This window comes from Cydia pomonella, chromosome 1 (genome assembly GCF_033807575.1).
Source record: "Cydia pomonella isolate Wapato2018A chromosome 1, ilCydPomo1, whole genome shotgun sequence".
Lineage (NCBI taxonomy): Eukaryota > Metazoa > Arthropoda > Insecta > Lepidoptera > Tortricidae > Cydia > Cydia pomonella.
This window is the reverse complement of record NC_084703.1, coordinates 9,492,676-9,561,685: the sequence shown is the minus strand read 5'-3', so window position 1 is coordinate 9,561,685 and position 69,010 is coordinate 9,492,676. Positions and strand designations below refer to the sequence as shown.

Below are 69,010 nucleotides of genomic sequence, written 5' to 3'. Positions count from 1 at the left end.
AATCCCGATTCTTTTATACAGTAGGTACCGGTTCTGCTATGTTATTGCCGACGCGTCGACTTGCCAGTGCAAATTTTGCAAAGACGTATGTAGCAATAAAAGGTGAATAATTAGCTAATGATCTTAGGTTTTAGGATGTTAGTAGGTACCTTATAAAGATCGATTGTTAATGATATCAGTTCCAATTCCATAAACGTATTAAGATATTACGTATGTCTTTTTTCAGTTTAACCAGTTTGGCCAATACGAATGAAGCTGAAGATGAATAATCATACTTATAATGATATTATACATACATATCCCTAAAGGTAGACAAAGTACATACATGCTAATATACAAAAATTTACTACTTACACGCTTTTTGGACTAAATAAGACAAACAATTCCATATAAATAAAAGTAAACCAACTTCCGAAACTTGTATCTCAAAAACTGCTTAACCGATTTTGATGCAGTTTTCGTCATATATTAGGAAATATATATGAATTTAACGTAAATTACTTGTTTTCAGACATTCTTAAGTATAGGACATTATTATCAAGAATATAGCGCAGAGAAAAAATAGGTTTTTAAATATTTCGTATTACAAGGTGCCCGTGAGCATTGCGAGACATTTTAACTAAGAATTCCTGGTAATATTTATAAACTAAAATATCAAATAACATTTTCTGGATCAGGCCTAGTTTCAGAGATAATTAAGTGTTTTTCAAAATCATTCTTTCGCCATAAGTCGGTACAAAACACATTTTTGACTGCGGTATTGCCACTTTGAGGTCTAGTCTGGACATACCTATTGATTAACATCGAAAAATTTTAAAAATGTATTCGAGAGGCTACACCCAAATAAAAAAAAACTTTTTAGTTAATTTTAGGATATGTGTTTATCAATAAAAATTACGTCTTATGTACGGAAGTGCTCAAAGGAAGGGAAAACAATTTTTTTTTGTCGAATTTCACAAGAAGTCATTAAACATTTTTTGCTTCTGTTGCGATCAGGAATGCACCGTTAAAATCTCTCGCAATGCTCACGGGCTCCTTCTATATTGTTTGAAGAAATTTAGTTTGACTTTTTTTACGCGCCGGGTATGGAGTCAACTGAACCGCATACGAACAGGTGTTGGAAACTGTGCCCACCATTGGCATAAATGGGGCTGGTGTGACTCCCCTCAGTGTGTGTGTGGTGACCCTGAGCAGACGGTCGAACACATTGTTCTGGAATGCCCTCTCACCAAATTCAAGGGACGGATTGAAGACCTCGCGAACCTTAGTGAAAGGGCCATCGAGTATCTGAAGAGTGCAGACATCAATCTCTAGATTAATATCTAACTTAAATCCAGTAAAAATGCCATACGATAAATAAATAACTCGTATCACCATCCAAAGCGGCTTGCTTCCACCTTAAAGTGAAGTTTTTTTTCATAATGTACATGACTATGATTCCAACAATCAGTCGTTCTGGGCATTATTAAGGCTGTTCACACAAAGAATTTCTCTTCAACAAAACAAATTCATACCCTGCATGTAAGGGAAGTGTACTATGTGTGATTATGTCATAAACTGTCTGTTTTTCGTAGGCATGCCATCCAAGATATTTTTCTTAAAGAAATCGCTCTCAGACAATCTTTACCATTCTATCGGTTCTGTTCTAGCCGAACGTGGTCTACCAGATATTTTCTTGTCTTCCACTAAGCTCTCTCTCTCTCACACACTAAGATCTCTGTATACCTTTTGATCGAAGTATATACTAAGTTGCATTGAACTACAGGGGATATCAACGCCTTAAAGTTAGCATCTAGGCGGTCGCCATTACGACATTTTCTAATAAATAAACATTTTACGAAATTTAGTATATATTTAAATGCACGTGTCCTGACTGATTGACTGACTCATCAACGCAGAGCCGAAACTAAAAATGCCAGAAAGTTGAAATTTACACACTAAAGTGTACAAGAACAAAGAAGCGATTTTGAAAAATTCAACCCCTTAGGGGGATTAAAAAGGGGATGAAATAATATGGAAAAATATGGGGTTCAAGTTTTATTTTAAACTAGAAATTCGACACATCGTAAAAACATATATTATTAAAATAACAGAAAACGGATTTCAGCGTTTTTGCAAATTCATCCCCTAAGGTGATGAAAAGGGGGTTGAAAGTTTGTATGGAGATCTATTTTTTTTTAGTGCGGAACTTGAAACTTTGTATATTTGCATATTGTTAGAATACAAGAAAACAAATTTCAGCGTTTTTGAAAATTCATGCCCTAAGGTGGTGAAAATGGGGTTGATAGTTTGCATGGAGATCAAAATGTTTTTCGCGTGCGGAACTTGAAACTTTGTATATTTGCATATTGTTAGAATTATGATTTGAAACTTTTAAGATAGTCATAATACCCGATTACAAAAAAAAATATTTCAATATTTTAGGATATCAACCCCTAAGGGGGGTAAAAAGGAGATGAAAGTTTGAATAGGGTTCAAGTTTTATTTTAAGCTAGGCATTTGAAACTTCGTTAAAAAGATATATTATTAAAATAGTAAAACTAATTTCAGTTTTTTTTTAATTAATTCCCTAAGGCGGTGAAAAAGGGCTTAAAATTTAGTATAGAGATCAAAAAAAATCAAATGCGGAACTTGAAACTTTGTATATGCGCATATTATATTATAGAATAAGTAATTTCAGCGTTGATAAAAATTTATCCCCTGAAGGAGTAATGACTAATGAGTTAAAATTATTAAGTAATGCAAAGCGGCAGCTACTATGGCCAGAACCTTGAAGACAGCACATCAGGTTACATTTATGACGTGTAACTACAAGAAAAAATAACCGCGAGTCAAACTTGCGCAGGAAGGGTTGCGTACCATTACGCAAGAAACGGCGATAAATTTGTATGCGGCGGTTGTATGGGAGCCCCACTTAAATATTAATTTTATTTTTTTCTTAGTATTTGTTGTTATAGCAGCAACAGAAATACATTTTCTGTGAAAATTTCAACTATCTAGCTATAACGCACCGTAACCTACCGTATTTCCAAATATCAAGCTTCTAGGTCACCTGGAAGTGGGTTAGGTTTTTGTGCTATATCAATAGATGACTTTTATTCAATCGAATTTTCAATAATTATCTGTTTTAGACTTTTTCCCCTATGTACACCAAATAGCCTATCTTGTTGCCAAATTTCAAGTGTTTATGCCGGTTTTTAAACATTAATTTATCAATAACTGTTTGAGCTACGTTTATAAAATTTGTATTTTAGACTAGCTAAGGGGCACAAATAACTGTGCCCAATTTCATGTGTGTAGGTTAAATAGGTTTCAAGTTGAGAAGGGGTCAAAAGTAGCTCGAAAGGGTTCGTGTAATATTTCACACGGTTGCGTCGCCAGTCCCTTTTTCTTTGAAATTGGCTGGGCACACTACCGAGTGTCTAGATATTAAAGAGTTATAAAAAAACACGTCAAAAATACGTTCCCCATTAGGTGATAATGATCCCTAAATATCTTATACCTTTATACGAGCAATTCTTGTATATTTATATAGATATTTCGGGGATCTCGGAAACGGCTCTGACGATTTCGATGAAATTTTCTATATGGAGGTTTTCGGGGGCGAAAAATCGATCAAGCTAGGTCTTATCTCAGGGAAAACGCGCATTTCTGAGTGCGTACCCTCAACACAAGCCTTATTGAGTTTACTGTGGGACTGTCAATTTGTGTAATAATGTCTTACAATATATATATTAAGTACCTTACACTACAAAATTTTTCTATGACAATCCACCTCTATTTCAAATCCTCTTTGCTAACATAAATAAAACTGGCCAAGAGCATGTCGGACCAGTGTAGGGTTCCGAGTTACCATTCTATCGCCATAGGTTAAATTGGGGCTATTATAAACAAAAGGGAGTACCTTCGCAGCGCTTTGTACGTATTCTTACGAAGAAGTGAAGACTGCGATAACTCAAAAACTGCTAATCTGATCTTGTTCGCTATACTATTTATTTCTTACACTATTTTCAAATATTTTGAATACATGGTTAAAAAGTTGGGGGGGGGGGGCATGAGTGATTATTTTGGGAGTGATTATTTCCCAAAATATTTATTTTATCAAAAAATGGTTGACCCCTCTTCATTTTATAAGACCTTCAACGACAACACACACACCATTGGATTAAACCGAAAGGGAAGTACCCTAAAAAATTGCATTTGTGTATCAATGACAAATTGCAGCTTTCAAACACTAACGACCATGGAGTAAAGCCTACAACTACAAGGTTCCTAGTTGACTATACGGAACTCTAAAAAATAGTACAATATTTTTAATCTAAACGAGTGATATTACTCGTAAATTATTTAAATTAAAAATCGGATAAACTCTGCAATTAAGACGTTCAACATGTAAGATATTTTTTTGTCCGTCAACAGTATTCAATCTTATTTATTTGGCGCACAGCACCTACATCCGAATGCCGATACATGTTAATTGATCAATTGAACACACATCTGAACACCTCGCTAAAATAGCCACTGTAACCATCGCGTAGGCGCTTTTAGGTTATGATTCTAAAAAAATATTTCGTTTGCTAACAAATTATGCTCTAGACAATGACAGAAAAAAACCAACCAACCAACAGAAAAAAAAACACACAACTAGTATTATTAATGGTTACATAACCAGCCTAAATTGAAAATAATTGAGAATATTGTTATGAAATAATGTAAGTTATGAATATAATTATTAATTTTAACTAACATACGTACCTGGTGGATATTTCTTAGGTTTAGTAATTGTTTGAAGTATGTATCCTGTCAGAAATGTCACTAAAATAGCAAAAAGGAGTGCTGTAATCATTTTGTAAGAACGCGCGTCGAGCGGTGCGCGTGCGGCTTTCCAATGATTGATTGATGTGTGCGGGGAGAGAACGCGTCCGCGCTGCGACCTAAGATCGACTGCACTCTTCTATCCCACATTCCCTTGCCACAAGACGCGATGACGATTGGATAGAGCATCATTGTTAACTTTTTTGTTCTCTACAATGTTCTGTCCGACGCTTCATTGTATTGCGAAAGAACACTTTAGATCCTTATCAATAGGGTTCTTAATATTACAGAAGGAACTATTGTAGAGAATTATCAAAACGATGTGACAACAAACGCGAATTGCAAATTAGTATGGGCTGATGAGGTTAAGCGCGTAAGCTGTAAAGCCCGACAGATGGCACTGTTGTGAATCTATTCCAGTTTTAAGTGTCAATGACAAGGAAGATCTTGCAAGTTCGAATGGAATTTATAGAATAAAAAGCCGGCCAGGAGGAGTAGGAGGAGCAAGAAGAGTATCACAAGAAAAAACTACAGTGGAAGTTAGTGAGTCATTTAGCAAACAGATGGCGCTATACACTCGAATGCTCATTTTCTACTTCGCACTTTCAACCCCCTTCCTGATTTAAGGTCAGGACAGATACACTTCGAAATAAGTTAAAAATATATATTTGCGTTTAATTACAAACGAAACGTAAACATTTGTACGGAACCCTCAGTGCGTGAGTCAAATAATCGACCGGTTTTTTTACTCATAGATGGTGCTTTGGTACCTTTATAACGATAAACTTACTCTTTCTGGAGATGGTATCGGACTAAATTATTCACAAAATAATGTTGTGCAATATTGATGAGCGTCGTAACGCAGGTACTCAATGCTAATAATTATGACAAATTAATGCGTAGTCGTAATTTTTTTAATGATACAGGAGGCAAACGAACGGACGGATCACCTGATGGTAAGCGATTACCGCCGCCCATGGACATCTGCAACACCAGAGGGCTGCAATATTAGCCAGGTACGTCTTTCTCGAGAACCTTCATCAACATAGTGCAAAAAATTTAAACGCAGGAGGCTAGGATGCCAGACAAGACGATGTTGTAAATAATGTTGGGAGACGGAGACTTCATATTGTGAAAGCGATGAGAGCCGGAAATTACCAATTCAGCGAACTAACAAAACCTATGGACGTTAAATTAATAAAAAAACGCGATCCTTTAAAATTGTATTATACTTAAATCCTTCTAGTAGGTTGACCCTCCCCGTTGCCTCCGGAGTCTGCCGATCAGCTCGTCCGCTAATCTCCGTTCCAGGTTCCGCTTACCCCTTCCTCGCTAATCCAGTTTTTAATACAGTTGCCATACAATAATTAACCTTTACCCTAAAACCTGTCAGTAATCAGCATTTTTTAATCAATTTTACTAAATATTATTATATTAAGTATCTCTAGTGCATACAAAGCCATAAAAGTCTTCAAGCATTAAAGTTAAAATTTAAACAATTAATCTTGACATGTACTAGAGGGTTGAGGAAAGTACGACCGCGCGTGATCGCTTCTTCTTCTCTCTGGATATTAATTTTATATTAAATATAAAAATTTAGAACATCGGTATATTAACCATAGCTGTACCCCTTCATTTGACTTTTAACATTTCTAATTATCATAAGAGTTTGAAGTGTAACGGACAAAAAAAACCCTTCGGCCGCGTACGTAACCGGAGTTTCGTAACCAATAGAAGCGGTTATGATCAGAAAGCCCACAGGGCCATGGTCAACGATAACCCGTTGCCGGCTAGTAATGGGACAGCTCTCAATAATCCCTTTTCTTCATCGGAGGGGGAAAAAGCCCTTGCTGCTATTATAAAACTTCTGTCTGCTTTGACCAAATTATTTTCTTCTCCAAATAACAATCAGATGTCCCACGTTGCCCCTCTTCTAACATCCCTTGTTTCCTCTTTAGATTATGGACCAAATTATTCTCCAATGGAATAGTAGGAGCATCAGTAACAAAAAAGCTGATTTAATTTATTTAATTAATAAGTATAATCTTAACATTATCACGATTTCGGAAATATGGCTTAAACCAGATCATAACTTTAGAGTCCCTGGATTCACTTGTATCAGTGATGACAGGCCTGATGGTTACGCTGGTTGTGCTCTTTTTTTTTGTTTTTTTTTGACGACCGGTTTGGCCTAGTGGGTAGTGACCCTGCCTACGAAGCTGATGGTCCCGGGTTCAAATCCTGGTAAGGGAATTTATTCGTGTGATGAGCATGGATATTTGTTCCTGAGTCATGGATGTTTTCTATGTATTTAAGTATTTATAAATATTTATATATTATATATATCGTTGTCTAAGTACCCTCATCACAAGCCTTATTGAGCTTAGTGTGGGACTTAGCCAATTTGTGTAATAATGTCTTATAATATTTATTTATTTATTTATTATTTAATCAGGAACTCTCTTACACACAATAAAATCAAAATTTCTCCTCCAGCTGACTTTGATGTTGTGGCCGCTCGTGTGTCCAACTGTATCTACGTATCGATTGTTGCAGCCGGACATAGGGCGGAAGCCCTGGTTTTGTAAGCTTTTCTTGAGCGGAGGGGCGGCTTCAACTGTTGTCAGAGTGAGATTGAATCACTGCCTCTCCCTGGTTTACCTATCTAGGATGCATTGTCGTGACGCATCCTTGTGTGAGTGTGGCCTGGATGATGGAATCCTGAACCGTGTTTTCCTGAATTGTCCCCGTCTTAATCATTCTCATTTGTACTCTGGTCTCATTTTTCGGAAGATTCCTCTTCCGACGCATGTGCCCTCTCTTTTGACTCCTGGTCCCTCTGTGTTTCAAATCCTTTCAAATTTTATCAAAATTAACAATTTAAAATTATAACTATTCCCTGCTCGTTAATCTGTCCAACACTTTCGTGCTAAATTCGCAATCCCGTTTTATGGGGAACTATATTGATGTGATGCTGGCAAATGCCTTCGTGGCGATAGCCATTAAAAAAAAAAATTGTGTTGAAAATAAATAGATGACGACACAACATAAGTAACAGCAGTAATATAGAATTAGAATTCATTTCCACAAAGAGAGGTGGGAGATCATTATTGAGTAATGGGCGTAGATATCATAGAAATAAATTTTACGCAAACGGTGGCACTTTTTGGCTTTGTTTTAATAATAGTAGCCTGGGTTGTAAGGGCATCGTTTCTCTCAATGATAGGAATGAAGTGGTGAAAACTAAAATTCATATTAACACTTGTAAAGAAGATTTTAGTGCCAATAAGATTCTGAAAGACCTGGATAAGTACTTTGAAGAGCACCTGTTCTCATAATTTTGAAAGTATTCAAAAACAATACGAAAACATGGTATTTAGTTTGGAGGATGAAGGAATTGACTTTTTACAAGCGATTCCCGGCTTTGAAAACGTTAAGTTAAGGAATAGGGTTCTTGGAGCACGAAAATTACGATTTAAATCATGTAAAGAAGTAATAATACCTGAAAAATTTAAAAAAATCCTGCTGGCCGAATATGAGGATGACGATAAAAATATTTTGGTGTGTTGCAGTCAAAAAGCTATAGGATTCATCAAAAAATGAATTTATGCATATTTTGAGCGATGGTACAGTCAGCATCAATAGTAGCGGGTGAAACAACGCGCCAAAAGTATCTGACATCTCAGATAACTTTTCCAAATATCGATAAATTTCTAAAATCCACGTTCCAAAGTCTCAGTTGTTCTATATTAAAGACATCACTTTTTGTTAAGCTGTTATAGAATGGTAGATACTTATGAAGCGTTATTTGATCCGCTACTTTTGATGCTGACTGTACGTTTAGTTCGAGCCCGAAAGGTTTCAAACAATTATACACCATTCACGGAGTCGACGAACATACGTCAAATATAATACCATTGATTTATTGCTTACTTCCTGATAAAAAGCTTGAAACTTAACCGTTGTATGTAAAAATAATAAAATCTCAATTCCAAGACGGGCAACCAGAAAAAAATACCGTTGACTTCGAATTAGCACCAATGAAAGCAAATCGAAGAGTATTTCCTTCGGTTGTCATCAAAGGATGTTTCTATCACCTTAACAGGTGTTTGTTCAGAAAAGCCAAGGCCTTGAAGATTACTACAAGGGTCAAAAGAAGGCACGTAGCGAGATGTGCTAGCCTTGCTCGATTGCCCAAAGAGTACATTCAAACAGGTATCACTTATGTCATGAGTAAAAGTCCACTTGGGGATGACGTTACTAAATTCAATAATTATTTCAAAAAGCAATGGATGAAAAGAACTGACTTTGTTAGTCTGTAATTGTTCTGAGGAAAAAATAAGAACAACAAATAACATTGAAGGTTGGCATAGCCGTTTGAATAGATTTGTCGGGCGAAAGAATCCGACGCTACTAAAACTATTTAACATATTTAAGAAACGAACGAAAATGTCCAAGGAGTACCAAGAGATCGAGGCAGTAATAAAGCAATCAATTGTACAATTAAACCTAAACGAAATTACAGTGAGTCATTGTATAGAATTGATATCTCCATTTCGTTTAAAAAAAAATCTACTTTAGTTCCATTTTTAGTTAAGCCAATTATGCGTAGATATTTTCTTTACCAAAGGCAAAGCTTTTCTATTTGACCCTGTGCTAAAGTAATTATTAATGAGAGAGTAAATTTAATTTGTTTACTGGTTGTTTTAAATAGGTACATTATGATATAAATTAATGATCTTAATAAAAATATTAAAATAGTAAATACTTTTTTAATTCTCACTCATTTTCCTCTTGATAAAAATAAAATGTCAATCTCTATACTGTGACACATCAAATTCTATCTATGTTATATGTCAGACATTCGTACGTCTATTGGAACAGTTATTGGTCACGATAGGAATCTTTTTGTGTTGAATTGTCGTGAAAAGAAGACTGAATTGTCGTGGAAATAAAAGTTGCAAAAAGTAGATACTATGAACTTAGAAATTAGCCCAGTCGTCGAGCCGTTGACAATAATCAGAGCTGCAAAAAATGTTGAAAAATGTATTTTTAATAGATGCATACTCAAGATATAGTTAACCTTTTGAGACAAGCGTTGCTAAAAAATAATGGTATTTTCTTTTTTATTCTTAAATTGTTATGTAAAGGCAAATACATAACAATTACGAGCATATAGCGGTATTTTATTTCCTTAAAAATAAAACCACTAAGTAAAATGACCTTGACAACCTGTTGGCCTAGTGGTGACCCTGCCTGCGAAGCCGATGGTCCTAGGTTCGAATCCCGGTAAGGGCATTTATTGGTGTGATGAACACAGATATTTGTTCCTGAGTCATGGATGTTTACTATGTATTTAAGTATTTGTATATTATATTTATGTATTAGTGTAAGACCTGAGTGGACGCTAGGAGCGGAGCGTTCGGCGGGGCGTGCAGCGGGGCGGGCGAGCGTGAGATAGAGCGTCCAGCGAGTGGCCTCAGTACAAGCTCACCGCTCGTGTGAATCGGTCGCATTCACCATGGCATCGACGTCGGACGACATTCTTGATTTCTTTTTAGAAGAGTCTTCATGGTTCAAAATGTGTCGTTTTTCTACAAAGCAAGGTCCTAGTGTCGTAGTGAAGCAAAGAAGACGTTTTGGAGAATTTCCCACTTTATACGAAACCTTAAGAAGCAATGGATTAAAAGTGAAAACATATACTTTAATTTACCTTCCATTTATTTAAACAGTCTATTTTTGTAATGATAGCCAAAATGCTGGTTTATATTGTATTTCAATAATTATTTGTTTGCACGACATGACTGCACGCTCTTATCGCCGATGCAATCACAAACAGGTTTCAACCTCTCCGCGACGCCCCGCTCGACGCCGCATTGCCCGCAAACTTGCCCGCTCGGCAATCGCTTTGAGCAGCGTCGACTCAGGACACCAGTATGAGTTTCATTTGTTTAACATGCACGCCGCACGCCCCGCCCCGCTGCACGCCCGACTCGAGCGTCCACTCAGGCCTTACACTTATTGTCTGAGTACTCACAATACAAGCCTTCTTGAGCTTACTGCGGGACTTAGGCAATCTGTGTAATTATGTCCTATAGTAATAAAAATGCACGTACGCCATAGAATATTGAGAGATTTATATATATTGATTAAGAGTTCGTTTCTGACTATCTCTCGTAGGTACCCTCGTACGATACTAGTGTCGGAAAAAAACATAATAATTGTCGCTCGAAACCAGTTACGAAAGAATTACGCGGTTACGTTTAAGTAAAAAAAAGTATTTCGTTGCAACTAGTATCGTAGAATGTAGATTATTTCTACTGCCGCAATTGGTTACGAACCTCCGGTTTCGTACGCGGCCGAAGGGGAAAAAAACACATTCAAAAATTAATCTATGATCTGCTACATAAGAATTTAACATAAAGCATAGTTCATATAGAATAAGATTGTTATCTTTTTAAGTAAATAAAATAAGTAAGTTATGGATGGTGAATTTTAAATAGTAATGTATTTAGCTTTCAAATCATTTAAAAAAATCTCTGTTATGTAAATAATTACGAACTGTTCATAATGGACCCCCCTCATTTTCTGCACAACCCTTTTGTCGACATTTTTGGCGTGTGATTTTTTGTAGATCGCAATGAATTGATACCCTGGACAATTTGACTAGTCCTGTTTAAATTTTTTTCATGATTGCCCAGTAGTTTTTGATACTTAGATTGAAATTGGGGACAATTCGAAGGATTCATCTCGCGGGCTATGTAATTGGCCTGATTATTAGCATACCATTCCAAAACTTTTTTGAATAGAGCATCTGGCCAACATTTCACAGGACCGTTTTATGGGTTCTGATAAATGGCAATACTCATTTCTCTAAGCTCTCTTTAATATAAAGGTCCGACTTCATTGTTGACTATGTCATAAAACTTTTCGTCTTACAGCCGCAATTGACAACATTTTATTTTTATAAAACCCGAAATTTTACATATGAAGTGGAAATATTTTGCTTCCTTAACACTGCAATATATTAATATAAAATTAATATGGCTTATTACAAAAATTACAAAAGAATAAAAAAAATGTAATTTTACCAATTCTACGGCACAATAGATAAAATGCCATTGCCATTCGTAACGAAAAAAAATTAGCTGTCATAATATTGGATTTGACATTGTCAATTAAATACGATATATTTTTTTATTATTTTTTTTACGATATATTTTTGATTCAAAAAAACGTAGCATAAACGTAGTGATTATATGCTCTTTGGATTGTGTGTTGAGTGTCGATGGCGGATGGTCGAAAATATTTTAGGTTTTTGGCGTCAACTCCATTTGCAACTGGTAAAATTATCTCAAAATTTGTCTAAATTTACGTTGCTAATCCAATTATTGTGGTAAGAAGTAATAATAATCACATAAATAGTAGTGATTTTTTTTAGTTTGTAGGGGGTTGCCCATGGCAACCTTAGTGACTCCTCATGAAAGAGGATGTTACTTTGAACCGTCCGGGAGATGGAAAACTTAGAAGCTCTTTAACGTTTAGTTTAGCCCACCATGAGAAATTCGAAAATACGCATTCTTCTAAGTCTTCCATTCCCGTAATGGAACAAATATATCGGCGTGAAAGGGAGAAACGTAAGGAATTGACGGAACGCAACGAAAAAATGCCGAATAAAGGTAAGGGGGCCCGATCCAGGTCCTCCAGCCCTCCCGACAGATCGTCGGACGTCTCAAATATGGATGTTAGTCAGCCTCATTGTAGTTCGGAGGAAAGTCAAATCCCGCCAGGTCAGCAATCGCCCAGTCTCATGCCGCAACTCCACCGGCTCATCTAATAGACCCACAGGAAAATAATACTCCCTCTCAGACTCCTTCTTCTCCCCTTACGCCCATTGGGCGCATAAAATATACAACCAATGATCAGGGTCCCTTTTTGGTTTACGTCCAAAAAATTGAAACGGCTCTAGATTGAGGAGTAACTCTCCACCCTGTGGCCTTCGGGCGTTTCTTACAAAACCATAAACGAGAATTCCCCAATATTGTCGAGGGGTCAGTAAAAAGAATCGGGCGAAATCGAGTGTCGATCAGTTTCCACTCCGCTGAAGATGCCAACCTGTTTCTGGAATCTACCACCCTAACCCACAATAACTACAAGGCATTTGTGCCTACTTTTAATGTCACAAGGCTGGGACTGGTTCGAGGTATTCCTGCCGACTGGTCTCCTGAGGAGATCCTCGACAACCTCAAGGCTCCCTTAAACTCAGGAGGCCCTGTCCCTATAAAAATTAGACGCCTCAATTTTAAAAAAACTAATCAAGACGGCTCACATTCATGGCTTCCTTCAGAAACGGTAATTATCACTTTTGACGGCCAAACCCTACCCAAGAGGGTATTTTTATGTTTGAACTCCTTATTCTATGCTATCCTAACTATTCAATGCTTCAACTGCTGTCGATATTGACATACCAAAGAAAAATGCAGATCACTTCCTAGATGCTTCCGTTGCGGTGGCGCTCATCAGGGAAGCAATTGTAATGGCGATGGTGAACCCCAACCGTTCTGCTGTTTGCCCTCGGGGATTAGGGGCAGGTCACACAGCCAACAGCAAATCTTGCCCCGAATATACTCGGCAGATTAATATTTAAAAAACCATGGGGGTAGAGAATATTTCTTACATTGAGGCCTCAACAGTAAGCCATATTAAAAAAAAATACGATGTATTGATTGAATTTCAAAACAGAGAGAATTTTATTTATATATTTAAGTTACTATCTATTAATCGTTTTTAAAATGGACAAAGCCGTATGGATGATGAGGTATACAGGGTGATTCATGAGACGTGAGCTGGACTAAGCCTACAGAATCAGTAAAAGTTAATGAATCGTTCACCATCATATTTAAGTAAAACAATCACGCTTTTTATCTGTCATTTAACTTTTTCTTAAGCACAAATTTGATTATCTACAATCATGGACACCCTACAACACTTAATTAACAAAGATAAAACCTCTTTAACCGTTATGACAGCACTTTGATTATGAAGAAAATAAAATGTCACACTTGAGTGAGATACGATTTTATAAAAGTAACCAGACTCCGATGACATTCAATTTGTCACTAATTATGGATAAAACAAAGAGGGTGACCATAAATATCGTAAATAAAATAAAACTCTTTTTTTTGAACAGTAAAAATTAAATTAACGTTAATCTCACAAATACTGGTACGAAACAGTTGCTGATAATTTACCGAATATGCAGGCTTGATCCTGCTCACGTCTCCTGAATCATCCTGTATACTTCTCCAAAGTATACCAAATACTGTTTCGTCCCTTACCTACTGCAAAAATAGCAAAAATGATTCGTCAAAGATATGGGTACTAACATTTAATTATATTACATTCGTAAGTGTTTATCTGTCGATCCGTCGTATCGCTATGAAAGCCTGGTATCGTATTCGTGTATCAGTAGCCGTTATAATATCCAAATCGTCGTAGAAATCTTATATTTTATCAAAATTGTTTTCAAACAACAACGGACCAGTTTAAAACATTGACAATGAGAGACGTCAGAAATTAAGTCATGTATTTTTTTCTATCGAGATAAGACCTAGCTTCTAGCGTACAACTGGTGTGACACCATTTTATTTATTTATTATTATTATTTTATTTAAACTTTATTGCACACATAAAGAAAAATGTACAAATGGCGAACTTAATGCCAAAAGGCATTCTCTACCAGTCAACCATTGGGTCAAACAGAGACATTTGTGTATGTTGGTGCAGGAAAAAATAATAACAAATAATAAGGAAAAAATTAAACGTGAAGTCAAATAATATTAAAAATATATAAATAGTTAAATACTACTACTACATACCACATACATTTACATTACATTTACATTTTAGAATAAATACACTTTAAAAAAATATATAATAAATTAAATACAAATCCTAGTGAAAAAACTAAACTATTAGCGTAATCCTCGTTTTTATTAAATTGTAGAGGACCAATAAAATTATAGGGTCAGAAAATTGAAATGTTGTCAATTATAAATTCCTAGCCATATCATATGTTTTTTTGCGAACTTGTTAAGTTTCACGATAGTCCTCTATTTATTACAAAAAATACGAACTTTTTGTAATAACTAGAGGACTATCAATGAGCAACTAAATATGCATTAACCTACATTTTATTTAAAGATATCAAAAGTGCTCCTAGTTAGCACATGGAACATACGGGAACTCAGAGTACAAAACGTCAAAATGATTCAGATTTCGTAGAAATAATGTCTTCGTGTTTTCCTTTACCAAGCACCTACTTAATAGTAAGTGTCCATGTCAATGGAAACCGATTACTCCTCAAAGCGAGGCATTGTTCACCTGATCACTTATCCGAAACGTTATTTTTTCTAACAATGATCAATTCATGCCAATAAAACGAGTGGATTAAAATAAAGTTAAATTGAAGTTATGAAAATTTTAAAGACAGTAAAGCTCCTATCTAGCACAAATCTGAAGGGAAACGACAAAAAATTCGTGTTACCGAGTTTTCGTCTGATAGAGTGTATCGACTTAGAGAGGTTCTCATAGGGTTTTATCCTTCTTAGAGAGATTTTGAGTTACCTTGGTAAAATGATTGAACATATCATATTAGAGAGGTATACATATACATGTGTACGATTTATTAGGTATTTTCTTCAAGTTGGATACAGAGGTGTGTTGATCAATAATTTCGAGATATAGAGGTTATAAAAGAATAGGTACGTACATTTTTTCGAAATATAGAGGTCAAATTTCAGTTTTCGGGTTATAAATGTAAAAATAATAATAAATAATGTTGTGTAATAATATCGTATAATATTTATTTTAGAATTTTTTTACTAAATAGCCGTGATGGTAATCGTTGGTTGTTTACTTCGCCATAATAAGGTTAAATATTTCGAGGAATGAATGGTTGGGGAGCCCAAGAGTGGAGTCACTCGAGCGCATGAGATTAAGATAGGGGGGGATACCTTGCATTCTGTTGAGAACCTCCACTAATTATGAGTCCTTGACACCGAGCCGGGAGTCCCGGGGTACCCGTCAGACTAGTTCAAAAAACGCCATCAAAGTCAAATCGCGTTCAAAATTTTTTTAAAGATGGCAGTATATTTACTGTGGCTACAAAGTTTTAGGATATTGTCTCGGTTAAGTCATAGCTAAGGTCTTTTGCACAAGTCACGAGAGATTCAAGGGGGGATCGTCACGAAAAATATTGAGTCATTATCATTATAACAGCGAACTCACGTCTTTTAGGAAATTTACTAAAAAACGAAACGACCGAATTTTTTTTTTGAACTACCTACTACCCCGGTCACAAAATTTCACGAGAATCGATTAGCCCTTTGAGTGCTAGGCCGTCGACTCCCGACCGATTATGTAATTTAAATTTCAAATTTGATTAATTGAAATAAAAACAAAATTCCAATAACTCAAAAACGATATATGCCACTTGAATTGAAGAGTTAAGAAATGTGACCTCCAGGGAGAAATCCGTGCATACGAAAGCATTTTTGCCCAAGCTGAAACGGAAACCTAAGCTATCGCCTTTATCAATTATTTAACGAAGTATCTGTCCGGTATATTATCAAAAAAACCTACAACCGTCGGAATGGTCCAAAGAGCCAAGCTAAGAAATAACTTTAGACATAAGAAGCATCTCCTTAAAGATTGATTTTATAAAATGTTATTTTATTATAAACTTAAACATAAACCTGCTGTTGTATTTAATTAAATAAATATTACAAGGAAATTATATACCTGGAAATCTTTGATACTATACTAGCAATAATTCTACAATACCAGGCTATATCAAACACAAGTATTATGAACAAGTTTGAGCAGACATACATTACAATTCTTGGACTCCAATAACATACCATTCCGTTTCGGCGGTTTGGGACCAGAAATGAAAATGACCACTTTTAATAATGTCCACAACTCAAAATGTCCAGTACTCACCATGACCACTTACCTATAACAATACCTACTTCTGAAAATGACCACTTGTTGCAATGATCACATTTTATATAGTCACTTACCGAAATGACCGTTTCTTCAATTGATTACTTTTAGAAATACCCAGTTCTTGAATGAGCCAGTTCCGGAAAAAGCCATTTCTTGAAGGAACTACTTCTTAGAATGGTATTAGGCTTATGTTTGTCAAGGAGTGTTTTGGGCGCGACAGCACCCGTCAAAATATAATTTGTGAATTTAACATATTTAAAGCTATTTTTAGGACAAACGTTGAATTTCAGGGCAACATTTGATTCGTTTCGGCGGCTTGTGACCACAAATGAAAAAAACAGTCATCGTAACACACCTTTATTGCCATTGCCAAGCGTTACAGTGCGTTTTACGATATTTTTGAACACCTTGCCCGCTTCGATATATCTGATGGCGACTGTACAAAAGTTTCAAAAAATAGGAAACAACCCTATTGTCTAGTATCATAATAACTAACCTCTTATGAATATTATTAGTTTATCGCATAGTAATTCATGACACTGGCCACTTACAAATCTATTTTAAAATACTCTGAGTTGAGCTGTTCTTTTTGATGTTGTCATTATAATGATTATGCTCATGAAAGCTACCGAAACAAAATTTAGTCAGTATAATTTATTCCTGCAAAATGAACAGTGAACTTATTTACATTAAATCAAAATGGAAAAGATACTGTACTTTCTGGTAAGTACAAATACAACTTCAGTGTTCAAAACCAAAGCGGTACGTCCCGTTGGAGATGCATAAATCGCAGCGACTGCAGCTCTACCATTACTCTCAATGATTACAGATCGGACCGTAATACTTCGGTCATCCCCTCATACATGTATGTCGGAAAAAATTGACAATGATGTGTTTATAGCGATTAATAAATGCAAAGAAAAAGTTTGCCATAATTTCGGATCCGTTGAACACATTTTCGAAAAAGAGTTTTTCGAACTGAAGAAAAACTGCGACCACGCAGAAGTTGACGATATTCCGGATTTTTCATCGAAAAAAGATAGCCTGTACGCAGCACGAAAAAAGTTTTTGGAAACAGAAAGCTTAAATTATAAGACTGTCGCCGATGTCCATATACCCAAAAAGCCTTCCAGGGCACTATGTCCAAAGGTCAAAACGTCCAAGGAGTCAATATGTCCAAGGGTCAAAACGTCCAAGGAGTCAATATGTCCAAGGAGTCAACACGTACAAAGGTCAAACCGTCCAAACGTGCCAAAATGTCAAAGGGTCAAAATGTCCACAGAATAGCTGGAGTTTACGTTATTTTGAAAACAATAATATTTATTTCTTTTTATACCTTTTTAGGGTTTCGTACCCAAAGGGTAAACGGGACCCTATTACTAAGAATCCGCTGTCCGTCCGTCCGTACGTCCGTCCGTCCGTCTGTCACCAGGCTGTATCTCATGAACCGTGATAGACAGTTGAAATTTACGCAGATGATGTATTTCTGTTGCCGCTATAAGGACAAAAATATTAAAATACAGAATAAAATAAATATTTAAGGGGCCTCCCATACAACAAACGTAATTTTGTTGCCGTTTTTATAGATAATGGTACGGAACCCTTTGTGCACGAGTCCGACTCGCACTTGGCTGGTTTTTTATTTGATAGAGTCAAAAAGTTAAAGAAGGAACAAAGTACAAAAAATATAATAGTAGAGTTGACATAGTGTGTATTAATAAATAAACTATTTATTTATTATTTATTAGTGTATTAATATTAGGTAACATAATAAATTTACTTTAGACATATTGACTCCTTGGATATGTTGACTCCTTAGAAGTTTTGACTCCTTGGACGTTTTGACCCTTGGACATTTTGACACCTTGGACATATTGACTCCTTGGACGTTTTGACCCTTGGACATTTTGACACCTTGGACATATTGACTCCTTGGATGTTTTGACCCTTGGACCTGTTGACTCCTTGGACATATTGACTCCTTGGATGTTTTGATCCTTGGACGTTTTGACCCTTGGACATTTTGACACCTTGGGTATATTGACTCCTTGGACGTTATGACCTTTGGATGTGTTGACTCCTTGGACATATTGACTCCTTGGACGTTTTGACCTTTGGACATAGTGCCCTGGAAGGCCAAAAAGTTGGGAAAAGATTTCGTCATATGCGAAGATGGGATTACAAATAAAATTATTCTATTTAGTTCAACAACGGCACGGATGTATCTTGAAAATGCAGATCTGAACAGCGATCAGCTACATTTCTTCGGAGATGGTACACATTATTGCGTACCTCATCCATTTTTCAAACTCTACTCATTACACGTGGACGTCGGTTCAACTGAGAAAAGTACAAACATAGTCCCATTTATTTTTGGGCTACTTCCAGACAAGACACAAGAAACGTATGTTCGATTTTTTATTTAATAAAAGATAAAATGCTTGTAAGCTTATTGAACTTCAAATGCGATTTTGAATTGGCAGTCATGAACGCTGTAAAAATTGTTTTCCCAAATTGCACAATTTCTGGCTGTTTCTACCATTACAATAAAGCAATATGGCGAAACGCTAAATCATATAAGTTACAGGAATCAAAAGAAGACCGAAAAATCATCAGCTTGATATCTTACCTGCCTTTGTTACCCGGAAGATTAATAGAAGAAACATGGTTGTCCATAATAAATACAGCAAAAGTCACTGATAATTGGACAGCATTTGAAAAGAAGTATTTTAATAAGCAGTGGTTGCCCCTTATTAAAGGAAACATTCTAACGTGTGCGTACCAACGTCACAGAACAACTAATCCTGTCGAGGGTTGGCATCATCGTATAAATGTAAGATTCGGCAGAAAGCACCCGCCTTTATTGATTTTTTTTCAAAATTACAGAAAGAAGTCGTTCACCAAGATCACCGAATTATGAAATCATATTTTGCCGTGCCAAAAAAAATAGACGTAACCGTCATATTCGTGTAGATCAAGTTCTATCAAAACTTATCCATGAAGTTGAATGTGAGAAGATCTCCCCGACAGCTTTTCTCAAAAAAATTATTATTTTTAAAGTTGCGGAACGAAGCAAGTAGGCTAAGCTAGAAGCTAGAAGTGGCTTTAGGTTTACTAAGTTTAATTTAGCTATAAGTGGCTTTAGGTTTACTAAGTTTAAAATATTTATTTTTGTTACTTACTGAAATAAATGATCGATGAATCTAGATAGATTAATCGCCCTTATTATTAAAATCTACGGCCTGATATCATAACGCTTTGGTTTGGTTAAAATACAACTTTGCCCCCTTGTATAACAAATAACTATTAATAATCACTGATTTCCAAATACTAATCATTTTCAGAAGTGGTTAAATCAGCAACTGGTCCTTTCCGGAAGTTGTGATAACAATAACTGGGCAATTTACAAAATTACAATTTTAGCAATTAGTCATTATAGAAATGTAGTCATTTACAGAAATGGTAATTTTACAAAGTGAGTAATACTAGAAATGGGTAATATTACCTACAAGTAGACGTCGGACAAAGAGGACATTTTGTGTAGTTTACATTTTGCGAAGCGGGTATTTTGAGTAGTGGACATTAATAAAAGTGGTAATTTTCATTTGTGGTCCCAAACCGCCGAAACGTACCATTCGTATGTAAGAAAGTCTGAAATCTCACAAACCTTCCGCAATGTCGGCAGATTGATAGTTTTTTTGGCTGTTAGAGTAGTTGAGTGTATAAAAATAATTGGAGAGCTGAAAAGATTTCGCAGCCACTCGTCAAATACTTGATTCGTCAAATTATAGACTGGTCAATTCCTTGATTCGTCAAATTTTAGACTGGTCAATTCCTTGATTCGTCAAATTATAGGCTCGTCAAATCCTTGATTCGTCAAATTATAGACTGGTCAATTCTTTGATTCGTCAAATTATAGACTGGTCAATTCCTTGATTCATCAAATAAGAGATCCGTCATATCCGTAACTTGCCAAAACAGATACTTGTCAAATGCTTGATTCGTCAAGTTAAAGATTCGTCAAATCCTGAGTCGACAATTACTACATTGAAATAACACACACTGACCGTTACTATGTAACTTTTGCGTTAGAGAGATACAGTTCTTATATACTGTATGAATCAACTTAATTAATTATTTGTGCAAGTGTGGTTCTGAGAAAGTTGTGCCCATAAAAAAACAGAATGTTTAAATCTACATTATACTACAATTTTGAGAGATTTGAACTGAACTTTTTCCCTACGTTTGCTGCAAAGTGACTTAACAAGTAATTAATAGGCAATACGAACATTATTGCCATACGTAAACTGTTTTCAGCGACAGTACCTCAGGGTTAAATAAACTGTCGGGCTTTATAAGATTAAATGCGAAATTGCTTTATCAAGTTTCGATAACAACTTAATGTCTTCGATTACCTCCAACCCTAAGTGATATAAATCTAATGGGGATGCAAACTCTTTTACTCTAATACACTCACCGGCACGGAAACTTGGCCAAAGGCTTATAGTTGCAGAAGAAAGTTCTGAATTATTTTTCTTGAATAATTTGAATGCGAGTAGGTTTCAAAGATTGTTTCCTTAAATTTTAGTGGGTAGTTTCTAATGTTTATGCGTGTTTCGACATTTGTTTTAAGATTTACTTATCAGTGGATCTCCTGAGCGTTCGGTACACTTTTTTGAAATTCTTTTCTTTTTTAAATTACTGCTGTCCTTAAGTTCTTCTTGTGTTTTTTTTTTGTTTTCCGATAATTGTTTAGTGATAAATTTCGTTTGAAAATGCCTTTGACACCACATCAAGTTGCACAAGCTATAGTTTTGATCGGCGAAGGGCTGACCCAGCGTGAAGTTGCTGAAGTGCTTAATGTACCGCGTTCATCAATGCAATATGCACTTAAGCGTTACCAGCAGACCGGCCGCTATACACGCAGACCAGGGAGTGGAGGAGTACGATGCACTTCAGCACGCGATGACAGATTTATTGTGTTGGAAATCTTAAGGAATCGGTACCTTACAGCAGTTGAGATAAGACAGCGGCTCCAAATCGTAAGAGGTGTCAACGTAAGTGAGCGTACGATAAGAAGGCGAATGGAGGAAGTGAATTTAAGAGCCCGTAGACCTGCTCGAGGCCCTGAACTTCTCCGACAGCACCGAGTATCTCGACTGCGATTCGCACGAGAACACGCTAACTGGACCCATGAGCAATGGGCCAGGGTTTTGTTCTCTGATGAGTGTAGGATAGCATTGCGAGCTCCAGACGGTCGAGCACGAGTATGGAGAAGACAAGGAGAACGGTACTTGCCCATAACCACAACACAAACTGTGAGTTTTCATGGAGGGTCCATAATGGTGTGGGGCGGGATAAGTTCTGACGCTCATACAGAGTTAGTCATCGTTGACAACCGCTTAACTGCTATTCGATATATTGAGGAGATCCTTCAGGATCACGTTATGCCTTATTCGGAGTTTATCGGACGAGCAGATTTTTTGTTAATGCACGACAACGCGCGCCCTCACGTTGCCAATCGTGTGAATGACTACCTACAGGAGGTCGATATTCAGAAACTGGAGTGGCCAGCTCGGTCACCGGATTTAAATCCAATTGAGCACATCTGGAACATGCTAAAAAGAAAGATTAGATCCAGCTTGAACCCTCCGCAAACTCTTGCGGAGCTGAGAAACGCGGCACTGGAGGCGTGGGATGACATTAGTCAAGTGGACATCAGAAATCTCATTCAGAGCATGCCAGATCGAATGCAGGCTGTGATTAGAGCTAGAGGAGGCAACACTCGATATTAAAATTAAGAAACAAAAAAAGTAACTTAAACTTTTGAATCATTAGAAATCATTAGAAAGAACAATATTGTTTAGCGAAAAATTCGTCTTTTTGTAATTTTTTTTATGTCAAACGCAAAATTCTTTATTAAATTACATAAAACACTAAACTAACATTTATTGAATATCCCTGCATTTAAATAAATAGTTTCAAGTTAATCCAATTCATGTTATCGTAAGTTTCGTGCTTGGCCAAGATTCCGTGCCGGTGAGTGTATATAATTTTCAAATGCAGTCTATTTAGAAGAACATTAGTTGAATGTCAATATCAGTCAATGTCAGTTTAATTATCTTATTTTCTGTTGTGTGAAACTACTATTCATAAAATAATTGCAAATATATCAATTTGTTGTAATGGGTTTGCCATCTACAAAGTGCAATGGGACTACACAAAGTAACTTCGACTTTATTGAAACGGAAAGAGGACGTAAAAAATTGTTATGTGATGGTTATCAGTTTTGTTTAAATGTAAAAAACTCAAATGGATCGACGATTTGAAGGTGTGTAAATAGAAGCATTTGCAATGGTTCGTTGACGTTAAATAATAAAATGGATACTATACTTAGAGGGACATTTTTTTTTAAACTTATTTAAGGTCGCTTTTTAACAACAAAGGTCATAAGCGACCACAAGAGAATTACAATTTTTTATATATATCCATTAATTTTATAAACCTGAGTACATGTAAATATCCATTATTTAAACAATCACTTAAGGTGTTAGGCAACTTACAGATTTCTTTTTCTTTCTTATATGCTAAACACTCAACTAAAATATGGCTCACAATCAACTCCAAACCGCATTTATCACATTTATTTTTTTCTTCCTTAGTGATAAGATAGCAATGGGTCAAGTTTTTATGCAATCCCGATGATCGTAAAAACAAAGTTGACAAATGCATAAATTTGTGTAAGAAACGTGTTCGAACTGAATTCCAGCCAATCGGTAAAATGTATGCTGAATGCATGAATAGCTCAAATAGTGAGCTCGATACATCAGATTCTTAATCAAATCAAGAAATCCCTGATCTGCGTTCAAAAATTGATGCTTTATATAATTGTCGCAAGAAGGCAAGTTCCAAGTGAACATTTTAAAAATGTCACGGACGTTGTATTCCTAACGATACTAACGACTAAATTCATGTTGTTCAAAGCTGATGATGAAAACCCATTTTTCATTTTTGCTTCACCCACGTACCAGGACTACATTGAAGAGACAGACCTGTTCTTTGTAGACGGAACCTTTAAAAAAGTGACAGATCCATTCGCTCAACTTTTTTTAATACATGTTGATTTACAAAGTACCAGGGAAACAACGATCATACCTGTGTTTTACTGTCTCTTGACAGATAAAAAACAGGTAACGTACGAAAAATTGTTATCAATTTTAAAAACAGAGTTCGGTTTATAAATAAAAAATCTCAAATGCGATTATGAAATAGCAGTTATTAATGCAAGTAAGATTATTTTTCCAAATATCCGTGTAAAAGGCTGTTATTTTTTTCATTTTTCGCAAGCAATTTGGAATAAAGCAAGTGAATTAAAATTGGTTGAAAAAAAGGCGAAAAAAAGGACAAGAAGCTGACGATGGAAAAAACAAAGAAAGAGCAGTCAAAACTTCTGAAAAAAACTGTTAGATTGACTTGCAATTTGGCACTTTTACCTGCTACCTACATATCAGAAGGCTGGCTAGATATCGTTAACATGATGCCCGAAAATGATATTAAAGTTGAAGAATTTAAGCAGTACTTTAACGATCAATGGTTTTCTGCGATAAAAGCCGATATGTGGTGCTGCGTTAATGAACGGCATCGTACAACTAACGCCGTTGAAGGTTGGCATAAACGCCTAAATAGTAAAATTGAAAACAATAAATTTTTATTCCAATTCGTATATATACTCAAAAAAGAAGCTTCTAGATGTGATCGTATCGTAAGGCAAATACAAGTTGGACATCAAAATCAAAAGAAACGCAAGACTCAGGATATGATCAAAGACGCAAAAGTTGAATTATTAATTGACAACCTTATAAAAGGAAAAATACAAGCTCTACAGTGCCTAAAAAACTAGCTTGGATTAAGCTGACGCATATTTCTATGCTATAAATATTTTGTTAGATGTGAAGTGGTTAGGAAGTTGTTTTACTTATGTTTTAAGTTAAAAAAAATGTTATACTGATTTATAGGAAGAGATTTATGTTTAAGTTTTCTTAAAGCGTTGAAGTAAAATATGCTTACGTTTTATTTTTTCAAATATAAGACATAAATAAATTCTATGTCTATTTTTTATTATAATTTTGTTCTTGGTTTCCTAATCTATAATTTTATGAATATCTAAATTGACGAATCCAGGATTTGGCGAGTCACTATTTTGACGAATCCAGGATTTGGCGAGTCACTAATTTGACGAATCAAGCATTTGACAAGTATCTGTTTTGGCAAGTTAAGGATTTGACGAGTGTCTAACTTGACGAACCAAAGATTTGACGAGTGTCTAACTTGACGAATCAACGATTTGACGAGTGCCTTACTTGACGAATCAAGGATTTTACGAGTGTCTTACTTGACGAATCAAGGATTTGACGAGGGTCTTACTTGACGAATCAAGGATTTGACGAGTGGCTGCGAAATCGCTGAAAAGTGCCCAGCTAATAAGAGTTGTGTTCCGAAAATTGACAAAAACGGTGTCCAAATCCAAAGGTCTTATTCGAACATTATATCTAAACTACGTCAAAAAGCTGACCACGGGCCCTATTCTAACATCCATTAATGTTATTGTAAATAATTATCACGTACAGGGTTGGGCAGATTAAGTGTCCTAGTTTTGTACCGCCATTTTACTTAAATATATCAGAACTTTTTTAACTATATTATTTTCCATTAATCGAGAATTTATGCGTCTTTATGATTTCTAGACGTCAGCTTGATATCTCTGGTTTTCAACGTGGACGCCAAACGCCAGCTCGTTTTAAATTTATACAAGCATAAATTCCGACCACGCGAGATCATTTACTTAATTGATTTAAGGGGGTTAGATATTAATGTAAGGTCTATTAAGCCGGATTAATATCTCGGACCATTAAGCGAATAAAAAAAAACAGGATCTTCAAGAATCAGGCCCAAACCTGGTCGAAAACCATCTGTTCGTGTCAAAAATATAATTAAAAGCGTTCGTGAGCGTATTAGGCGAAATCCAGCCCAAAGTGCAAGTAAACTCGCTAAAGATATGAAAATATCCCGAAGATCACCGAGTCGTATATCACGACATGATCTTGGATTGAAGGCCTAGAAAAAACAAAAAAATCATGGATTAACAGAAGCACAGAAAAAAGCTAGAGTTAAAAATGCAGGGACTTGCCAGCTTGGCATTAGGGCGATGAAATTATTTTTTCCGACGAAAAGATAGACAGCCACAATCAACAAAATGATCGTGTTTGCGGTGCTTCATGAGGAATATTCTAGTAGACAAATTAGCCGTACAGTGGTTTCAAAGTGCGTCGGCTGTCATGGTATGGGGTGCCATATCACCTAGGGGCAAACTACCACTGATGTTCATTGATAGGGGAGTAAAAATTAACCAAGATTATTATATTCAGAACGTGTTGCAGGGTCATATGCTAGAAAATATCCGAAAGTTGTTTGGGGATGACTATTATTGCTTTCAACAAGACAATACCCCGTCTCACAAAGCTAAACTTACACAAGACTGGGTGTCGAACAAATTTGACAGATTTTATGCCGTGGTAAAAATGGCCTGCATCTTCACCAGACTTGAATCCGTTGGACTTTTCTATATGAGGATACATGCTCAGCAGGATTGGGAGCACATAGGGAATGAATTTAAATTCATTCAAGCATCGGTTGGTCAAGATATGGGACGATACACCAGATGACGTGCGTGCCGCGAGCAACCCATTCTATGGGACAATGCGTAAAGTTATACAGGTTAAAGGAGAGCGATTTGAGCTAATGAATTAATTATGTAAATATAAAGTAAGCTTAAAATAAAAATAAGTTTAAAATTCAGATCTGAAGTTTTTGATGTTTTGGCTAGTTTAAATTAGGACACTTAATCTACCCAACCCTGCATATATTGCCTAATAATAACAAAGTATCGAAAAAGTTATGAGTATTTTTTGACAACTCTGAATAATTCTCATTTTTTTGTCATCGCCCATTACATAAATTGACTAAGCCCCACAGTAAGCTCAAGAAGGCTTGTGTTGTGGGTACTCAGACAATGATATATATATATGGTAAAATTTGCACTTAATGTTATATATATAAGTGTGGATGAAACTAAATATGATTCGATTTTAAGTGATAATTATTTATAAATAAAATATATAAGTGAAATAGTACCGATAAATAAAGAAGTGGACATAACAAATAAAAAAAAATATGTAAATGTAGGTTCGGGGTAATATCTCCTAGAAACCCTCTGAAGTAAGTACCTATTATATTCTGAAATCCGATCCGAACGATGTGTTCCGATACCAATATGTTTGGCCACTTTGGCCGTGTACAGCTCCGGCTAAGTAAAGCAATTATTAGGCAGCTCTGTTTGTTATTTTAATGTTTTATTAACTTTTAATGAAGTTACGAGGGTTGATTGAAAAATTCGCGGCCTGGCCAATTTAAAAAAAAATACTTTTTTCTTGTTTCTGTCGCCATTTTGAACTGTCATTATTCAACTGTCTTCCCGCGAAATTTCAATTGGCGTCTATATTTCAAAGCAATTTTACGGCATATTTAAAGTTACGTGTCGGTAGATATCGTGAAAATGGAGAAATTAGAGCAGTGTGATTAAATACCTGCATAAAAAAGGATTGACACCGAAGCAAATTTATGATGATATGCAAAGTACATTAGGGCAATCCTGTCCATCATATACGATGGTGAAAAAATGGGCAGCTGAATTCAAGCGTGGACGAGATAGTATCGCTGATGACCCTCGTCCCGGAAGGCCAACAACGGTGACTAACACGGACAATGTGGCAATTATATGCGAAATGATAATGAAAGACCGGCGATTAAAGGTGCGGGAAATAGCTGACATCGTAGGCATCTCTTATGAAAGAACTCAAAATATTATAGTCAACGAATTAGGTTTTTCCAAGGTGTCGGCGAGATGGGTCCCGAGGCTTCTTTCAGTGTCTCTTTGAATGTCTAGACCTGTATGAAGCCGATACTCAAGACTTTTTGGACAGATTTGTAACTATAGACGAGACGTGGGTCCACCACAATACACCAGACACCAATCGAAGCAGGGGGTTCGTCCTGGATCTCCGCTTCCCAAAAAAGCCAATGCAATTTTGTCGGCCAATAAAGTCATGGCATCTGTTTTCTGGGATGCAAAGGGAAATCTCCAGAGAGGTAAAACTATAAATTCCGACTATTATTGCGAGTTATTTCGCAGATTACGCGAGGCTCTGAAGATGAAAGGACCTGGAATGTTGACAAAGATCTTCCACCAGGACAATGCACGTGTTCACACGTCACTAAAATCGATCGAGGAGATTGCCAAATGTGGGTTTGAATTATTGCCCCACCCACCCTATTCACCCAATTTAATACAATCGGACTTTCATCTATTCCCCAATTAAAAAAAACATATGGGTGGTATGAAATTTTCAAGCAACGCCGAGGTCCAAGCTGAGGTGAATGCCTATTTTGAAGGTCTCGAGGAATGCTTCTTCAAAAGTGGTGTAATGGCTCCGGAATCCAGATGGTAACAAGTGCATTCAATTCGACGGGGACTAGGTAGAAAGATAAAAATAAATTTAAAAAACCTCTGTTTTGTTTTTATAATTCAGGCCGCGAATTTTTCAATCCACCCTCGTATAATTTAAATATTTTATTTGGTCAAAGTTAGGTTCTAAAGGAAAGTTAGGGTGTGTAACGGTAGTCATTTTGCCAACCTTTGAGTCATGTATTACATGGGTTTTCCTCTGATAAGGGGATATCATATAGATAACATATTAACATCCAAATAATCATAACAAAAAAGACCACTAGGTATGTAGAATCTATGAAGACCTACCAAAGAAGATTGCAATAGTAGCGGATCATATCATACAGATACAGAGGGTATAACTTCCAAAAGTAACCACCAAAATTAAAACCATCACCCACCTCCAACAAAAATGAAATTCAACAAAAGGAAATTGTTTTCTAACCACAATAGAAAAAGAAAAGTAGATGTAGGTATACTAGGTATGAGGCATGACCCAAAGGTAAGATCCTATTTATCTGAGATCTATGGAACCATTTAAAATAAAACATTTTAATATACTCAGAGCCAATATAAATTCAGGGGACACAAATCCGTAAAGAGAAACTGACCCATCATTCAATAAACTATAACAGAATAGTAGGACACAGGACACCAATATTATTAACAATAATAAAGTTGACAAAAACACATACTTATAAGTATACTAAATAAATCTATAAATTGGATCGGCACCCAAAATAACCTGAATATAACAAAAGTCATCTTCAGCGGAACTTAGTTATTTCACAACGTCAATAGTCAATAAATTATTTCCTACCAATACGAAATGAAAGGTTCACAGACTTATCCCCAAAGAGCATATAATCACTACGTTCTATTTCAATTCTTATCCCGAAAGCTCTTTCAAACCAAATTTCTAAATAACAAACGAACGTAGTATCTCTTATTAGTCTGTACAACAAACGAGACGCTATAAGAACGCTAAGGATACATTTCTTTTTTAACAATTATGGCCTGGATGCGAGTCCTTTAAGCCAAGCTAAGGATAGAGATATGGAAGGTAGAGGCAAGGAACAGAATCACCTGAGGCAGAACTATAGTGAGATTTTTCTAACATCACATATTTGACACATGACAGCACCCATATAATGTAAATGTGTATGATCCATTCACATAATTAAAAACAAAACCGCGCAATTATAATATGTCTTTCGTTACCACTTAAACTACACTCACTTTTTGAATGTAATTATGCTTATAGTTATTTTTTTCGCATCGTATATCTGAAGTATTTAACTATAATAAATCACTGCACAAACGTTTACGTCCTAAGGGTCTTTTTTTTTAAAACCAGCGTTGTGGTCAAATCATTTTTTTCGATTCGGGTAACATATTCGTAAGTTAAAGATAATCGATAAAATCGATATATTTATAACCTACAGAAAATACAAAAATAAGGTATTATAACTAAGAAAACATTAACTTACACAAATACTTTTAAAAATCCATTATAATAATAGATCTTTACCGTACGATTTGCAAAAATATGTCGATTTCTGAGCGGATCAAATTTGACGTCAAAATCATTCGTTTGTCAAATGTCAAATGCGCAGTCTGTCGAAGTTTCTCCGCCTTACTATGCGCATATTCCGTTTCTTTTCGTATTTTTCACCTGGCTTTATTTTTGGATTCTTCTCTTTCACATCTGGTTACCTTGGCTCGTATTTTTGGACTTTGCTTGTATTTGAATTTAGTTGACTTTGGATCTAAAAATGCCTGATTTTGCTAATACTAAGTAGTCAGTATTAGCAAAATTGGTTCCTAATATTGATTTTTTATATAGGTAATCGATTCGATCTCACAAATCGTAACTGTAATCGATCCGATTGCTGGATTTGACATATTATGTTGTCTTAGCCACATCACTTCAAACATCAAATGTCATGTGTCAAATATGTGATGTTAGAAAAATCTCACTATATTGCAATTTGCAAAACTTGCAAAAGTGCCCAGCTGTCAGCTATAAATAACGGTTCCAAATCTCTCCAGAGTAGCTGAGAACCTAAGCGCTATTGACGGAGTGAAGTTCGCTATGTTTTATTTTCTGAAGTATTCTAGGTATTGTAGCGCCACCTATTTATAGTTTATTGTCGAACACTTTTTGGTATATTCTGTTCCTTGCCTCTACCTTCCATAGATAGAGATTTATAACAAACGATTTAAAACGTAGTGATTATATGCTCTTTGATTTATAACACGTAGAAATGTCAAATCCTTAATGTCAACGTATAGCTATAAGCATAGATTAGTATATATTACTACATTTACTACTGTACTGGCCGGGTACAAACGGCTTGGCGGGCCAACAAAAACGATCGCAGCGCTTGATGTGGCCAAAGTTGGCGACCAATTTCGCTGTGTATGGGTATTTCTCAGTTAGTATGTTCGCGATAAACTCAAAAACTACTGAACGCATTTTCATGTGGTTTTCACCAATTAATAGAGTGATTCTGGAGGAAGATTTAGGTGTATAATTTATTAAGGTTTTATGTAAATTGGTTGAAATATGACGATGTTTGCTAAAGATGTCGGAAAAAAATGACGTTGTCTAGGAGCTTTATTCGAAAACGCTGCCTAATCCGTTTGAGATATAACAACACAATGTATGGTGGGATTGTTTCTTGTTAATTGGTCTACAAAAAAGTCCGCGATGGTATATATCTATCTTTTCAGGATAACTTACTATACCCATTCTTAACTTCTAAAAAAAGATCACATACTCATATTATCTGGTATTTGCAAAGCTATTTACACGAATATAATATTAATCATTAAAAAATTAAATATGTTAGTTACATTAAGCATTTCATACAGATTTTATATAAATTGGATCGAAATATGTTTAAAATAATTTTAATATAATCAAGTCTTACGGGAATAAAAAAAAAAATAACGGCTAAACATTTTCTCTAGCTTATGTCAACACAGATTTAATGTTTGCTTGATGGATAATACAGTATACTCATTAGGTGATTGTAATGATTATAACTATAATGTCAGTTATTGGAATACCCTCAAAAGCATTTTTTTTTTCGCGTAGGGCCAGACGCATAGACTTAGACCAAGTTAAGTTAGCAGTGATTTTGATAGCACAGACTGTGCAAGTGTTATTTTCAACGTCCATCTTCTACGAATTTATCAATTATCTCCTCATCTTCATTTTGTCTGTCGTTTCTCAAGTCAAGCGTATGGCCGGGAACGATGACGAATGAGATAACATAATCGTACTATAGGTGTAAGTTGCTTTTTAAAATTCATAAAAAGAACAACGTTTTTTATATTTGAAAACATCACAAGACAAGACACGATCATCATCATCATCAACAAAAGACTAAGTATGCTATCAAAACACAACAAAACATTTTTTCCTTTAATTTGTAACGAAAGATCAACGAATAATATTGACATAATATTAAATACACAAATAATTCTCACTGCTTTCAGTAAAGCTAAAAACCAAATGTGTTTAACCTTAGAAACGAATAGATTTCGCGCATTAAACTGCATTATAAAACATGTTTTTAAGGATGTTTTAAGGAGATAATCTTTATTTTGCTGCGCTCATTAATCTTGAGCGCCTACTGAGTTGCCAACTTTAGGCGGCGCTGCCATCGTGCACCCGGCCAATAAGGTCTATAAATTATGTATGGACGGTTGGGGTCAAGTTCCAATTACATCCACACTTTGTCAGGCCTGATATCAGACCCGATTTCGAGCCCGAGAAAGAAATTGACAAAGGCAGGCTTGTGGCGAATAGTAGGGATACTTCCCCTACTATTCGCTACAAACCTATCCTTCGCAGACCTGAGGGGTTTTACTCACGCCGCTCCCACTGGGAAAGGAACAGGCCTTGCAGGAGTTGACTACTATTTATTAGTAGCTACTCAAAAATACAATCTGTAAATAGCGAAATTGTTTTGGTCCACAGTTAACTTCTATTCTCCATTCTCACTTTCCTTTCTTTTCGTCTTCGGTGGTGACGTGGCCCTTTCGGTCGCGACACCAATCTTGTCATAAAAAAGGCAGTCGCTGTCGACCAAACTGTGTAGTCGCGTTAAAAAAAAATGTAAACAGATATGATTGATATGAACTTATTATTTCTCTATTAATTTTAAAGTGCAGAGCAGAGCAGAGTAAAATTGGAGCAAGCATTAAACACGAGTCAAATTCAAATAGGGAAATTAGAATATAATAGTTCCAATTTTACAAAACCTGTGGTTTAAAATTGTAACAGTGTTGAAGGCAATGCCGGGAGGTTTAGATATTTTCGAGTGTAAGAAGTAAATACCATCCTCCACCTTAGCGCTCATGCACCGATGAAAACTGGCGATGATTATTTTAATTTCTTTACGACAAACATATCCGCTGACACTCTGACAAGATTTGTGCAATTTGATTCCGCTAAGTTAGACGTGATAGAGTGCATCTATGGAGGTACGTGCGTGGAAAAGACGTCCTATGCCTGAAATTCATTAGTACAAGAAGGACCCGAACCGCGACATCATTACTCATGTGTTTATTTTAAATAATATCTGGAGCGAATTGTTTACGGAGATAGAGAGTGACACGAAATTACCAGGAATTTTCTTAATGTGCACGTTACCTGTCCTTACTTTACCTCCGGAATATCTTGAATTCAAGTCCAGTTTTATGTTAAGGTCAAAGAAGAAACGCTCAGTTGAGAACTAGGCAAGTCAGTTATACGCAGATGAAAGAGTTCTAAGTCAGACTGAGTCATAGAAGACGAAGCTAATACAGCTTTGTACACAAGTATGAACAAAGGTAAAAAGAAGAACAATTCAATGGGGTTGGCAACTGTCAAAGGTTTGCATAGATGGCGCCATCATAGCTTGCCCCTGTCTCTAGTTTTGTTCTATGAGATTTGGCTTAAAGTACTGGAATCCAGGTCACAAAATTCAAAAAAGAAAAACAAGAATTTGACACAATTCTAGGGATTGACAGGGCAAGCTATGATGGCGCCATCTGTTTAATACTTCGACCGGCCAACCCCATTACTTACAACACCTAGTCTATTACCTTAATCTTGAATTTTTTTAAAGGTCCTTTTTTATTTTTCTTAAATAACTCGTAAACGGTGGCAGATAGCAAAAAATGTTCTTTCACGCAAATAATCTACATAGATTTGCCTATAAGAAAGATTCAGTAACATAACATTAAAAATCCACCCCCCTCCCCCTCTCCCGTACCCGTTAGCGCCACCCCCATCCATCAGTACCTAAGTAGTACCTTTATCTAGAGTTGTGCCCGCTCGGTCTTTAAAAAGAGCGCTCCGATATCGGTCAATCGGTCAAACGAACTAGTTCGCTCTTTTAGGTCCTTTAGTTCCTTTAGTTCAGGAGCAAATCTCGAGATCTGAATGAGGGTGACTAGGTTATATCTTGCTCTCGCTCGCAAATAAACAGAGCGAGAGCGTGAGAGAGCGAATTTCTTGACCTTGACTCATTCCGATCATTCGCTCCCGACCGATTTGTTACTTGGTACTGAGGGCCTACCGCGAACCACGTTCGACGTGTTGCCTCTCTGTCGCACTTGTAAATTCGTACGTAAGTGTGACAGGGAGGCAACCCGTCGAACGTAGTTCGCGGTAGGCCCGCTGACATACTGACTACTGAACTAAAGGACCGAGACCGATTAAGAGCGCTTAAGATGAACTAGTTCCTTTCGGTCTGTGGTGGGATTTCATTCCTTTTAGTTCTTCGGTCCTGACCGACTCAAGCCTACCTTTATCTACAACTATGCGAAAATTCGCTTATACACGAATCATTTTCCCGTTTTTTCTTTCGTTTGGTGGCCTTCAAGTAGACCTAATATTATGTAGTACGAAAGTACCTACATATACTGATGCATATGTAGATGTGCACGCAGTATACATACCTAGTTTCGGATACAAAATAGAGATAGCGCTTCGAAAGTAGTTTCCTTAACAGGCTTCAAGAGGGCTCTCTATTCCTGTATACTTTACTCTTTGCTGTATAGTAAAGCGAGTAGAGTAAAGCTACTGTGGCATTCAAGGTTGTTGTTGACTTCTATTTTGAAATTTGTCTCCTTCGATTTATTTTCTTGTCTGACATAAACAGATAAAATAAAGTGAGCAATGACTAGTATTAAAGTACTTTTTGTTATGAAATTCAATACAATATAAGGTTTTTCAAAATTTAGTGACAGTCAGTTGAACAGGATTTCGTTAATTATAATTTTGTTATCTGTTAAAAATCTTGTTAGAATTTATTATTGTGATAATACTCGCGCGTATTAGATAAGGGTCATCCGGTAATACTGATCCATTTTGAAACACAAGATTGATAGAAAACTGCGGTGGAAATGACTGAGTACGGGAAATTCGGACCTCTCGTCGGCGCCATTGACGAGGGCACCTCTAGCGCAAGATTTATCATTTTCAAAGCCAACTCTTCGGAAGTCGTCGCGTTGCATCAAAAATCTTTGGATCAGCATTTCCCTCAGGAAGGGTGGGTTGAACAAGATCCTATGGCTATTCTCGAAGTTGTGACAACATGCGTAGAAAAAGCAGTCGAGAAACTAGAAGCAATGGGCGGAAGAGCTAAGGTATATTATTAATTTTTTATACAAATATTTAGCCGAATTCTAAACCTAGCCGATTATAAATTAATTTTATGTCTTTATAACTTTTCTGATAATGTGGACAATGCAACAGTAATTCTAAAATATAATGAGATAAAGAAATCTCAGAATTGTTGGTTCATAGATTTGCTGCAATTAGCAAATAAATTTAATTCACTATTCACCGAAATGTAATTATTTCATTACTTAATGTGGAACAATTTCATGTAGAAATAAAACACCTTCATTTGTACCTATTGTATACTTTTCATTTTGGGGCAACTGACCCTGTCCCCAAGCTTACTACCTTATCCCTTATTTGCTATATTAGAAAGAAATAAAATACTTCTATAATGTCGTGTATAGCATATGGACCAAGTATAACTTAATTTAATATTTCTAGGATATATTAGCAGTGGGAGTAACAAATCAGCGAGAAACTACAATAGTATGGGATCGTAATACAGGAAAACCTTTGTACAATGCTATAGTGTGGCTTGACATGAGAACAACAGCCACTATAGACAAACTCCTGGACACTGTGCCTAACAAAACTAGAAATCAGAACTATCTTAAGGTAAAATTATAAAATCTTGTTATTCTTTTGTCCTGTTATGGCAAAACAGCATAACTAGACAGAATAAGATATGCTAAAACAAGTTGTGTCTTTGTAAGATCTACCTTATTCTTTGAACTTTGCTCCATTGACAATGGCAGCTCTAGTGCTAGATTTTATTATTGTGATAAGATATACCTACCAGATACTAAAGTTTGGTCTATCTCTGTAAATCTTGTTTTCCTTAAATCATTTAAATTATTATATAGTGATGATATCACTTAATTTGGGAGAACACTTGTGATTGTGTACTTGACAAATCCAGACTAGTTTTGTAGAAGTACATTTATTTTTTAGTACATTGCAGTAATGATGGCATTTCCCTGAAACTGAAACGTTTGTGGCATTTCAGTAAGAGAAGCTTGCTAGATATAATAATTTTCTTGACATCTTCTAGGTCGCTTTGGCATTGAGAATATTTAAAATGAGTGGCAGATGGTATTTTTAAAGAAAACATTTTGTATGTAACCTTGGGCTCTATTTTGTCATTAAGTCATGGTCAGTATATCTGCACCAATACAGTTATGGACATTGGATTTGTTCTAAACTACAATGAAACTGTTAACAAACATACATATTATTTACATTCTTAGTTACTTGCACATTTATGTGATGTTGCGTGGCTTAGCTGCTAATATTATAGTGATATGAATCAAAGGTCTTCAGATTAGGATACAAAGGTTAGTAATTACTGTTAAAACATAGTGCAAGAAACTATGTTCTCTTTAAACATTATGGCCTCAGTATAAAGTATATGCTTATCTCTGCTCACTTCTCAGAAGTAAGTGTGAGATAATCTTTAACAAGAGAACAACCGAATGCAATAAGTAGTTTTAAATTATGAAGTAATCAACATCTTATAGTAATACAAAACACGCTAGCTCCTGGTATAGTCTGTATCGGAGCAGCTGAGGTGCTCAAAAATATCTGAATATGCATCCTAATGCATTGACAATAGAGGCGTGTTCAGATTTTTCTGAGCACTCTGGCCGATCTGATGTATCTGGTGGTGACTGTACTAGGGTCACGCCATTATATTTATAATGATTATTGTATTTATACACCTTATGTCTTTATTTTGTTTTTACCTTCATTAAGCACTAGCAACCTGCCCCGGCTTTGCATGGGTTACAAAAAACCTTATCAAATTATACACCTAATGAGGAATCAAGAATCACTCTATTCATATCCATTCAGTAGTTTTTGAGTTTAATGCGAAAGTACACATAAAACAGACAAACGCGGGAGGGGGAGGTGTTTATTTATTTTATTTGTTGTAGTGATATGTTTATACCTATACTCATTTCAATGTATAACTATAATCACTAATTTAGCTCATACATACATTTAGTACATACTCATAATATTAATATAACTCCAAGCCACTCAAGTTTCTGACTGTCAGCAAGTTAGGGACGATATATTAAGGGTCTGCCTGAAGAACCAGCATTTTATTTAGTTAGTAAATACATTGCAACATTATGCCGAGGCAAGCTCCTATTTGAAATTCATAAATGTTTTTATCTTAAGTGTACAACTCAGTTTCTTGGATGACTAAATCTAAATGTAAGGTATTAATTTTTAGTAAATATGTTACACTGTTTGTAAGCACTGCCAGTTCATGTGATGTTTATTAAAAATAAAACTATTACTGTAAAACCATACTTTAAACCATTCCTGAAAGCAAATTATATTATACTTTAAAAAATACTGAAATTACTATAGGTATTCCTATAAAATTTGAGGAGTTCCTTCAGTTTCTCCTGAATCCCATCTTCAGATCCTGATTTGATGACAAAGAGACCAAAACCATTTCAAACAACAAGTTAGAGTAATTGGCGAGCATACATTAAAAAAAAAACCTCCACATCTTGTCTAGCAGTTTGTACAATAACCTGAAAGTATTGTACCAATATAAATTATTTGGTTTTCTGTATAATGTTTATGATCTTAGGAGATAATCTTTGTTGCAATGTGTCATAATTTCAACTTTCTTGTCATATTTCTGACTAAAACATGACTATATTTCTAGCCGCTGTGTGGTTTACCACTGTCCCCGTACTTCAGTGCTGTGAAGCTTAGGTGGCTCATTGATAATGTGGACTCAGTGAAGCAGGCTATGAAGAATGGCACATGCTGCTTTGGTACTGTGGATACTTGGATTATTTGGAATTTAACTGGTATGATTCTGACTTTTTAGTAATTGTGATAGGTACTTTTAATTGGAACAAAGCATGGTTTAAAATTGTGATGGTATGATGATATTGATGAGTAATTGTGGCCTGTTGTAGTGGCCTCATTAGGATAATGAGGCATATTTTAATGAATTTCTAAAACCTTATAAATTTATTGGTATCTAAATAAGATTAATATCTGTGTACTTTGCTTGAGTGCAATTGGTTTAGATTAACCTACAACAGTTAAAATATTGTTATCTAAGCTGATATGTTATCATTAGTATGACATGATTAGGCTTATATTAAAAGCCACGGTGAATGTATTAAGACTGGAATTCTCTAGTATATTTACTGCTGTTTTATCACAATAGATAAAACCGGTGGTTATGCTTTATCCACGGTGGTAAACTAGACCATGTAACCTTTTCAGTGATGCTTTTCTTGCTAAAAAATTATTTAGGAAACAATATTATTCTATTGGGAAAATTTTCAGCATTGAAATTGACTTAAAAATATAGTTAATACCTATGGATCGTGTCATTCACGACGACGCGTTTTTTGACTCGTGTTGTCGTGTTATTAAAGACTAGATTTGACAAATCTGCGCGACATCGTTGATGAGACGAACTATAATTAATAAAAAATACATTTAATGTAAACCAAATGCGGACGATTGAACCGGCCGTTTACCTTTATAATATTTTAGGTGGACCCAATGGTGGAAAACATGTAACTGACGTGTCAAATGCCTCAAGAACAATGCTGATGAACATTGAAAACTTGAAGTGGGATCCGTTACTGTTGAAGTTTTTTGAAATCACAAGTCCTGTCCTGCCAGAAATTAAATCCAGTTCAGAGGTAAAATAGGTCGTATTGACATCAATGGTGTTGATTACAATAATATTTATTCAATCATTGTTATTACATTTACTGTGGTGTGTCACAAATCAAGGTCCTGACCATCCTGCACAACGACACGCGCAAAAATATCTGACGCAATCTTGTTTGTAGTGTCATGCACGTGTCATTTATGTTTATTCGCCATTCATTGTTCAAGATATTATTGCAGATATATGTCGTCATTTCAGGTATATGGTTACATAACTGATGGACCACTCAGGGAAATTCCAATATCAGGCTGCCTAGGTGATCAGCAAGCCGCATTAGTAGGTCAAATGTGCCTACAGAGGGGTCAGGCGAAAGCTACATATGGCACAGGTTGTTTTGTGCTTTACAACACGGGTGACATTCGTGTCAATTCCAGTAGAGGTTTGCTGACTACTGTTGCTTTTCAGTTGGGTAGCAAAAACCCACCTGTTTATGCTCTAGAAGGTTCGGTTAGTTTCCATTTACGTTTTATAAATTTTTTTGTAATGAATAGTTTTTTTACTGTTTTTTTTAATGGTAATTAATTTTAAGGTTGCTATAGCCGGCGCTGCGTTGGGATGGTTGAAAGATAATATAGGATTGTTGGAAAGTGCCAAGGACTCGCAAGAACTAGCGGAGAACGCATCTGAAAACGGTAGTGTTGTGTTTGTGCCTGCCTTTAGCGGACTGTATGCGCCCTATTGGAGGCAGGATGCTAGAGGGTAAGTTCATTTAAAATGTTACGTTTGTAATGAAAGTAGGATAGTTGTTATTAAAGATATAGCCTTTTAAGGGGGATGGATTTTACTATAATACAATGTCTTTGTACAACTATTATAGTGGAGCCGTTATCCACGTATGTATAGTACGATGAATTTTATCACCCCCATACCTGTTTTTTCTTAACTATTTTTAAATTGCACTCCCGCAAAGTATCATGGCGCGAAACACAACTGCGCTTCGTTAGTCATTATCTGTCCAAAAAACCGTATTACATTAAAAAAAACGACGGCTTACATTTTAAGTGTAAATGTCACAGAGAATTTTCCACAATTACTCGAGATTTAATAACAAAAAGAAATATCGTCTCTAATTTTTTTAAAACCTAGTCATTCTTTTTTTGTGTTCAATGATAGGATATTCTCTGAAAGTTGACATCAAAATGATAGCGCTAGTTAAAACATTTCACAAGTTACACGATTCCAAACAAGACCTTTTGTAATGAGCGTCAACTTTAGTTCCAAAGAATAATTTATTCGCATTTTTGTTTACATATCCTTAAATTATCAAATCACAAACAAGAAAGAAATCTTGTTTAATAAAAAACAAAACGAATAAATCGTTATAGTAGGCGATCGTCTTGATCAGTTTTCCCTTATCTCGGATATGTCCGGGTCAAGTCCGGGGAGCGTGACGGCCATGCGATATCTCCCCTGCGCCCGATTCACGGCGACTTTTATCATGTAAATAATTGCGTACAAGTACTGCAAAATGTGGTCAGTTATTTTAACCCTGTAATGTAATGGTAGTTCCATGAAGGCGTCCAGAAGCTGCGTCTGAAGAAACTTCAGAAACTTGCACCATTCATCGTCCCTGGTAATATCAGCTTCACAGAAAACTTGTGCTGGAATGAGCTCTGTCTTATGGCATGGGGATTTTCTTGCTGCCACAGTTGATTGTTTCAGTGGTTCGTATAGCCGGATCTTGTAAAAGTAGCTTCGTCTGTCCACATAATTATACGCAAAAAAAGCTTCGTCACCTTGCGTTCTTCTTAAAATCCAGGAGGAATAAACTTGCACTTTTATCGGGCTCGGTAATGTCTTGAACCCGTCGGAAGTGATAGGGGTTGTTAACTGCAGAATGCAGACCCTCTCTCTTTAAAATTTTCCTCACTGCTATTTGTCTAGTGCTCAGTCTCGGGTTTTCTATGATCACGATAATGCTTGAAATTTCCTCTTCGTCTTCAGGTGCCACAAGACGAACACGGTCGTTGACAGGGTGTCTTATCTTGTGCCATTTGCAGTCAGTTGCAAATGAATACGAACGAATGTCGGGACGGGAAAGAACCTCTCGTACGTTCTTTCAGCATCATTAGCGTTCCGATTGCACAATCCGTAATCAAATTGAATATTGCCAATTTCTTGATTATTATAGAGGCGATAGGCACGTTCCATGTTGACAAAAATATCGTAAAAAATATCAATTGCACAGAAATAAGCTGTGTTATCACAATACTCTAACATCAGAATCCTCGTCAATTTATTTATTGTTTTTTTTTTTCTGAATGCTTGACAATTTTTTCAACTTAACGCACTGATATCTTACGCCCATTTTTTTCAGTATGTTGACCTACATCTTTTTTATGTTAGGGTATTAATTTTTAAACGAGGTTTAATTTTTAAGGACCTTACATAACCTAACCTACTGATAGACAAGTAATCGCTAATTTTAAACAGTGCGCACGTATTTTGAAAATAAGTGGACGCTAATTACAGAAGGTCTTGTTTGGACTTGTGTAACCTGTAAAATATTTTAACTAGCGCTATCTTCGTCTTTAAAATTCTATAAAGGAATGATTATATTGTAGAATTTTAAAGACGAAGATGTGGCAGAAAGAATCAAAAATCTCGGTGCACCTAGCAGAACAGAGAAAACTGAAGCCGTTCTGGAGATAGCGGGGCGTTACGGGTTGAAAGAATATAATATAAATGGAACAAAACGTGAGAGTTACGACGAAGGCGGATAGGGAGCCACTTGAGCTGTGAACGGAAGTTAAATACTTGGTCATATTTGCGTAATCTAAATGCGTATCTAAACTGTCTGCATACAGTTTATATGCAAACATTTTTGATAGAGGAGAAAAGTTTTTGTCAAAATAAAATTACAATGAATGTGGAAAGGATTAATCAAACTTCTTAGCTGAATAAATATGAGTAGACGCCGGAGTTTTATCGCAATGATGTCACAATAGGATAGTTTGGGAAGTAAATGAAGCGGTGTTCATTAATATAGAGATGTTAATTAAATTTTAATTATGAGGCATTTGGATTTTCACGATATGAATTACCATAAGTCAATTGTCAATTGATTAATTTATCAACGTCGTTCTTTCATGAACTGACTCTCTATAACAGATCAAAAGTTGTTTTAAATAACTTGCGGTTAGGCTACGTCTCTAACGGAATATATCCACTTCAAAAAGGAAAAGCTCTCCACCTCAACAGACGTTATTGTTGCATATTTGTAAAGTTTGCGGTTATCAAAGCAGGATTTGTAACGGTTGCTTGGATTATTTCTATTTCTTGACCGGCATTAAGATTTTAATGTTACGCAACGTGGCAAATCGTCTTTTTTTTTTTCAATACTATTCTAAACTTTCATATTTTTTTCGTCGTTAACATTTTTGAATTGCTGCCGCACTACCTCAGCTACCCTATATTAGTAGAACCGTATATTAGTATAAGTTTTTTGTAATTGTTTACTTGCCTTTAACATATAGGTATGCAGTTTCATCGGTGTTAAAAAGCAAGACTCGTTCTTTATAATAATTCCCACCGCTGAAAAAAAACTCTTAAGTTTCTGTAACGAGATTTACAACGGAAGTGCTGTATGACTTGTCAATAGCTTTGCTGGCTATGATACGCGGCTTGCTTTGTCTATCATCGTATAAGCGACCACTCTTGTCTTCTTCTTCTTCACGTGCCATCTCCGTCCAGGAGGTTGGCGACCATATGTCTATATGTCTCTCTATGTTCAGTCATGCGAATTAGTCCATCTATGCTCTTCACTTTTAACCAGTCTCTTATATTTTTAGTTATATTTCACTCTTGTCTACAGAAACATAAATATGGGCTTCGCAAAGTTCTTGAATGCATGCATATCTTGTAGTTGTGGTAAATAATTCTTACGCAGTGTACTTTCCGATGGTTGTGTTAGAGATGATGCGTAGATTCCACTCAAACAACTTTCGACAAAAAAAACGAAAGTGCGGATTATTTAGTTGAGTCCATTGTATATGACTACAGATCATACATTTTGTTAGTTTTAAGTCAAAGAAGCTTTGGTTTTTTTTGCTGGCTCGCTTCTCGTTGGTGTTTTTTAGAACTAAGATGTTTTGTGGATGGTATGTTATTTTGTGGCCACCAAAATAATTTATTTTCGATTACTTTTTAAAAGTCATATTTATCAAGATATATATTTAGAGACATTACTTCCGTTTAATTCAACAAATCATTAAAATATATGCCTTTGTGAGTCGTATGTTTTAATAATTCGAAGCAAACATTATATTTTATGGTTCAAAACTTAATAATGTTAAAAAGCTGATAAATTGATAAAGACAATTTTAACATATTTCATTATGTTCACTTTTCGTTCATCAAAAGTCAGCTTAACGTACAAATGTATGGTTGGCAGTACAATCCTAAAAGATAATATTAACCAATTTATTCAATTTACTGGGTAATTTTTTATCGTGAATGCCTAATTATTTAAATTTATTTTGTTAAAAACCGTTGGTATTAATAAACACCGCTCCATTTACTCCCCAAACTACCCTATTGTGACGTCATGTCGACAAAAGTCCAGGGTTTAAATATGAGGCTGTAAATCTTACGTCATAGTATTACAAATTTGGCAGCCTGATTATGTGTCCGAGTTTAAATAGCCGTAAAATTAAAAAAAATACTTTAGATTTCAAAAAACGTAAAAACGTTTACCTAGGGGGATAAATATGGGCCAAAAACAACTTTTGGATATACATGCTTCTAAAAATTAGATAATAACGTGTAGTAATTTTTCGCACACTTACTAGTTACTAGTAAAAGCCGTTCGGTCGATTTGGCTGAAATTTTGTGACATAGCCTGATCAATTGTGTGAAGTTGCAACTTTAATTATTGACTAGTTTTCAAGATATGAATATTTTTATGTTAAATATTTTTGACTTACACATAATTCTTAGTAGTTAACGTACACTTAGCAAAGCTGAGGCTAATTACTTATCATCCCGCCCTTTTAAATACTTTCAATGAAAACTAGCGAATCCGCGAAACCGATCATGTTGGTTAAGCCGTTTCTGAGTTATCGCATTCGATATGAAAAGAAGAGCGTTTAATTCGGGTGAAAAGCACCATTTCTTCCCTTAGTTAATATTCTACTATACTAATAGCTCCCGTTTAGTGTATTGCGGCTGAAGGGTAACTACGGAACCCTACACTGACCATGGCCTGACATGCATGACCGACATGTTCTTGGCCGTTTTTAGGGTTCCGTAGCCAAATGGCATAAAACGGAACCCTTATAGTTTCGCCATGTCCGTCTGTCTGTCTGTCTGTCCGAGGCTTTGCTCCGTGGTCGTTAGTGCTAGAAAGCTGAAATTTGGCATGGATATATAAATCAATAAAGCCGACAAAGTCGTACAATAAAATCTAAAAATTTATTTTTTTTAGGGTACCTCCCCTACACGTAAAGTAGGGGTGAAATTTTTTTTTCGCTTCAACCCTAGAGTGTGGGGTATCGTTGGAAAGGTCTTTCAAAATTAATAGGGGTTTTCAAGAAACATTTTTTGATAAAGTGAATATATTCGGAGATAATCGCTCCGAAAGAAAAAATTGTCCCCCCCCTCTAACTTTTGAACCAAAGGTCCAAAAAATCGTGGAAGTAGAGCTTAAGAAAGACATTAAATGAAAACTATAGCGGACATGATCAGTTTAGCTGTTTTTGAGTTATCGCAAAAAGTTTTCCCTTCATATTAAAAAGACTTACTTTAATTAGGTACTGCCCAACTAGCAAAAGAGTCTCAGGTTGCGCACTTTATAAAACTGATGAGCTTATAGAGCTCTTATTATTGTTTTGGAACATATCATCACTCTTATATTAGTCTTAGACAAGCTAGTACCGGCTTTAGTAAGGTCAGTCTTATTACCTAGTCTTATATATGTATATAAGAGCATTTTATAATACTATTATAAACCTCTTGCTCTTACAAGAACATTTACGAAGTCTGATTGAACTTGAGAGTGCCTGGTCTTATATCCCCTTTCTCTAAGTACATTTGATTTTATATTAGACTTTATAAATGCTATTGTAAGAATGTAAGACTAATATCAACATAGTATAATACTATTATAAGCCTCTTGGTCCTACAATAACATTTACGAAGTCTTATTGAACTCGAGAGTGCCTGGTCTTATATCCCCTTTCTCTAAGTTCATTTGATTTTATATTAGACTTTATATATGCTATTGTAAGAATGTAAGACTAATATCAACATAGTATTATACTATTATAAGCCTCTTGGTCCTACAATAACATTTACGAAGTCTCAGTGAACTTGACTAATGTCAACATAGCATAAGAACACTGTAAGTACGTACTTTTCTGATCTTAATTAAAGCTATAAACAAGCATAATAAGATCAACAGCAGCACTTTAGTAAGATATTAGAGTGATATAAGATAAAGATACTTATATCACAAAAGACAAGATCAATATAAGATCGTTTGATCTTAAATCGATTTTGGGAACACTTGTAAGTATGATATTTAATTATTTAATTAATTTTTTTTTGTAATTTAAAGTAAGAGTGTAATTTTAAATAGGTATGGATTACGACAACTGGAAAAAACGTTCGAGAAGTGATGGTTATCGGCAGAAAATTCAGAAGTACAAAAAAATCATAAGTAAATCAAATACATATACAGCTCCTGCCAAGACAAGGTAGTGTTGGTGAAAATATTAGTGAGGGTTCTGTAGGTTCTGCTTGCATGAAAGATGTAGAGGTTGAGGACAATGTTTCAGTATGTGAAATTAATGATTTTAGTGAAAAAGAATCTTCGACCGATGACGAAACAGATTATGAGAAAGATTTTGCCTTAAAAAGTGAATTACAAAAATGGGCGTTAAAATTTAATATCCCTCATGCAGCAGTAAATGGATTGCTAATTATTTTAAACAGAAGACTAAATAATGTTCTACCAAAGGACGCAAGGACACTGCTTAAACAAAGAGATTGTGCAAATTAATGAGTTGTCTCCTGGAATGTATTGGCATAGTAGCTTAATAACAAGACTTGTATATTGTGTTTCTTCCCAAGGCCATGTTAATTGTTTTAACATGCGGAAGTCTTTCTTCATCAAGTAATGGTCTATATCCATAAATACAACCATTTTGCATCACCAATCTTGTCACTTAAATAAAAAAAACATTTAGTTTATTAGTATGTGTCAAGTGATCTAGTAAGGATAAACAAATGTATTTAGGGTTTTAGTAAGTAAACCAAGGAACCCTAATTAATTCAACATGGCCATATCATTTGTATTCTGAATGCAGAATTTAGTGTAAATAATCTTATAATAGTCTAATAGTGCGCTTTAAAAATACACCTACAGCTATGGCTGACTATCAGTACAAATAAAGAAATAAAATAATTATAAACGGATACAAATACCATATTTGATCAGGCGCATGAAGTTTGAAGTGGAAAACAGGGTCTACTTTACAGTAAATAATATTTTCCCACGTGATTACATACCGTAAAACATAAACACACACGATGATAACGAGCACGTTATTATATTTAAACATAATTCATAAACAGTTAGATAAATACTTACACTAACATATTTATGTCACGCTGCTGCATTTATTTTCACTTGTACACTTATACTTCACAAATAGAATGTTTCAACTCTCTGTGTGACCTTACAAAAAATCTAAATAAGCTTATTTAGGCTCATAAGATTCTAACGTTGGACCAATATAAGCCTATGTAGGCTTACAAGATACTTACGTAAAAGCGATATTAGCCTAAGGTAGCTTAAATAAGTTTTGGAAAGATTACTGTAAATGCAAGCAGCATTCAATTAGACTGATATTAGAACGATATCAAAATAAATACGCTTATAATTTGTGCCCAAATCCGGGCTTATACGATGATATAAGATCAATATAAGAGCGAAAAAATTGTAGTCTTGAGACTATTCTAAGCGTGTTTTTGCTAGTTGGGTGATTATGCAAAGCCTATTTGTTTAACTCGGGTGAAAGGTACCGTTTCATCCCTTGGTTAACAATTTACTATACTGTAAGCTCCAGTTTAGCTTATTGTGACGGAAGAGTAACTACGGAACCCTACACTGAGCGTGGCCCGACATGCTCTTGGCCAGTTATTATTTTTATTTAATATGATCCTCATTTGCATCAAGAGGTTTTAATTTACTCATCAGTGTTGCCATCTGTATTTACACATTTGTCCGTGATTTCCATTATTTCACATTCCAAATTTAACAAGGTTAAACAATTGTGTACGAGTGGTATGCATACTCGTATGTAAAAATATATTTAATATTTTACGTTCTCAATTTCAGGGTGATCTGTGGCATTACTGAGGACACAAATTCATCACACATAATCAAAGCAGCTCTAGAGGCCGTCTGTTACCAAGTCAGGGACATTTTGGACGCCATGAACGAGGACTGTGGGATACCTTTACAGTTACTGAAGGTAATTTCTATGATTGCAGCTTCTTGTGTATTCCTGTATCATTTAGTATTTTTTACTTGTATGGGCAGTGTGCCTGTGATAGTCTCTTGCTCAAATCCGTTTCTGGATTCAATCGTTGATAGGAAACTGGAAGAGAATATTTCCATAAATATTCATAAATCGAAGATTACGGATCAGGCAACCTTTAGATGAACATCGCCCAAAGGACTCTGCAATCTTTTGTAATGGTAATGAACATGACATGTAATGTTGAATAAATTGAAATTGCCAGTTTCAAACTTATTCGCAAAAAGTGGGCAACTGCTGCCTCATTCTCAAATATAGTCTTAACGTTATTTATTATCTAATAATGACCTTTAGAGGAACACCTGTACTGTAAAGTACTCTGCAATTTCTAGTTTCAAACGTCATCGCAAAAGTTGGACTACTGCTGCCTCTTTCTCATATAGTCGTAACGTAATTTGTTCTCTAATAATCATAGTTTTCGTGCATTTGGGAACAAAGGTTCAACTTTCAAACGCACGTTAGATGATTATAGAACGTACAATTCAAGCCGTGAATGTATCGATAGTAACGTGGCATCAAAAATGTGCCGACGCATTTACAAGTACTTCGTTCTGTATATTTTTCGTCATTCTCTCTTGACTGCTGCAGCAGTGAGTCTACGGCCGCCTGGTTTGCAGTGGACGGCGCCGGTTATATTTGCTAGTGTAGATGTAATTTTTGTCGACCTTTAAGGACCACTTCCTCGTTTCAGGGTTAGCCAACTACCTCGGAGTTAACCGTTTATACGGGACACTTTAACCCTGTTTAAACGGTTGGCCAACCCTGGCCCTAAGTTATGTTGATTTAAATTTAAACTATATATGTATTCGGTCATAATTGAAACTGAAATGGAATTTAATCGCCTGCACTTACTGTAACTGCACACGATTAAATTCAGGTCTCGGCAGGAACGTCGAGAACGTTGAGTTGAGGTGAACGATTAAAACCTACTGAGTGTCCAGGTTTTTCGAGGATTTATCCAGGATAGATTCCTCATTTCGTGGCTTATACTAAAAAGCTGAATACTATCATACAAAATGGGCTTCCTTATAGACGACGAGCCAGGAACTGATTTCTATGACCGATAGCGTTCCGTGTGTTAACCTATAAAGTGGTTAAATGAGATGTTACCTAGTGAAGTCCTGTAAACTTTCACTGCCGCTCCGTTGGTGGGTTGAAGAAGCAACAGTTGTCGTGTTTAAAACATATGATTTAAGTACATTATTTGTAGTGGTTAGGCTCTATTGGTGTGGTCAGTTTAATATTTTATTTAGGACGGAATTTACACTTTGGTTTTGATATACGTACAGCTTGGTTTTGATGTACATACATATGTAGATTGCTTTGAAACTTGGCATTTTGTGTTATGTACAGTAAGCTGCAGAGATAACTAAACCCCCTGCATAAAAACTTAATTGCAGGACCAGCGTCAGTTATCTCTGCTGCTTACTGCACTTACCCAACAACAAGGCAGCAACGCCAACTTCACAGAATATTCTCTAGAGAAGGCAATTCGAATACATGGGCAGGTAAAATTTCGTTGCAATTCATTTGAATGGGTTTTAAAACAGCAAATCTAGCTTCAAATCCTCGAAGCACTCTTTCTGTTATTTAGCAAATTTTCGTCACGTTTTTAGAAGGTTCGATAAATCTTCTCGGTAGTTTACCGATAGCAAATAAAATTTGTTAAATTAGTTTTTTTTTAGGAATTGATCACAACAAACAAAGTTTGTTTGATAACAACAAAGGATACGGGATGTTTCTCTGATTAAGTGGCCTCCTCTTGGCGAAACCATGGTAGGTAGGAGTGGACTGTATAATTAAAGATATAAACATATTAGAAAAGAATTTTTAAGAAAACAAAACCGACTTCAATGAGGGAGACCGGTGAAAGAAAGATTATTGTTGATTTTAGATTTCATACAATCAAATTAGAATCGTCTGAAAATATAAATAGTCCATATGATTAGAATATCTAATGAGCCGAAAGTGAAATTAGTTAATTGACATAAACACAGAACGAGATAATAGCAAAACGTCTGGAAATTTAATGTGTCATCATTTATAAATATGTAACAGTTAAAGCTAGGCTTATAAGTTATAATATTAATATGGATATTCTGACATTTTTATTTGTTAGTAACGCATACCCCTTAAAAACATTGGTTTATCCCATCACACTTAAAGATAAAATTTGAAGTAATAATAAGATTATTCTTAATTATATTTTATTGGTAAATGTAAGATTGAACATATTGCATTAACTAACTAAAACAAACAAAATTACTCCTTAATAAAAAATAAAGAACACTCCTTGAGTTGAGAAATCGTTTTAAAGCAATTAAAAAAACACTAGTATTTTACTCAAAACTTGTCCCCAAATATAATACTTTTAATGTGGCTGACGTTTTTTTTTAAAACGCCAGCCACATTAAACGTGAATTTCTTTATTTCTCTTCTATACTTTCTATCAAAAATAATATTTTTTTTTCCTTCTTGGTGCTTCAAAGAGAACACTTGTAATTCTCTTTTCTTGCCATTTGGCTTCAAGTTTCAGTGCATGTACATATGAGATCAAGTTTTTTGGCCCCACACGAGTATTATAACGTCAATGCCATCCCTCAACAGCGTTGTTCGTACGGTGACGTTAACGGAAACAGCTCAATTTGTTAGGGGTTGTTCTTAAAATCCATTGCCTACTAAAATAGTCAATAAAAAGATCCATTTTATCACAACGCAGGCGTTGTGCTTGCTCAAAAAAACAGCCAAATATTGGGTATGTCCTCTGCTGATAGTAGCGGTAAGTTGCTAGAGAGTCTTGTTATTTTTTCACCCTCTGTAGTCTCAGATACTTCTATTTTTCTAGATTTTCTCCACACTGCTGCATTAAAGTGGTAGCAACAACCGGCTACTTTGGCACCAGGAAACACCACTTGAATCGCATTTTGTTGTGCAATCTCAAAGTCACATTTGAAATCTTTGATATTAATTTCAAAATAGTCTTTAATCATTTTAAAGAGGCGTTCATATGTGTCTTGACATTTATTGGGCAGCAACGCAAATGCAAATAGCACGACGTGGGTACTTTTCATACAACTTTCAATGTCCACGTGCATTGCATATAATTGACTAAATAGGGGGTTTCTCAAAAGTACCGTCGCCAAAGTACTGTGTATTTTCATCTACTATAGATTTCACCATCTCTCGGCATCGTCTTGTCGCGAACAAGAAAATTTGATAGTTCTCATTGCCGTCGACGTCAACTAAAAATCTTTCGAAAGAATTTCAGGCAGCGCTATTTCATTTGTACAAGAAAATTCTGTTTTATGCATTTTCAAGAAATTCCTCTTGGCACGGTATAATGTATCCTTTTTTGATTGAAAACTGAGATCACATCAAGATCCGACTCAATAAAAGCTTCTTCCAAAATTTTCTAACTGGATTAAATTCTGTACAAGCTATTTTTTACATTTATCTATCACAAAATCTATTTGGTTCTTTACGGTGTGAGAGTTACAAAAGTGGGACAGCTTACTTTCCCTTTTGATTTCTGTTTTTGCAGCATTACATCTCCACAGGGAGGTCCCTCCGGAATTCATAGAAGCACAATTATATCTATAACCATTTCGTACCAATACCGATTTTCCTTTTTGACTCTCAATAAACACAAAGGAAAAGTCATCGCCCTCCATAAGTCATCGTCCGTAGCATACAATATAGATAATTCTGATGATCGGATAGATATTTCTATAAATTTACAACACGGAAATTCGCAATAATTCCAAGAATTGAAAATTCATTGACATTTAAACATAACAATAAGTAAAACTTATTAAGTTGAAGTGGCCAGGATGTAAATAATAGATTGTGCGACAAGGTTTTAATTCTCAGGTGTCATATTATAATACTTAACATTTGAAATCCAGACGTTTTGCTAATGGGTTGCTTGGCGTTTATTCCATTTAGCAATAAAAACATTACACAATCCAGACTTTTTGCTTCTTGACTGTTTAGCGTTCATGTCTGTTTAGTAATTAAGACATTCTAGGATACAAACGTGTTGCTACCGGACCATTTAGCATTTGTGTCTATTAAGAAATAAAGATATTCGAAGATAAATATGTTTTGCTGCTAGGTCATTTTAAATTGTTACGTTCTAAGATCCAGACTTTTTGCCAAAGAGGCATTTAGCATTAATGTCTATGTAGTTACAAAGACATAACATAATCCAGACATTTCAGCTATTTTGTCCTTTAGCGATAAGGTAAATTTGATAGTGACCCTATAAATATCCCTTTAACATGTGAGAACTTCCCTCGATTCCTCATGGACCCCATCGTCAGAACTCGAACTTGACAAAAAAATTGTCTTAAAAATCTAATTTGCTTCACAAACACAGCGAAGAGGACAAGTCGCCAAACGTGAATTATGCGTCGTTGAAGAGTTCCATTCTGATCATCATCAGCAGTTCCACTTCATCAAATGTCACTTTTTAAATGTAAATGCTTGATTTGTTGATGAAAGTACAAAAATCACTATATGTATGCTCTTCACATTTGAAGAGTTCCCTCGATTCCTCATGGATCCCATTAGAACGGGACCAATCTGTATGATTAAAAAAAAACAATGTTTCAAAATCGGTTCAGAAATGACGGAGTTATGAAGTAACAAACAAAAAAAAACATACCAATCGAATTGATAACCTCCTCCTTTTGAAATCTTGAAGTCGGTTAAAAATAGGAATTTATTGCCGCTCAGCACGCTACATATCATGTAGAAGAAAAGCGAAAGAGCGCTGTTTAAATTTGAATTTAGAACTAAAAGGGTCTAGCAGGCTAAGCGAACAAGAGTGGCCCCCAACGACGGATTTGGTCATTATTTTCGAACACTATGCTCCCAATATCAGTTCCCGATCTTCTTTTGTTTTCGAATTGTTCAGGATAATGTTAAATAATCAGGGTATCACTTAAACAGTCATATTTTATAAACTGTTAAAGTTACATTTACCAAACCAAAATCAAATTGCATATTAATAAAATAGACTACAAAACTCATATTTTTTACCTGCACCCTGTTCTTCACCGGCTCTCTACCGCAGCCTTGATCTGATTGTCATCGGTAAACCGGCGACCACGTAAGTCTATTTTCAAATTTGAAACAACGGAATAGTCGCTCGGAGCCTAGTCTGGACTGAAGGGTGGATGAATGAAACAAGTGTATTTTAGAGCTTGCCTAGCAACAAAGTGTGAACTGTGGTGCGTTGTCCTGTAAAAACAACACTCCACGGCTAAGTTTCCAACGACGCTTCTGGACGACTGCGTCAAGTGCTTGAATCAATAAATTTGCATAATATTGACTCTTCATTGTGTTCCCTATTGGCAAATAATCAACTAATAAAACCCCTTCACTGTCCCAAAACACGTTCGCCATAAGCTTGGAACCAGACTTTTCCACTTTCGATTTCTTTGGTGCCCTCTCGCCCTTTTTAACACGCTTTTATTAGGTCGACCTTTATGTAACTATATAATGGAATCTAAGGTAACTAATTTACCCTCTTCCAAGGATCGTAGCGTGATGAAAATTGGCAGCTGTATGTAGTTCTGATGACAATACAATAATATGGTACTGTCGAACTGATCTGATGATGGAGCCGGAAGATATGAACTGGAACTTCATGATGGGACATCGTATCATAGCTTTGTTTGGATTTGTTAGAAAAGTCTTGTAAAGAACTTAGACCACGATTAGGTTTCAAGGTTATAACAAACCTATTATATATTGACTTGGAAGTTTTTCAGTTATCTCAAATATATCCTGAGCAAAAAGAACAGCTTGACCGCGAAATGCATATTGCCCAAACGCACCGCTTAATTTAATGACTTTGACGAAGGGAAAGCGTGTTTTTCTAGTGTTTTTTAAACTATTAATTTATTTAACCATTGCATAGACTCTTGTTTCGACTCTGGATCATATTGGCGAACCCACGTTTCATCTACGGTTACGATTCGGTGGTTGCGAATTTCGTCTAAATTCCCTTACCTAATTTAAATCTTCTGTCAGCCAGAACACATATTTCCACTTTTTCAACACTTTCGTCAGTGACCACCGTGACGGACCGTCATCTTCACAGTTCTCTCATCCTTGTTGAAATAAACGAGCCAATTTTTTTATCATTATGTACAGTCAGCAGCAGAAATCGCTATACACTCCAGTACCCCTAGTGTAAATTTGATCGACATCATAACGTGACGAACGCGTTTGCGTTAAGTCTCATTTTGTATAGGATTTTGAGTTTCCAAAACGTCCCGCTTGGCGCGCTCTTTCTAAATCCAATACAAAATGAGACTAAACGCAAACGCGTACGTCACGTTTCGAAATCTAATTTATTTACACTAGGGGTACTGGTGCTCAAAGAGAGATAAACGTAACTATCAAATAATTGTTGACTGTCATGGTAGTATTTAATTGTGAGCGCTCAACGTGTCACAAATATCCTAACAGTCGCTATTCATTAATTTCTATACTTACAACAAGTCATTGATACCTAAGCTGTCAAAAAACCACTGGTATCTAAGCGGTCAACGTGTCGAATATATCTGAACAACGTGGAAAAATAGACGTTTAATTCATACAAGTATGGTCGAATATTGAATGAAAAATAGCCATGCTAATTTCAGGTAAGCGTTTTGACAATCATCACTTACCATCACATACATCCATCTCACGGTTTTCTCATCAATCATTTGACAGGTGTACATTCAAATGTACATGAAGGTATACAATTTCTTCTAATGAACCTATTTAGAATGCATCGACGATGACATGACAAATATTGGGCCAATTGCATAATAATTTGTAATTAATAATTTTTGCGGAACTCTCTTTCAAATAAATGGAATGAAGACTGTTCTAATCTTTTATTATTACTAACAGTGGACCTGTGCATACGCGGAAATATAAATCAGCTAAAAGCTGCATTTTACTATTTACTAAAGCAAAGGATCTTTTACACTGTAAAAGTTCCTGTAAAATTTACAGGATTCGCATACACCGTGTAAAAAAATACATTCATCCGGTAAATACACTTCGACATCTTCCATTGTTTCGAAGAAAAGCTTAGATTGTTTATGTCTAGGTAGCTTCAAAGTCAACAGAGCCAGTTTGTAATTATCTACCTGAAAATGTAAATATACTTACTATAGCTTTAAATCAACTTATTAGTGCATTTGCTATTCGCTATGTACACGACTGTCACGCAACCTATCGTCGGCAAGTCTAGGGGAAAACGTCAATGCACTACATCTTGTAAAACTACTCCAAAACTAAAAACTACTGAACGGATTTTCATACGACTTTCAACTATCAATAGAATGATTCTTGAGGAAGGTTTAGGTATATAACTTGTTAAGATTTTGTGTAAATTGGTTGAAATATAACGATGTTGTCGGAAAAAAACACACTGGCTAGGAGCTTTAATCGAAAACGCTGCCTAATCTGTTTGAGCTATAACAACACAATGTATGATGGGGTTGTCTCTCTTTCCTAGGTCTACCTTTAATGGATAACTTACTATACCCATTCTTAACTTCTAGAAAAAGATCACATAGTATGTGGCATTTGCAAAGCTATTTACACGGATATAATGTTAATAATTATTAAATTAAATTCGTTAGTCATATTAAGCATTTCATACAGATTACAATGGTCCCTTACACTATAATTGTAAATTAAAGTTTCATTCGAGCCATATAACTTGTAGGAAATGTTAAAGACGCTATCCGCAATTAGTTCTAATTTTTACCACCTTATGCGCTGGGATCGCTTTACCATGCACTTCGCACGGTTCCAATATAAATCAGCCTCTCGCCCAGTTTTTATGCATTTTTTTCGCATCGTTATTTTTTAATGTTTTTTCACTTCTTGTTTTACATCATCCACCACAAAATGCAAAAAAAAAAACAAATGGAGATTTTTTAATAAAACAAAAATTAAAGATGTTCATATGTACATGTCACTTGTTTTTCATCTTGATATTTATCCCCGACAGCCAAACGTAAACACACGGACTGCAGTTTTCTCATTTGTTCAGGTGTGATTTTTTCTTTAAGTTTTTCTTTTACCAACCACATGGTAGTTGACAGATACATACTTAAGGGAGTCTTTGAGCACGATATGGTTAAGAGGAACGACGGGTCAATGGCTGTTGCTATTTCCAATGCTTCTTGCTTTGCTTTATCAAATTCTGCTTCTTTCTTGCTCATTTCATTTTGTTGGTTGTTAGACCTCCTTCTAAAACAACACGTTTGTGAGAGAATTTTCTTCACAGCTGACCAGCAACCATGAGGTTCTGAAAAGGGTTATCTGGATCCATTACTTTCATGGAATACTTTTCGTCAGCAGGAATTTTAAAATTTTCATATTTTATTGTGGACTAATCCAATGCCGGATTTAGAGGTCTGGAGGCCTCGGGCAATAAAGGAGTGGAGGCCCCCTGGCCCCAAATTTTTTCCAAATAAAATGGTAAATTTACCGAATTCTCTATTGTGGGGGGCCCCTCTTTTGTGGAGGCCCGGGGCAGTAGCCCCGGTTGCCCTCCCCTAAATCCGGCCCTGGACTAATCAATTGCAAGATTTTCGATTACCCAAGGAGGAAGAGGTGTAATCCTCTTTGTTACTTTTAATATGCCAAAGCTGTCTTACATTCTTGATCCCTATTACTATTTTTGACATCGCACCTATCACATTGATTATGTGGGTTCTCAGTCATTGTAATGTATTGCATGCCATCGAGTTGAAATCGTCTTGTTGATTCTTTCCCATAGGCTTTAAAGAGCTGGTCTACCAACAAAATCCTTAACCTTAATGCAGTTGAACCAGATGCCCTTCTGTCCCTCTTACCCCTCTCAGTGTGTTTTATATATGAACAAAAGCTTCGTGCATAATCATCTAACTAAATAATATTTAAATTTTATTTGGGCCATTTTTACCCTAATTCTCACTTCTGGTACATATTATAATTTTTTTAAACTACGTCTCTTCTACTGATTACCAACCTAATGAAAGCATTAAGTTCATACCAATAAATTAATGTTTCCATTTAGAGTGTTTGGTGTTTTGCCTAAAGGGTCTGGCCGGACCGCCATAGCAAAATCGCCCCTGGCTGAATTTGAGATATTGTTATGCACGATTATTCGTTTTATTATTACATATACTTTTGGTGAATATTATGCCTTAAATGATTACCTGTTGCGAAAAAATTAAAAAAAAAAGTAATATTAAATAATTAGTAATAAAATTAAATAAGTACTTTTTTTTTTTAGTTTAAGTTTTAAAATTTAATCATTTACTACGTATGAGTTGGCGACACCTACCATATTTTCATATAATATACGCATTTTTATACTCTATTATATATATTTTTATCAAAAATATTGGTTTGGATCAACAACTTGAAAAATTTTTTTTTCATAAACAGATTGGACAAAATTGACCTTAGTATTGTGTAACACCGGAAGTGGCCCTTATTTCCTCAATTGAAACTGGTTATTATTAGAAAAAAAACATAAATTAAGAATGTTTTTTTTTTTAATTTTCTTGCAATCGAAGCAGTCATATATAGCAAAAAAACTAAGTTCAGTTTTATGGTACGTTCAAATCTAATCTGGTCATTTAACAATTATAGGTATGTAATTTTACATTCTCTTAATTCTTTCTCAAGCAGGGTACTACTAGTTTTGTTACTTTTTAATAGTGATTTGTATTGACAGTGTGGTAAAACTTTTTACGAACCAGTTCTAAACTCTATTAAAACTTAATGTATATTTATCGAGCTTAAGTATAGTTTTATACCCAAGCTATTTTTTATTTTAGTCGTGTTTGGAGTCAGCATGCTCTAATATTTTTTTCTCTATAGTTTGAGTACCTAAGTATTATCATTTCTTTAGCACTGCTCTTTGAGTTTTAAGCCCTATTTCAGTGTAAAAAAATAAAACTCGAAAATAGAAACATAACCATTACTTTATTTCACTTACATTTTAATTACACATAACATAGCACCATAAATTATTAATTAAGCCGTAATCGTCATCGCTGTCGACTCCTATGTCAATATTTAAACACTCATTATTAAATAAAGAGCTAAGTTTGAGATTAGGACGCGGGATTTTAGACAAATATCTGCCGTATGACAGATAATATACTATAGCTGCAATGTGTGAACAGCAGCCAACAGTCCGCAACCCATTTGCACATTCACAGCAATTGTTTTCAATGCCATCTAAACCACTTTTGTCGGGACTATACATCACAAAACATCTGTATTGCTTCCTTGAAATATGACGCGATTGTATAGATACTTTTAAAATATTCGTTTGGTCTTTTACATATGCCATATTTAAGTTGCCACTTTCATCCAATACTTCGGCCAAATATGAAATGGCTTGACCGTATTGATATGTTCCTGTAAACAAAATTTTCATCTCGTACTCAGTTAATTGCGGAAAATTTAAAACGTCGGTAGCAGGGATTCTTTGAAATGGAAGTTTTTTCCGCAACAAACCTCTCTCTTCTACTATGTGCTTATTATTATATTAAGTGCTAGACAACTTTGATCGCTTTTTTTGATTCTCATTCTCTCAAAAATCATATCAGTCATATTTCTGTCACAAATTAAAGGTTTTCCAAAACGGTTAACAAAATATGCAGCTATGCGGTACAAGCTCTGTATTTTGTTATCGAACGTCTCATCCAGTTGCTTATATTTTTGCTTCAATGCTCCATGAACTGCTTCCACAACCCAACGAACTTTTGTGACATACCGGGATTCATTGGCTTCTGTGCAGGTCAGCTGTTTCCGATTTCCTTTGAGAGCGGGCATCATTACGCGGTAACCTTCCGATTGTCAGTTTTGTAGAATAATTGGCCCGCACAAGAACTACAATACAAATCACTTTAAGTTATTATATACGCCTCTTCATTATTTATACCGCATTGTGGGCACTTTCTTAAAAGTGCGATGTCTTCTTCCTCCACAAGTAATTCTTCTTCCGGTAGTGCGTCACGAAACAAATCGACCTGCATATTTTTCAGAACGTTAACTTGTCCAAATATTTTGAATTTGATCATATCCAACTGAAAAATAACATTTATTAAGTCTAATATTCTGAAAAGCTATATGTTATTTCAAAAATACAAATGATATACTTAATTTATTTGCAAGGGACTGCCGACTCTTATTTTCCAAGTATTTCAATGTCCATTTTGATAATCTTTCCAAAATTATATCATACGTTATTTTGTACAAAGTCGGAACACGTTTCAGGAACAATTTCTTTATAATTTTATTTTGTCATCATTCTATTGCTTTGTGAATGTGTGTGTGATATGAAAACGACTTTACTTGAAAATTTTATTCGTAATTAAAAATAAAATGCTGGTGCCATTCAAAACCTTGTTTATTTCATGGAGTAAAAATATTTTCCCTTTATTGCTTAGTATCTACCTACATCCTTTTGATCGCTCTATTTGATCGATCTACTTAGTGATTTAGTTAGACCATTGAGAAAAATTTCCACAGGCTAGCGTAATTCAGTAACTTTGTCGGCTTTTGTAACGGGTTCGTTTGCGTCAAATCCGGTAGTTCCGATTTTTTGCAGACTTGTTTATGATGTTGGCTTAATGAATAAATGGAGATTATATTCATGGAAATTTTCAATTTTAATGTTATTCTCATGGGATGTTTTTCTTCCCAGGTCGACGGCGGTATGACGTCAAATTCACTTGTCATGCAAATGCAGGCTGATTTAATTGGCATCAACGTTATCAGAGCAGGCTTCACTGAGAGCACCGCCTTGGGCGCAGCGCAAGTCGCCTATTGGGGAGTCGACTCTTCTAAACCGGTCATACCCATACCTATGACCGATGGTACCACTTATGTTCCCCGTATCACAGATGATGAACGTGATATGAGGTATAAACAATGGAAAATGGCCGTTGAGAGGTCTTTAGGATGGGACCAAAATTAGTATTTAATTGGAATTGAAAATTGATATTTTTGTGATATTTTATTGTTCGTGTAATTTTTTACACATTGTTGAAGGTTCATATTGACATATGTATTAGTTAGGTATCGCCTTATAGTGACTGTAGGTATATTTGCAATACTGTAAGTAAGTAAGCATAAATACAAATGGAGTTTGAATAGGGGTGAAAATGGATTATATAATCAGTGGGTTAATATGTGTATATTTAAGTCTCACGCTGTGTATAGGTATTATGTGACTTAGGCGCAAAGTGCATCTACATATAATACCTGACTACGATTTAGAGGGCAAAGCTCCCTGTTCATCTACATGTGGGTACAATATCAAATAAACGAAGTAAAGATGTAGTGAATAATCCTTTATAATCGAATTTGCACGGAAAAGCACGAACTTGTTGTCAGTCTCGGTACAAAAAAGCACTGAGGTTGACTGAAGAAAGCATGACAAATAAAAACGTATTCGAAAAATACGATGTGTAAGGATTGTTCACTACATTTGTAGTTATTATAAACATATTTTTCTCGTTGCCAATATTGATATACCTATCAGATAGAGTTAAGCATGCTTTGTAGGTGTTCTTTCGGTCTAGTGCCGCAGTGAGAGATGTTAAAGTAGGTACTAAACTTAAACGTCAAACGATACATGTAACGTTGCATTAAAACATCTAGATAAACGAATATCAAATGAGCAAAATAGTGATAACTAACAAAATTTCGGATACGGGTCATTCTAAGTTGAGAGGTAATTGAATCAAAGAGATAATTTACATAGAAAATGCGGCACGACATAAATGTTAAAATTTCTATCTAATTATACATACAATACTTTTATTAAAACAACTCTCCTGTGTATACCTGCAAGGTCATCAGTCATTTTTTTATTGCATTTTAGACGAGACGAGGAAAGACTGTACTTTTTCTATGTAATTACAGAGAGTAGTCTCACCCCCGATCTCACAAAAACAAGAAACAATGAGAATTTGACCAGCGACCATACTGATGAAAGCAAATTCATATCTCTAGTGAATATTTTCTAAAATTATGCGTCAGTGGGACACTTTTTCATGTGAAAACAGATAAGTATTTATTTTAAATAAATGAAAAAGTATTACTATAATATATGCGCAAATTATAGTCAATATACGAATAAAAAAAAAGTTTTCTATAGATCATTTTTAAATTAGACTGGCCAGGGCATTGTTTAGTGAACAGTATCGATAATTAGAGATGTCATAATCAAAATGACGCAATCAGAGCTAAAAGATAGAGAGAAAAAGAAGAAACAATTGCATCGCGATTAGGTTTAAAATTGCAATAATATAACTCATAAACAAAACATTTTTACAATTACAAAGTAGACAAAATTTGTCATGAATATTTTTTATGAAAAAGAAAAAATGTAGAGGGATTTATGAATAACATTACATGTATAATATAATAATTTTATGAAATATACCGACTTTAACAGACCCAAGGAATTTAGACCTGGATAAAATTACCGATTTTTTGTTTAACTAGGAAAGGACAGGCCAGGCCAAATGAAAGACATTTTGCTTGTTTGAAGTGTCATTGTGAGAAAAATAAGTTAATTAATACATTTAAATTAACTGTTCATAAAGTAAATGCAATCTATTAAGGGATACTTAACGTAATTTAATTATTATTTTTAAGAAATGTATTGATATGTATCATAGACATCGTTAATACCTCTCAACTTAGAATCACCCATACATGTTTTAAAAATGATGTAATATTAGAATCATGGATCCCTTTACATTCCTGTCGTTATTGTGAAAATCCGAAGCCCCAATAATTTTTGGAGGCCTGAGAAGATGGCAAATGACCCAGCCTTATCTACCGTTATTTTGTCATTTGTCAAACGATGAGCCATATATCCTGTATATAGTGTATATCGTAGGGTCAACGGGTCACAAACGACTACAGATTCTTTGTATCTTTTTGAAGAGAGGGAACGTTTGATGCGTATTTGACCTATTACACTTGAGCGACAAGGAAACTTCTCTAGTTATAGGTAATATGCGATAGCGCGCTCCACCTTGCTTCAATTACCCTATAGTTCGTTTTTTAGCATTGGAAAGAAGGTAAGCCAACCTGATGTGTATTTTTTATGAAAAAAACACAAATTAAGTTGCGGCAAATATGTAGCAATTATACATCATATATACGCTTATTTACATTCAGTTGCTTTCATAAGTAATATAAACAAACAGATAATAGTTATTTACGATACAAGTGCAGAAAATAGGAAATTCGCTACGAGTGGTGATTAATTAAAACATGACCGAAGGGAGTGTTTTAAATCGACACAAGTTGCGAATAACCTATTCGCACGTGTATCGTACAACGTTTTACAGTACACATGGCTCTTTAAAGTTTCGACATACGCGTGGAAAGTGCTCATTCATTATAGGACATTATTATTACACAAATTGACTAAGTTCCACAGTAAGCTCAATGTGCTGTAGGTACTTAGACAACGATATATATGTATAAATATTTAAATTGAAAACAGCCATGATTCAGCAACAAGTATCCGTGCTTATCACACAAATGAATGCTCTTACCAGGATTTGTACATCGGCTTCATTTGCAACATTTTAAAAAGCCTTCTTTAATAATTTTCAATAAATAGACACGTCAAGATTGTTTTACTTTTATCTAATGCTAAAAAACGAACTATAGTTACCAGGTACAGGTTGAGAATTCGTGGGGGGCCTTTCGTGGGGGTGTATTTTTATTTTAAATCATAGTCGTCATCGGGTATCGCAGATAAAGCAGTGCTAAGACGCGTAAAGTAGTTTTAAGCTAAATATGACGGCACTCTATGTTGTTACGCGCTGACGCGGCTGACGTGTGACAATCCAGTTAAGGTCCGAGCAAGGATGTGCAACAAAAATCAGATCACCGAGTATTATATGAACTAGAATATTGTTGCATTGAGGTAGAAGGAGATAGAAGTATAAATGTTTAACTACTTAGAATCAACATGTGAATGCACCTTTAATTTATAATGTTTGCTTTCGCTCAGTGGCGCCGTCAATTGTTGCCAGACTGTACTACAAAACATATCGCTTAATACTGCGTCATCTAATTAGCAGCTTCAATTTTTTGTAGCTGTTATAGTAGTACTATACCTACGCATCTTAGTATTTTTATCTACAAGGATATTTTTAAGATAGATGTTTATACTATATTGAGTTTTCAATATCTTGTTACTATTAATAAGATTGTTTATATTTATAGAACAATTTATTTTATTAGACGTGTATTGGTCAGTTTGACATACCTAAAAATTATTTATTTGGGTCATTCGTTATTTTTATTATTAAAAGACATTTTTGATTACATTTATGGTCTTTATTTACATAAATTCCTTTCAGCCCTTCTTAACTTTGGTATGATTAATGAGAATGAGCATTAAACGCATTAAAGGACACGAACGAGAGCACATATTCCTGGGAGACAATTAATAGCCAATTAATTTGCAGCCGTAGGTACGCGGAGCCCACCGCCAACAACTACCATGGTGAACGAACGCGCAGCTATCTCACACCGCGAATTTTTAACAAAATTACCTTTGAAGACGAGTGTAGCAGCAAAAACGTGTTTAAAACGAAACTGAAAAAGTTGCTACTAAATACCTCAACTCAAAACTTGCCTCAACTTAAAAATAAATAAATAAAATATATAAAACGATCCCAAGCTTGGGCAACTAGTTTTATCAGATAAGAAAAACAATACACACCTACATACATACATATAATACTTAGAATAAGTCATAATCATAAATACTTAGATAAATAAATAGTTCATAAGATAAGATCGGGTACACAATCTGAATTGTTAACCTTACGAGTTATAGAGGCTTGCCGTGACCCATATACAGGGCACGGACAGTGAATGTGTTAAATATCAGAATGGAAATTGTAAAGCCAAATTATAATTGTATATCGTAATAAAAATGCACTAGAGCAGAAACCTATCACTTTCTGCACACTTTTTAGATCAACAATGACCCGATTACAGAACCTGAGAAATGAAAAGTATATTTTCACAACTATGTTGTTACCATATATTTTATTATTTAGACCTTTAAGCTTCTTATCCATTAAACGCCATCCTGCACAATATTAATCTACTGAAAATTTATCAAACTTCGGAAATTCTCATGTTTTGGTGGAAGATGGAATTGTGTACAATCTCGTAGTGTTTTTTGTGTTCGAAAAAATTAGAGACCGTTTAAGGCGGGCCACTCAGCAGTATTCCAAGTATTTTAGAATACCCATGCATTCTCCAGCGAAATCCGAGCTTTCAGGAGGACACTTCGCCTTCTGCACTATTCCATATTACAAGTGGTAGGTACCAACTCCTACACAGCCTGCGGACGACAATTTAGAAGCGTCAGAAAACAAAGTGTGCCAACCTTTCCATTTTTCTCCTAGGGGAAACTGAAGATGATTTTTGTGCAAATATCGCCTTTGGCAGAGCCTAGGAGGACTCGGGGTTGTAATATGGTCACGGGGTATGAGTGTTCGAACATGGGAAAGTTGATGGAGTGAAACATTGGTTATTTTATGGACTTAAAACCGTCTAAAGCTGGTAACTAAACATGAGGAGATTGGTTAGCCCAAAAACGAGAGCGATTGTAGAATTCATTAAGGAGTGTTATTTTCGGGGAAATAGGATGCATTGAAAATTGGAAAGTGCGGAAAAGATAGCGGTCAGAAAGGAACTGACAACGAAGGTCGAAAGGGGAATCGACGCATTCCACTTGTAGGGCATTCATGGGGCTAGATCTCATCGCACCTGTTACTATAGTAGCGGAGAGCTTTTGATTGAATGCGGTTGAGACTTTGCAATGCAGACTCGTTAGCAGGTTCCAGTAAGTAGGTACCTAGTTGGTTACTAAATTGTGGTACTGCAATAATCTTTATCTACATAAAATATACGAACGAAAGTTGAATAAACTATATATTAAAATGAAGTACACAAAATCAGGAATTACATATGACAATATCATTCAAAATGGCCTCCTCTGGCCTTGACAAAGGCCCTCAAACGACGAGGCCAGTCATCAATAGTGCCCGGCCCGCTTGAGGGAGTCAAGATTTGTGATTGGATTTCTCCTTAATAACCTGCCACATGGCATAATCCTCATCAATTTAATTACGTAATTGAAAATAATTATCTGCAGCAAGTTACATCTGTTCGTGATCTTGGCACAATATTCGATCAACAGCTCACATTCAATGACCACATTGTCAGCGCATGTAAGGCTGAAAGAAAATGCATGTGTGTAGTCCAAGGTCTTCATTGTAACTTTTTTTAGGGAGCTTCTCTTCACAGGCATATGTATTGCCAACAACTTTTGCTTCCGGACGGGGTTTCTTGCAATTCTCGCCTTCACTGCCTTTATTAGAGCTGGGGTCCGAACGGTGCGTGGTTTTCCAGACCTCTTGTGGTCATCGAAGCTCTGAGTACTATTGTATCTATTAATTGTGTGATAAACAAATTGTTTGTTGATTTTTAGGTTTTCAAGCAACTTCAAAATCATGTTTGGCGGGTGGGTGCCCACATTTGTGCAATGCAATTACTGCGATACAATTCTCTTTTAGGCCCCAATTCATTATAGATACGACGAGATAAGCGTTATGTGTGGTATATAATTATATTATAGCCCACAAATCCACCACATTGTCATTTTTTATTTTTTCGGTAGCATTTGTTTTAACAGAAATAAAAGAGGTTGCAAATCGAGTAACAGAACTTAGTAACCAACTAGGTATGTACCGTAGTCTAGTAGACTTCTGATTTTTTTATATACCACGTCGGTGGCAAACAAGCATACGGCCCGCCTGATGGTAAGCAGTCACCGTAGCCTATGGACGCCTGCAACTCCAGATGTGTCACATGCGCGTTGCCGACCCTTTAAAAATCTGTACACTCCTTATATGGTGTTATTATGAATTATGGCGTTATATAGAAGTTTCATTGCAAATGGGTGAGCTCCCCACCAAACACCAGCATGACATCTTAGAATGTTGATTTTACGTTCACACCAAAGAGCATATAATCACTACGTTTTAGTTCACACTTTGTAAGTGTCAGTCAAGTGTCAAGCCAAGAAATTTGTAATGAGGTTTGACAGGGATGATACATTTATAGTTGCTTTTTGAAGGAGAAAGTTCGAAACCATGGAGTTCAATCCAGTTGTCGAGGGATTCCAAGGCGCGAGAGAAATTCGGCGGCAGTAGGAATCGAATTATTACAGGAGTACAGTAAAATGTCATCTGCATATTGAAGAACATTAACCTGATTACAGGCTGACTTCGGCGGTATAAATACTAAATAACAATGGGCTGGGGACTGACCCTTGAGACAAAACTTTCCATATGGATTTAGACGGGGCGATAGATCGATCGTTACCTTTGAATGATATGTGCCGATCTGAGAGAACCCTTTATGAGATCTCTCAGCCTGGTAACGTTCCCCTTACATTGAATGAGCTTCTTCCGAAGGATGGCCTGCTTTGCAGGAAGTCAGCAACTACTGATTCGTGTTGTCTAAACGCGACACGAATGTCAGATGTGAATATCCCAAGACTATCCATTGTACTTCTACCTTTCCTGAAGCCAAATTGTGAAGAGAAAAAAAGGTTAGGTATGTAATTCAACAAACCACTCAAGTCTGTTTTTAACTAGGTGTTCCATAATTTATAGAAGAACAGACGATATAGTACGGGAAGTAATGTCATAAGGTACAAATGTTGGTATCGGATGAATTCACTTTGCACAGATGTAATATACTTAAAGGTAAGCTAATTTAGTTCGCTAGCCATACGCTACCACCCCCTGGGGGGCAGGAAGGGGGCATTCAAAGAAAAAAAATCATATCTTCTATTTACCTAACACCTCGAGTGTAGTTATAGTTGTGCCGTTCTCGAGTACGTTCTCAGTTTACGTTCTCCATTGTAATGGGAATGTTCTCGAAAAAACTAAGAACGTTCTCGAGAACGGCACAACTATAAGTGTGGTATCATTTTCTGATAAATCGGGCATGAGAAATTTATTTTTGAGACACTGTATAATTTAATAGAAAAAAAGGAAAATATTGACAAAGTAGACCGTCTGAATTTGACACTTAAGGTAGTATCCGATTGGGGCGACGCAAACCTGGTCAAATTCAACGCTACCAAAACACAGGCGTGTCTGTTCTCTGCGAAACGGAGTCCTTTCGACCTGGCTCCGACTTTCCGGGATGTATCCGTACCGATATCCAACCATCTCCAGCTACTTGGCACAAGTATCTCATCTAACCTGAGCTTCGGGGCGTATATTGAATCTCTGGCTAAATCTGCAGCTAGACGATTAGGCGTCCTTTCTAAGGTCAAGCAGTACTTCACACCGGAGCAGCTTCTTCAGCTTTACATAGCTCAAGTCCGGTCGTGTATGGAGTATTGCAGTCACCTTTGGGATGGATCCGCCAAGTATCAGCTAGCCACCCTAGATTCTATAGACAAACGCGCTAGGAAGCTTATTGGGGATGCGAGATTGGTAGAGGCTAGACTGCAGAGCCTAGAACACCGTAGAAAGGTAGCCTGTTTATCGGTATTCTACAGGATACATTTCGGGGAGTGTGCGATGGGATTACATAATCTTATCCCCCCATCTCCGTTCTGCCACCGTGGGACTAGACGCGGACTTGCGTTTCACCCTTACGTCGTTACTTTACCACTGATTCGCACTAAACGCTACGCATCCAGCTTTATCATGCGTACGGCTAAGGAGTGGAATTCACTTCCTGCAAATCTATTCCCAGTCCACTATAACTTGGACCTTTTTAAATCGAGAGTGAATAGACATCTTTTAGGTAAGCATGTTCCATCCTAGACTACATCGGCACTTTCCATCAGGTGAGATTGTGGTCAAATGCTTACTTTTTCGGAATAAAAAAAAAAAAAAACATAATATCAAAATCGGTTTGCTGTTTTTTATTGAACTATCAGTATCTTTGAAAATCCTGAATTGTGTGCAAAAAAAATATCTTAAAGAATATAAATGTAGCTTTTAAAAAATATATACTTTATTACATATATTTATCATACATCTATCTGACAAAAATCGGACATGGTACGCGGAGTACGCGGCGGTGCCTAGGAACTTTTCCAATTTTCTTGTCTCACATAATTTGTTGCAATTAAGTTCCTATACATCCTTAACTTAGATTTTTGGCTGTCGCGTATGGTCGGATACGTCATTAATAGTATATTTTGTATTCGTTTATTTTTTTTAACCCTAAAATGCATGATTTTTTTATTTCGTTCCTAAAAAATAATTTGGATATCTAATGGCGTAATAAACACGAGAAAAATATATAAAAATATCTATGGACCTTTTTAAGGTGAAAGTACTACTAATCAAAATGTCGATACAGCTTACATTATGCACTCTCTATTAGAAATACGCACCAAGCTGTCAAACCACTTCTCATATTGTTGTACCTTTAGCTAAAAATTGGCTGGTCGAATCTGATAATTTTTGCTCTTTGATAGGTAGCAGACAACATCGGACGCTTAGAAGTCAAATAAGAGTAAACGTACATAAATAGGCTTTCTCAAAAATATTTATTTGGTCTTTATTTTTCTTCGTCAGTCGGTTAAAATTAGAAGAAGCGTTCTTCGGGCAAGTACTGCGTATTTTAATAGAAGTCAATACAAACCTCTTTATTATTTTTCCTACTCCTCTACTGTTATCTGTCATTTATGCATTCATTAACACGAATATAAGAACATATATAAAAGATTTCAAGAAAAGTCTATATTGTCTATTCCTCATAAAAGCTCTTGTGCTTTTATAAGCTATAATGTTACTGCGATTAATGGCTACCAACCTAACAAAACCAAAACGAATACAGTTTTAAACTAAGTGCATTGATGCCAACTTACAAAATATTCATTTGGTTGCATAGTAAAAATAAGTCAGAAACACGCATGTGACACCCGTAATATAGCAACACCCATAGACTACGAAGACCGCTTAGCGTTGCTTGTTAGTCTCCGTAGGCTACGGTGGCCAAAATTGAGAAAAAAACTGTCCAAAAAATTAATTTAGCAAGTAGCAAGTACCAGGGCCTCATGAGTTACGAGGAGGTGTCGCCGACCGGCCGGCCGCGGCCCGGGGCGGGCCGGGCGCGTAACAAGGTATGCTCGCGCGTCTTGGCTATATACTTTTGCTGTAATTTGTTTACCTAAATTAATATTTATTTTTGTTGACTCGTAGGAAAAATATTGTATGCAACGTTGTATAAGTAGGTCAAAAAATTCTCGTGGCGTATTCCTTTACAATGTTCGCCTACGCCTTCGGCTCCGGCTCACATTGTAACTCACGCCACTCGCCTTTTTTGACCCTTCTTATACAACTGTTGCATAAAATACTATATTAACCATTTCGCTATTTTCAAGCCATTACGAAATCAAACCCATACATAAAATGGTTATCGTTAACCAATCCTTGTCAGGTGAAGTGTAATTAATGATTGATGGCATTTTAGTATATGAGCAGTGTTGCCACGAGCGTGCGGCCGTAAAGGACAGAACATTATTTGTCGAAATAAAATACATGTTTTAATTGCTGACAATAGTGTATTTTTGGTATTTTTTGGTGGGAATAACAAGACGGCTACCGTTTCGACATGGC

General features: G+C 35.7%; 2 protein-coding genes across 2 annotated transcripts in view; one reads left to right on the top strand and one right to left on the bottom strand.

Moving 5' to 3' along the window:
* LOC133531426 (probable cytochrome P450 305a1) overlaps positions 1 to 6,504 on the bottom strand; it is a gene marked incomplete in the record, with an annotated part of 24,892 nt that extends 18,388 nt beyond the window's left edge. Inside the window, 1 exon segment of the mRNA XM_061869674.1 lies at positions 4,756 to 6,504. Within this exon segment, the coding sequence (XP_061725658.1) occupies positions 4,756 to 4,846 (91 nt within the window).
* Positions 6,505 to 34,536: 28,032 nt separating this feature from the next.
* LOC133531353 (glycerol kinase-like) lies at positions 34,537 to 62,662 on the top strand. Its single transcript, XM_061869558.1, has 8 exons — positions 34,537 to 35,035; positions 35,454 to 35,627; positions 37,699 to 37,846; positions 38,550 to 38,701; positions 38,932 to 39,180; positions 39,263 to 39,432; positions 47,075 to 47,210; positions 59,005 to 62,662. The coding sequence occupies exons 1-8, from the start codon at positions 34,793 to 34,795 to the stop codon at positions 59,275 to 59,277; spliced, it is 1,545 nt and encodes a 514-aa protein (XP_061725542.1). The 5' UTR covers positions 34,537 to 34,792; the 3' UTR covers positions 59,278 to 62,662.
* The last annotated feature ends 6,348 nt before the right edge of the window (positions 62,663 to 69,010 follow it).

Bases quoted from the DNA above. Each gene is read 5' to 3' on its own strand.
- LOC133531353 (XM_061869558.1), top strand. From the start codon at position 34,793: ATGACTGAGTACGGGAAATTCGGACCTCTCGTCGGCGCCATTGACGAG. The intron at 35,628-37,698 runs GTAAAATTATAA...CTATATTTCTAG, and splicing joins GAAATCAGAACTATCTTAAG to CCGCTGTGTGGTTTACCACT. The intron at 39,433-47,074 runs GTAAGTTCATTT...TCTCAATTTCAG, and splicing joins TGGAGGCAGGATGCTAGAGG to GGTGATCTGTGGCATTACTG.